The 60,820-nt window shown below is 45.9% G+C and overlaps 1 protein-coding gene across 3 annotated transcripts; it reads left to right on the top strand.

Annotated features, from left to right (window-relative positions):
- Nucleotides 1-9,142: 9,142 nt before the first annotated feature.
- Nucleotides 9,143-36,664, top strand: tspan11 (tetraspanin 11). Of its 3 annotated transcripts, XM_056276603.1 has the most exons (9): nt 9,143-9,271; nt 11,110-11,217; nt 20,790-20,981; nt 24,162-24,236; nt 26,520-26,624; nt 27,429-27,587; nt 29,689-29,775; nt 31,616-31,740; nt 34,419-36,664. In XM_056276603.1, the coding sequence occupies exons 2-8, from the start codon at nt 11,131-11,133 to the stop codon at nt 31,691-31,693; spliced, it is 783 nt and encodes a 260-aa protein (XP_056132578.1). In that variant the 5' UTR covers nt 9,143-9,271; nt 11,110-11,130; the 3' UTR covers nt 31,694-31,740; nt 34,419-36,664. The 3 variants fall into 3 exon arrangements, with proteins under 3 accessions (XP_056132578.1, XP_056132580.1, XP_056132579.1); XM_056276605.1 differs by lacking the exon at nt 24,162-24,236; XM_056276604.1 differs by lacking the exon at nt 31,616-31,740.
- The last annotated feature ends 24,156 nt before the right edge of the window (nt 36,665-60,820 follow it).

The following is a 60,820-nucleotide window of genomic DNA, read 5'->3' as shown; positions in this document are numbered from 1 at the left end:
TCGCTATGAACTCCTGAAGCTGTTTAATAACAAACTGATCATTTAAATCAGCTGTGTTAGAGCAGGGAGAGCTCTAAAACACATGCAGGACAAGCGGTCCTCCAGGAGAGGTTTGGGAAATGCTGGTGTAGACTACGGGAGGCAGAGCAAACAAAGGCAGACAGTACAGAGGGGAAAGAAAAGGCAGCCCTTTAACAATGTAGCATATGACATCACTATAGTTTGGCTCCTAAATATTTTGGGTTTAGGAGCCTATGGCTCCTAGATATATTTTTCTGCCTGGAGCCCTGTAGAGTGTATTTTGTAACAGAGGCGGCTACTCACATAGTCTCAAAAGACAGATCATGCTTAACAGCATTATGTGTGTTGGCTTTTATGAGAGCGCACATGGTTGAGAGCCTACGGATAAACTGATGGTGGTCCCCCAAGTGTGACAGCTGCTCCAGCTTGGCGCTGTTCATTTCAAGCTCTATTCTTCCATGGCTGCCTCTTCCTTTATCGCTGTATGCCTGTCTTGGATCACCGGAATGAGTTCAGCCTGAATTTTCTCAACAGAGCGTCCCAAGTCAGTAAAGGCTTCCGTGATGTCTGCAATTTCGTTCTCAGCTTCTATTTTCTGGACATCCACCAAGCGTTCAGTGTCCCTAATCTTTAAGAGTGAGAATGCATTGCCTGCTTTGCCCTTGTCACAGTCTGGCCCAGTTTGGTGATCTGTAACTCGTATTCTTCACAAGTAGCATGACCGTGTGCCCATTGTGAGTGCTTTTTCTACATCAGAGGCAAATACAGATCTTGGTCAGTCCCGCAATACAGCTTTGACAGCCTGTTCGGCTTCTTCAAAATCACAGCAAAAGCAGAACATTGACCTATTTTTGTATTTTGTTGTTTTTTTGTTGTTGTTTTTTTTAATTTTACCTGCTTTTTCTCCCCAATTGTACTTGGCCAATTACCCTATTTTCCAAGCCATCCCGGTTGCTGCTCTGCCTCCTCCGGGGAGGGCTGCAGACTACCATATGCCTCCTCCGATACATGTGGCGTTGCTAGCCGCTTCTTTTCACCTGACAGTGAGGAGTTTCGCCAGGGGGACGTAGCGCGTGGGCGGATTACGCTATTCCCCCCAAGTCCCCTCCCCCCTGAACAGGCGCCCCGACCGACCAGAGGAGGTGCTAGTGCAGTGACCAGGACACATACCCACATCCGGTTTCCCACCCGCAGGCATGGCCAATTGTGTCTGTAGGGATGCCTGACCAAGCTGGAGGTAGCACGGGGATACGAACTGACGATTCCCATGTTTTTAGGCAACAGAATAGACCACTATGCTACCCGGACGCACATTGACCTATTCTTCATCATTTCAAGCATCTTATTGTTCCCCTAAAATGTTAGATATTTTCAAAGGTTTGGAGGATTGACCTCTCTGTTTCAGATCCTGATACCATGAATCATTTGCCCCATGCATGGAAAGACTACTTAAAATACTTTAGAACATAAATGGAAATAAAACTCATTCATCCCTAAATGAATAGGACTGTGATAGGCCTACACATGCAAATGCCGTTTAAAATCTGCTGTCCTTGCACGGTCTTCTAGAGGTGTTTAGAATCAGAATCAAGTTTATTGGCCATGTAGGTTTGCACTTATATGGAATTTGACTCTGGTTTCGTGGCTTTCACAGTGTACTGGCTTTACTAGCTAGTGTACTAACACTAGCTAACCAGTGTACTAGCTTTCACAGTAAAACCTTTACTGTGCTGATGTGTAAAGGCTTGCATGTGCATTGAAATTATGAACAAGTGGGGTTCGACGTTCAACACACATTAAGGACTTTTTGCGAATCTAACATTGCACTTATCATGCTTTTATTGCAAAAAAAAAACCTTTAAGAGAAACTGTGGAGAAACTTTACGGTACGTTCTTGCATGAGAACAATTTCTCCTTCCACTAAGGCACTGCGTCTCATATAAATCTCCATACCCGGATTGATGTCAATGCTGATATTTGTTTCATGTGTTGATTACATGGCCATGCATGAAAACAAGGTGTGTGTCTGCAGCATGAGACAGATGCTGCAAGGAGTCCTCAATAGGCCTGTTTTATTGCTCAGCTCCATGGACAGGGACCTTGTTGTTGGATGCTCTGTGGTTTTCTTCAATAACCTTTATCAGTTCAGTCCCGTTTTTCTCAGCCAAGCAAGCAGAATAGAGAAAATGTGTTGTCTGATCTCTGTTCACGTGTTTCTTCCGAGCAGTTTATCTCTGTGATCTCCTCAGATGAGTGTGCGCTTATCATCGGCTCAACTTGTTTTCCTGTTTTAGTGGTTGTTGTTGTTTTTTTTTCTTCTTTTCTGCCTTCACCATTTTCTCAAAATCCTTTTCATCATTTTTGTCAGCTCCTTCGCAGAATGTTATCGCTCCAGCTGCAGCAGCCAAGTTGCTTTTCTTTTCAAGACTGGATGAGGCACACCTGTCGCTCCAATCATTCTTGCAGAAAAAGCGCTAAAAATCTCCGGTTTTAGAATTCACAGTGGTTAAGTCAGTTTATTGGTGCTCTGAGATGCAAAGTTATGAGAGGCTCCCTCTGCTCTTTTTGGGATTAGTTTAGGGTTTAACAGGACACTTTCTAGAAAAAAAAATTGTGTGGCAAAGGTTAATATAATTACATCTTATCAATGAGAGAATGCAGAAAGGGAATCATGAGTATCTGTGTTGTGTTACTGTCCTATATAATTTTATGGTTTCTTAATTTCCCTCTATTCCACTTCCGGTGTGGGAAGATGGTGGCGCAATTTCACATTTGCAGCGTCCTCACCCAGTGCCGGTGTGGGAAGACGGCGGCGCGAATTCACGTTTGCGGCGGCCTCACCCAGTACCGTCCATGCAGTATCTTTGTCCACGTCTGCGTCTGTTTGTCCTCATTTGATGGCTGGGGGAGCTTGGTCTGCTGCATGCTGTGGGCCCAGGGACCATGGTGCTGCCTGGAACTGTGCCCGAAGAGGTAACACTGAGGGCGGTTTGACAGGACGCGGAAGCTGGGCAGGCTAAGCTAACTGCTAGCCCATGCAGACCGGCTGTTCCGATAACACCGAGGGTGGTCTGGCGGCAGCCTTGCCTAGCCTTGACTGTGTTTTTAGTGTCGTTGTGTGGAGTGTGGGGAGGTGTCGAAGGTATCTGGCTGGGAGAGCTGGCGTTGGATCAGCTGAGGGAGCTTGGTCTGCTGCATCCTGTGGGCCCAGGGACCACGGCCCTGACCGGAGCTGCGCTAGCCCATGTAGACCAGCAGTTCTGACAGTCATCCTGGCTGGCGTTCATTCTCCTGGACAGTGATTTTTTTTTTTTTTAGATATATGTTAGTTTGGATATATGTGTTCTTGTAATCTTGTAGTAGTCTTGTAGTTTCAGTACCCCGAGTGTGACAGTTGCTCCAGCTTGGCGCTGTTCATTTCAAGCTCTCTATTCTGCCATAGCTGCCTCTTCCTTTATCGCTGTATGCATGTTGTGGATCACCTCAATGAGTTCAGTCTGAATTTTCTCAACAGAGCGTCCCAAGTCAGTAAAGGCTTCCATGGTGTCTGCAATTTCGGTAGTTTTTGGATGTGTTGCACTGCTGTGGGCTGGGGGAAACGGTGTTTCGTTTCAGTTCATGTGCGCAAGTGCATGAAATGAAATGACAAATTGTTTCTGATTCTGATTCCCCTCGTGTTTTTCTTCACATCCTCACAGGACAGGTAAATAGAGAGCCAGATATCCAAGCAGACGCTGTACATATTGCAGGTGTGATGGTTTTAATGTGAAAGCCATCCATCCATCCATCCATTGTCCAAGCCGCTTATCCCAATTGGGGGTCACGGGATGCTAGAGCCTATCCCAGCAGTCAATGGGCGGCAGGCGGGGAGACACTCTGGACAGGCCCGCCAGTCCACCACAGGGCCGACAGATTTACACCTAAGGACAATTTAGTATAGCCGATTCACCTGACCTACATGTCTTTGGACTGTGGGAGGAAACCGGCGCACCCTGAGGAAACGTACGCAGACACAGGGAGAACATGCAAACTCCACACAGAGGACAACCTGGGATGACCCTCAAGGTTGGACTACCCTGGGGTTCGAATTTCGGACCTTCTTGCTGTGAGGCAACCACGCTAACAACTGTGCCACCCTTAATGTGAAATGCACTTGAATTTTTGCGTTCCCTTGCCTTCCTCTGTGTTTGTATGACATATGGACCATTAGTCCTGTTGATCAGTAAAAGCTTTTTGTTCTGTTTTTCACTCTGTTTCTGCGTCTTTCTCACTTAGGCAGGCAGATATACAAAGACACAAAGTGTACACGTGCGCACTCAAACACACACTCCAAAGCAGATCATGTTTGTTTGTTTTTCTTCCACTATTTTGCCTTTGTCTTAAATGCACAGCAATGCCCTACTCCCACCAACCCTGCAAGAGAAGGCATTAGAGAGCTTAGTGGGCCACAAAGGATGAGGTGTGATAAAACCAACAGCAGCCGAATAAGACCGGGCAGCAAGGCCTGGCATATAAATGGAGTGACTCCAGAGGGTAAGGCACGCTAACTCGAGCATTAGCATTTCAAACATCCTCCTTAACTCAAGGTAAAACAAACAGACAAGGCTTCATATTTCTACCTCTATTATAATGATACCCTGCAGTGTCTTCTGGGTGCATTCTCCATTACGGAGAATCGGACTTGATGGATGGAGTCCTCACCAATGTAATGATGTTTTGGTAGACTGATTGTCGCCAGTCCAGGTGACCACCGTGCAGTTCCTTCCCCCTATAGTGTACATCTATTGTTAATGGCCTGCGGGTTTATTGGATTACTGAGTTGGAAAAGGGGGGTAAATATGGAGCAAATATAGCTTGCTCCTGGCAGGCAGGAAGTTGTGCTACGATTGAGAATTATGATAACCCTAACCCAAAAAAATACAATCAGCACAAGTGTCTTTAAAGAGTACCATCCAGTGTGGACAGCTCGTTGGTAAGGAAAGCGGATATACGCTCCCCTAAAAGTCGCCAGAAATTGTAAGATGATGTCATCAAGTAATTTGCATACACATCTGATCTATATAAAATGTCACATGGGAGTGAAAGGGCTTCTACGGCAGAGAAATAATGAATGACAAAATAGCCGAGATGTCTGCAGAAAGGGACACCAATGATAGATTTAACTTTATGTATTTGCAAAAGCTATGTTTGGTTAGAAACAGGAAATGTTAAATGTGTCTTCATCATTTTATCGCTTTATACTCAAAATAGAGGACATTTTTTGGGAGAGGAGTCTGTGTTTCCTTGTTGCTACTTGCACAGATAAGAAAAGGAGAGTTGTTGGTTGGGATTGGACTGTCTCTGATCAGTTGGAGAGCTTATATTTCTAATTTTTTTTTTGCATGTTTGTTGTGTCTTTGGACAAAAATACTTTGACACGTAAACATTTGGGACCATACACCTTGGGCAGATTTCAACCAGCAGGGGTGCAGTGTTGTCAGATTTACTACAGGACATACAGGTGTTATCATATTTGCACAGAAATGTTGAGATTTCGTCCACAACTGATGTATTTCATCTAAACTAAGCCATATGTTATTGGGTTTTTTTCACTCGAAAGATTTATTTATATAGTTATTCTTTGAGCGTTAAAGACCCAGGCCACAGGTAATGTCATTTTGTGGCAGGAGGCAGAGGAAATAGCGGGTCGGGAGAGAATGGCAAACATGCACCAAATTCAGTGGAACCCAGGGCCATGGGTGGATTACCAAGCGGGCCTACAGGGCCCAGGCCCAAGGGCTCAGGGGGCCCCTAAGCCAGAGCCTCTGCGTGAAGTCGCTCTTGTTAACTTTGCATTTCTTGTCACATAGTCAAAAGGGCTTAGAATAGACTAGAATACTCTTTATTGGTCATCTTGTACATGCATACAAATGATATTTACTCTCTGCATTTAACCCATCCCAGCTGTGTAGCCAGGAGCAGCGGGCAGCAGCCGTGCAGCACCTGGGGACCAACTCCGGTTAATTTTCCTTTTGCCTTGGTCAGGGGCACAGACAGGAATATTAATCCTAACATGCATGTCTTCTTGATGGTGGGAGGAAACCCGAGTTCCTGGAGGAAACTCATGCAGACACGGGGATAACATGCAAACTCCACACAGAAAGGACCTGGGACGGTCTGGGGTTCGAACCCAGGACCTTGCTGTGAGGCAACAGCGCTAAGCACTGGGCCACTGTGCTGCCCATAGTCATTCATGTCAATAACAGAGCCCCAAAAGTCCAACTGAAAAACTGAAGGAAACTGCAGGTGAATGTATGCCATAGCTAATGTGCTGTTGGTGTTAATTGTGTGTATGTGCGCCGTAAATCCTGTTGAGGTACAGGGGAATTTAGTTATTATGCTGTTGGCTGCAAGTCAGTGTACCTGCCCTGCCACACGGGGAGGGGTTACGCATCCATATCCAGGGGCCCGTTGTCCCCTAATCTGCCTATGCCCAGGACGCTAGTATCAGAGTAGCCACGTGGGATCTGGTTGAGGTTTTTCTGTTCTCATGGTGATCTGAAATTGTGTGAAACGGCTCGTCAAAGTCATTGTCCCACCTCGTTAAATCTGCTATCAGAATACAAATCACCACTATCAAGAATGTTCAGTTACTGTGACGTGTACTGTATAATAATTCAACCGTGAGTTTTTCTTCAAGATTTCTCTTCTCACGTCGTCCTTTTGTTGTTGTTTATTTTGCTTCCCCCCCACTCTTCGTTAAGAGTCCTCGTTATGTTGCAGCTAATACAAACAAAAACAACAGGCTTTAATTCAGTATTCAGCGCGTGTCGCTTTCCCTCGTCAGCGATAATTGAGTCCTCATTAACACGGTGGAGTTCCCTGCTGAAATACCAAATTAGCCTCTCTGCTTTGGGGGTCACAGAAGTCAGAGTTCGACCAGTCGACAGGGTACCTCACTTAATGAAGACAGATTTGATGGTTAATGGTCTTTCTCTATACAGCCTGACCGGAATGAGTCACGTTATGCACTTCAGTTAAACTCTAGTGTAAAGGCTTGTGCGACAGTTTGGTTTGCGTAAACGTATTGTGTGAGAATGTTTTGCGTCATATCGTAAATTCCCATTGATCCTGTACAGGCTGTAATTCAATGCAAAAATGTACTTAAGCAACATGACAAAAGTAGTGTCAAATTCAACCAGTAAGTAGTATTATCTGAAACACTTTCGCAGTACACTATGATATCATTTATGCATGTTTTACTTTACTTTCCACTTTATTATATTTGCAACCTGATAAATGTATGATATACGATACGATACGATAAGATAGCACTTTATTGTCCATGCAGTTCCTTTGTCCACGTCTGCATCTACATTTGTCTTCGTTTGACGGCTGGGAGAGCTTGGTCTGCCGCGTCCTGTGGGACCAGGGACCACGGTCCTACCTGGAGCTGTGCCCGAAGAGGTAACACTGAGGGCGGTCTAACAGGACGCGGAAGCGGGGCAGGCTAAGCTAACTGCTAGCCCATGAGCTAAACATGCGACAAGGGGGCCTTAGCCGGGAAAATGTTCAGCCCGAGAAGATCGTGCCGTGACACCGGCAGTTCCGGTAACACCGAGGGGGTCTGGCGGCGGCCTCGCCTAGCCTTGGCTACGTTTTTAGTGTCGTCATGTGGAGTGCAGGGAAATGTGTCAAAGGTGTCTGGCTGAGAGAGCTGGCGCTGGATCGGCTGAGGGAGTTTGGGCTGCAGCGCCCTGTGGGCCCAAGGACCACGGCCCTGACCGGAGCTGCGCCCGAAGAGGAAACGCCGAGGGCGGTCTGACAGGACGCGGAAGCGGGGCAGGCTAAGCTAACTGCTAGCCCATGCAGACAGGCAGTTCCGACAGTCATCCTAGCTGGCGTTCATGCTCCTGGACAGTGATTTCCCCCCCCCCCAGTTTAGATATATGTGTTTGTTTGGATATATGTGTTCTTGTAGTTATTGTAGTTCTTGGATATGTGTTTTTGTCTTTGTGCTGCACCGCTGTGGGCTTGGGGAAACCATGTTTCGTTTCATTTTATGTGCAAGTGCATGAAATGAAATGACAAAGTTGCTGATTCTGATTATTCCCCACGGGGGGAATTTGGTTGTTGCAGCAGCAGCAGGTATGAACAGATACAGTAAACAAAAAATAAAGACTTATAATAAGAGGTGAGAGTAGAAAAAATTAACTGAAATCTGAACGTGCTGGATCTGTACAAATAAGTGAGACCATGACCTACAACCAAAAACATATACCCAAACAAGCAAACATATAGCATGTGCAATATGCAGGTGTTCCCAATATACAAGTAAAATTGTGCAAAATACTGATTTAAAAAAAAAAAGGCAGCAGACGTCTCGGTATGCAGAGTGATAGTGCACAAGACACCACACAGCAACAGAAGCAGCAGTTATATCTCTGTGCAGTATTTCTGCCTAGTCTATTCTCATCTATCTACTGTCGAGGTCGATCTTTGATTACACTTTATGTTGAAGCCTAATTCAAGATTCAATAGTTTTATTTGTCACGTACACACAAGTACAAGTCCCGAGTGCAGTGAAACGAGAAAAGGTACGAGCTCCGAAATGTGCGAACAACAAGGCACAACAGGTACACAAGCTTTCCAGTTTGCGATATACAATTTACAATCAACAGCTTAAGAGCTGTAAAAAGAAAACAGAAAGCACAACACATAACAGTAAAAGCACTTAAAAATTCGTGTGTGAATTAATTGTAAAGTGCTTTGAGTGGCTGTTGCAGCTAGAAAAGCGCTATAAAAATGCAGCTTGATTGATTTGCCCATATTGATTTGTTTAATTGCCATGTCATTTTCTCTTACCATTGCGTTAGAGTTACACAAGGGGTATTCTGTATATGCACACACACGACTTATTCTTATAACGCGTTATTGCAGAGATCATCGTGGGAATTGGATGCTATGGAAGGATCTGGTCAGAACTGGCTGTAGCTTGTGACATGTTCTCCACACATGGCCTTGTGGTTACATTGTAACCAGGGTTATGGCGCGGCGGGGGAATGGCACGATGGTATCCGGCGGCTGGGGGCGGGTGGTTTCCTTGTCACCCCCACTGTGACCCTGCTCTTTCCTCGAGTCCGCTCGCGCACACAGCTGCCCGGGACGGGACGCTGTGCAGAAAGCGACCGTCCAGAACGCAGCGCCGCGGCAGCCCAGAGGGCTCTCCGACCTGTCGGGGATATTACCGCTCCGACACGGGGCCGTCTCGGTGAGTAGGCTGTTATTTTCGGTTGATAGTTTATTTTAAAAAAAAAATTTTTTTTTTGCCAACGCAAAGGTAACCCGCCAACTTTGTCCCGCGTAACGCAACATGACGCAACGCAGGTGCATAGACGTATTTCGTCCTGGCTGCGTGCGTCCATTATACATGGAGGGGCAGGCAAGTTTTGAAAACGATGCTAAACCCGACGCCTTTGCGCCATCGCAGGTCCGCGAGGTCGGGAAGCGCACGCTCGGCGGGGGGACACGTCACGTTGTCTGCAAAGAAAAAAAAATCGCAGCCGAATGACGCAGAAATCAGGAGTAATAACGTGTTGCAGTAGTTGACGATGAACCGGGGGGGGGGGCGTTTCCCTTATTGTCATAGAAACTCGTTTTCAGTGATCGATGAATGTCTAACCCCAAAAACGCAACGTAGGCTTACAGTTTTCTACAAGAAACAATAAATCCTCAGGTCCTAAATCGCATCCCACTTGTAGTGGTCCTGCCAAGTGTTACTGCGCATGCGCGGGGTTTAGAGTCAAGCGTTTGAGTTACGGTTAGGAGAAATGGCCAGAACACATTTTCAGCGGTTATCAGCGATTCCTGTCTACATATGAGTTGGATGGTTCTCTCAGTCTCTGGCCTGCTACGTGTTATTCTAGGTAGGCCACACCAGCACACATGTGCAGTACACTGCTGGGATTACATTTAATTAACAGTCAAGAGACAATGATCTGAACACGTTATTCGCTGTCTTTTATGATGTCCATCTGCTAACCAAGCCCACAAAGAGAAGCCCTGCGTACTGTAAGGCCATTGATGGGTAGATCAGTATCACTGGTCTTAAGTGCTTTCCATCCTGTGCCCTTTTACTTACATTAGGGCAAGTGTGTACTACTGGTGATTCATTCACTTAGGGTCCACTGGTATTAGTGATTAACCACTGCGGTTTGTAGGCATGACACAACTTTTAGTTATCCAAAGGAGTTGAATCAAATGCAACTGGACTTGGTATATATATCCGTCCAGTTGCACTTGATTCAACGCCTTTGGATAACCATGACCTGGATGAATGAGAGAACATTCACAGACTTTTAGTTATGTGTAGAGTTAATTTACTTAACAGCCTACCCTGAAAGTAGCTTGATTACATTAAAGTTAGGATTTTTTGCTTTTGTAAGCAAACAGGGATACTTTTCTGCTCACTCAAATAGCAGTGGAGATTAGTTCTGAAGCAATGAAAACCTAAAGTCAAAATGCGGTTTGCCTTTCTTCTGTGTTGAACTTGGTCTTGTTAGGGTGTCTGGAAAATGTCAGAGCCTTTTACAGTTCCCCTCCCATGCTGTTAAAAAGTGCCAAGGGCTTCCTTTGATATAGCTTTTGTTATGACATTTGACTCTTCCTGCACAATAAAAAGCACTACAATAGGTGTGAGGGCGATAAGCGGAGCTTTGTTTGCCAAAGGAATACAGCTGTCGGATAATCTGTCAAGTGGAGAGGAAAAAAAGGGGAACGTTTCTTCTGCAGAATACCACATTTAGCATGAGCTGGAATGCCTCAGTTGCCTCCCACAGTCACCATTTGTCTGTCTGATGGGTTATTTTTTTTCTCCCCCTCCCCTTCACCCCAAGACAAAATGAAATCAGTGTCCCAGAAATAAAAAGCTGTAAACTGAGCAGAGGAGATTTGGTGCGAGCTGTGAGTTTATCTGCGATGACATGGGAATGATATGGCCTCTTGGTTTTAGTTCTCCAGGGTAATTCGTCAACCAAAGAGCATTAATACACTCGAGACCTGAAGCTCGCTATTTGTTTTTGTTTTAGTTTTTTTTTTTGTCGTTTTCAGGACTGAACCAGCGAAAGGAAGATGTCGGCGGTGTACAAAGACGACCAAGAGGACTGGCTGACAGTTTGTTTGAAGTATTTGCTCTTTGTCTTCAACTTCCTTTTCTGGGTGAGTGGTAACTTTGATCAACCCTTTTTGCAAGAACGCCATTAATGGACTGATTCCTCCCAGGCACATGTACTGTTTCACATGTAGGAACTCTGTAAGAGATCGTTCATCCCTAATGGTGATCTTGCTGTAAAAACCACGCAACTATCCTGTTTGAGCTTTATGCAGTGTTTTCTTTGTTAATGCGTGTTTACTGTCTGGTTTTAATGAGTTTTGATTTAATTTTTCAAGTGCACACTGCTTTTATTGTTTGTTTGCCTAAGACAAGAACAAAGACACATGTCCATCCTTGGCTGGACAATAAAGTTCGATTTGAATAATTTCGGTTCAGGTGACCTTTAACACTTCGATGTTCTCCCCAAGTGTATCCGACCAATTACCCAACTCTTCCGAGCTGTTCTGGTTGCTGCTCCACCCGCTTTGCCGATCTGGGGAGGGTTGCAGACTACCACATGCCTCCTCCGATACACGTGGAGTCGCCAGCCGCTTCTTTTCACCTGACAATGAGGAGTTTCACCAGGGGGATGTAGCACATGGGAGGATCACGCTATTCCCCCCAGTTCCCCCTCCTCCCCGAACAGGTGCCCCGACCGACCAGAAGAGGCAACCAGGACACGTACCCACATTCGACTTCCCATCCGCAGACACGGCCAATTGTGTCTGTAGGGACGCCTGACCAAGCCGGAGTTAACACAGGGATTCGAACTGCCGGTCTCCATGTTGGTAGGCAACGGAATAGACCACCATGCCATCCGGACGCCTTCATACTTTGTCCTTTAATTCAAGAAGCAAGACAGCCAAAGGAAACTTTGTTAGAATAACTTAATAAACCAAACTGACCAGCAATCTTAACTGAAATCAAACCTCAATTTTGTGGGATTCCTTGTTTTTGGGCATCTTTGTTAGCAGCCATACCAACATGTACCCTGGCTCTGCCAAATGATGGAAGCTAAGCAGGTATGGGCTTGGCTAGTACTTGGATGGGAGACCTCCCAGGAAAACTGAGTTGCTACCGGAAGTGGTGATGGTGGGCCAGTAGGGGACAGTCTTCCCTCTGGTCCTAATAAAAACAGTCATGGGTAATGTTAAGTTGTAGGTCCAGACAAGGAGCGAAACATTAAGTAATATTAAGATATAGATGTCTAACGTCACTTTGACAATTGTGCGCAGACACGTCATAGAAAAATGTGCATCCCTTGTCAAATGTATTCCCTTTTTTTTTGTTGAGAAATTATACTCCATATTCCTTTTGACATCAGTGATGTTTAATTTCGGCAGGTTCATGAGAGAAGTTGGAAAATACTCGACTGCAATCAATTTTTTTTTAACCCACCATCATGGCATCTAAATGGAAATCGATTTACACATCACCTACCCACTTCAAATGGGGAAAAATGCCTATTCAGTTACATTTAATTCTGCTCTGTTTTATGTCAAATTTTAGGCGAAGAACTTATTGACAAACTTTGGATGGTTTATCTCCATATATTTTTCTCTCTTTTAAAAGAGAGAAAAACACATGGAGAGAAACCATCCCAGGCAAACTGTGGGATCATCCACATTGCTGACTCATTCTGACTTATTTGAGTTAATTTAGGGGGTTATACAACAAAAATTGTTTTTATTCACATTGCTTACAACTTTGACTCAATACACGAGTCGGAACATTGGGGTGGGAAAGGGAAACGAAGACACTGTGAGAGGACAGAGGGGTGTTTGAGCCTTTCAGAGCTGCAGAAATAGACTCAGTCTAAAGAAAATCATGGATTATTCAGGGCCTGTCAGTGTGTGGGGTTGAGCTGTACATCAGAACTTCTTCCTTGGCAACAGTGTGTAGTCAATGTTAGATTGTGCGGTTTGCTATATAAAAGCCTAATGTATTCACCGCTGAGTCCTCAGTTGCAGATGCAATTGTTTTCACTGTGAAAAGGAACTGAAGAAAGTTGTTTGTTGACCGAGATACAGGCGGGTAAAAGTTCAACAAGGACACCAAATCAAGCTATATTGTCATTCTGGCAAATTTCTTGTTTAAATCTACCTTTTCCATCTTGACTCTCTGGTCTTCATCGACGACGAAAAATCCTCACCAGCCTCCTAAAGAGCTGGAGACAGACCTTCTTGCGCTTGACTCTATGTCCTCCCTTGGCCTCATCTTCATCAGGCAAGGATGTTTCAGTAGGGCATAAACTTCTTAAATAATATTCTTCCCATGGGTCTGGAGTGTTAAAGATTATTTTCTCCTCCATTTTAACATGGGAGGGTGTTCCTGCCTTGGCATTCTCCTCCTCTTCAACAGGTGAAGATGTTTCCCCCCGAGATGAAGCTCTGTAAAGTGCAAAACTCTCGTCATTCTACTGTTAATACACTATAATGCACTGCTTTACACTGATTGTCTGACAGTACTGCAAACTTATTTGATCCATTTCACTGAGACGCATGGCAAAGTTGTATACTTTTCTATAATGTGCATTGTTTCTTTCAACTACCACTAGATTCACAGTGATCCTACCTGTCTCTGTTGTCTGCACTGCCATCCATGGAGCTCTCCTGCTTTTCTGTCTTGGCCAGGAGTTTTTTTCTCCTCCTTCTCCTTGATTTTCTCTTCTTCGGTCTGGAGTTTCTTCTCTTGCTCCAATTCCAGTCTTTTCTTATTAGCCTTTGTATCGGAGGTCAGCAAATGTGGTGCTGCGAGCTGTGTTTCCTCCTTATCTTTTAGCAGAGCAGACCATCTCAGCTCATCCTCCTCTCTGTTCCTTTTCAACATTTGTATTTCCTGAAGGAGGCTGAATTTGGTCTGATCGTTCTCTCTGAGGAGATGGGCTTTCTCTCTGAGGAGACCAGCATTCTCCACCTGCCAGTTTTGGAGGTGCATCATTAACTCCTCCTCAGCCTGGAGGAGGGCAGCTGTCATCCTTTGCTCGCTCTGCTCCTTTTCTCTGGCAAGCTCGGCAGCAAAGCGTTTCTCTTGTGCCACCAGAGCCTTCTCCTTTCCTGCAGCAGCGGTTTCAAGGAACTACTGCTCCTTCAGGACAGCATCTCTGTTAAGGGCCTTTGTATCGGAGATCAATGGCTGTGTCTCCTTCTCTTTGAGCAGAGCAGACCATCTCAACTTGTCCCCCTCTCTGCTCCTTTTCAACATCTCTATTTCCTGAGGGAGGCTGAGCTTGGTCTGATCACTCTCGCTGAGGAGACAAGCTTTCTGCTTGAGGAGACAGCCTTTTTCCTCCTGCCACTGGTGGAGGTGCATGTTTAACTCCTCAGCTTGGGGGCAGGTGGGCGTTATCTTTCTGCTCTCTCACAGGACACTGTTGCTGAACATCTTCTTGGTTCTTCATCTTTTCGTTTCTACCTCACTCTCTGCGGTAATGATCTCTTCTCTCTGTCGTGTCAAACAATCAACTGACTGTCCGGCTGCTGCCTTCAGCTCCCATGACGTCATAAGGGACTGAAGCAACCAGGATTTCAATGTTGGCTGGGCCTTTTAATTACAGAAGTTAATACTGTGTGCCTTCCTTTGACACTACAACTAGTCTGTTAAACAGAAATGACTGATATCATGCTGTGTAAGGTGACCATTGCAGCTGGTTGATTGACACTTTTTAAAACTTTTTCTAAAACATTTTCAATGCTGAGATAGCTTATTGTTTACCCGCAACAGTTTGTATTTATTACAAGCGGTACATGCGGGTATATTGCTCAAATCATGCAAAAATGAAACAGTGTCCTATTAAGTTTGTCTATCCTAGACTGCCATTTCACAGAAAAACAGACATTTTGTGTGTATCCATCCTCTTGTCAGGCCACAATGCCTTTCACCCTTGTTATCGGTTGCTTGTAAAGTCGGTGCCGTAGAAATTGAAGCTACAGTAGGCAATATTATTTCATTACAATTTTGGTTGAAATATCTAATTTTGACCATTACATGTCACTATCAATATTTAATTGAAGGGTTCCTTCAAAAAATGTGTGTCTATGAGCACCTGGCCCTTTTGTATTTAGTTTTTTAGAAAACTGGACCCGGTCTGACTCAAATCACCAATCAGGGTTAGCTACCATGTAACTAGCCAATCACAGTGACTCAGTGCAAACAAGGGTAATCCGGGTTCTACGTGTCTTGGTCCGACGTGGCGGCGTGCATGCATAAGTTGTCAAGAGCAATGGCAACTTGTGCTAAATTTCCAATACCTCCTTTGTCGACAATGGCATATAGTACAAAACAGGCCAAAAGAATGAAGATCTTGGGAGAGAAGAGACAGACAGAGAAAGCACTGAATAAAAAGAGAGATCAGATGAGGGTCAACATCAGAGAGGCATTTTTGAGATGGCAGGAGCTGTGGGAGTGTAAGGGGCTGAAGAGCGATGCGGAGGTTGCCCTATTCCTTCTCGACGGGTAATGGTAGCACTTGTTGTTTCGTCTGACATAACTAGCAGAGTAAAACATGTTATTTGCTAGTTAGTTATAACAGTTGATAACCTTGATGTTCCGCTTCAAGCCCAGCAAAATGGGTGTGCATATTTGCAGGGGGTGTCGTTTGGTGGGAGGGGCTTAGTGGAGTGATACAAGGCAGCAGAGAGAGAGGCGGAAGGTTTTGCATTGGATTGTTCATGTTGCGGGGCGGCACGGTGCCGCAGTGGTTAGTGCAGTCGCTTCACAGCATGAAGGTCCTGGGTTCGAGCCCCGGGGTAGCCCAGCCTTGGTGGGTCATCCCCAGTCATCCTCTGTGTGGAATTTGCATGTTCTCCCTGTGTCTGTGTGGGTTTCCTCTGGGGGGCCCCGGTTTCCTCCGACAGTCCAAAGACATGTAGGTCAGGTGAATTGGCCGTACTAAATTGTCCCTAGGAATGAATGTGTGTGTGTGTGTGTGTGTGTGTGTGTGTGTGTGTGTGTGTGTGTGTGTGTGTGTGGACCCTGTGATGGACTGGTGGCCTGTCCAGGGTGTCTCCCCACCTGTCGTCCAATGACTGCTGGAATAGCCTCCAGCATCAGCGCGACCCTGAGAGCAGGATAAGCGGTTAAGATAATGGATGGATGGATGGATGGGTGTTCACGTTGCCTACTGCAGCTCTGAGCTCCTTGCATAGCTGGGTCATTGTAAGTTTGCAGTGACTGTCAGCCAAGTGGCTAAAATATAAATGCATTTTGTTGTTATACCCGAATCTCATCATTTTGGTCTCCTGTAGGAGATCATCCCCCCACACTGCAGTGAACCATCAACTGGCTTACGATCTAAATGGGTTTTACTGCAGGTTTGAAAAGCAAACTATCACACCCCTCATCCTCTCTGGCCACAACATACAACCAACTGCACTCCCTGCCAGCCATTCTCCCCTCCCCACCGAACCCCCACCTGCACTCAGGATCTGTGTTGAGAACGTGCGCCAGCTCTTCCAGAGACAGAAGACCAGGAAGGCACCAGGCCTAGATGGCATGTCACCCTCCTGTCTGAAAGTCTGTGCTGACCAGCTGGCCCCCATTTTCACACTGATCTTCAACAGATCACTGGAGCTGTGTGAAATCCCCTCCTGCTGCAAGAGCTCAACTGTCGTCCCAGTCCCCAAGAAACCCCGTATCACAGGATTAAATGACTACAGTCTCATTGCCCTAATGTTTGTGGTCATGAAATCCTTCGAGAGACTGGTGTTGGCCCACCTGAAGAAAATCACAGCCCTCCTGATCGACCCCCCTGCAGTTTGCCTACAGAGCAAACAGGTTAGTGGAGGATGCAGTCAACATGGGTTTTCACTACATCTTCCAATTTCCAACTTCCATCTTCCAACACCTCAACTCCCCAGGGACATATGCAAGGTTCCTGTTTGTGGACTTCAGCTCAGCTTTCAACACCATCGTCCCAGATATCCTCCACTCCAAACTCACCCAGCTCACTGTACCAGCCCCCATCTGCCCGTGGATTAAAAACTTCCTGACAGACAGGATGCAGCTGGTGAGGCTGGAGAAAATCACATCCAGCACCCGGACAATCAGCACTGCCCCCCCCCCCTCCAGGGATAGGGATGTGTGCTCTCCCCTCTACTTCTCCCTCTACACAAATGACTGCACCTCAGGTGACCTGTCTGTTAAACTCTTGAAATTTGTGGACAACTCAACCATCATGGGCCTTATCTGGGATGGTGACAAATCTGCATATGGACAGGAGGTTGAACAGCTGGCCCTCTGGTACGACCATAACAACCTGGAGCTGAACACGCTCAAAACAGTGGAGGTGACAGTGGACTTCAGGAGGAGCCCCCCCAACACTGCCACTCCTCACCATACTCAACAGCACAGGGTCTGCGGTGAAAACCTACAGATTTACGGGCTCCATAATCTCTCAGGACCTAAGGTGGGCACCCAACATAGACACAATCATTAAAAAGGCCCAGCAGAGGATGTACTTTCTCCGCCAGCTCAAGAAGTTCAACCTGCTTCAGGAACTGCTGATTCAGTTCTGCACTGCAATAATACAGTCTGTCCTCTGCACATCCATCACTGTCTGGTTTGGTTTGGCCACCAAACAAGACAGGGACAGAATACAACAGACTGTTAAGTCTGCAGAGAAAATCACTGGTGCCAACCTGCCCTCTATTCAGGAATTATACACCTTCAAGGTCAAGAAATGGGCAGGCTACATCACTGCAGACCCATCACACCCTGGTCACAACCTTTTCCAACTCCTCCCCTCTGGTAGGCGCTACAGAGCACTGTACACCAAAACAACCAGATATAGAAACAGTTTCTTTCCCACGGGCTGTCATTCAAATGAACGCTTAACATTGTCAATAAATCCAACCATTTTGTATATATACTGTACTGTACATTGTACGTATACTGGTATGCTCTGTCATGTCCATCTACCTCAGGCATGTGTGTAAATAACCTGCTAACATCTATTTCAGCATCTCTGATATGTTATCTGCACCATTGCATTTTATTGCCTCTTATTTCACCTGTATAAGTCAATCCTTGTGTATATATCTGAAGATTGTTGTGTTGTCATGTTGTTATTCTATGTGAAGTACACTGAGAGAGCCATAAAACCGGAGTCAAATTCCATGTATGTGCAAACCTACATGGCCAATAAACATGATTCTGATTTTTATTCAACTATGACTTTGTGTCTTTTTGCCCACCGCAACCCAAGCCACATGAATTGAAAACCTCCTCAAGATAAGGCCACTGTTTATAGTCCAACAACTCTTGCATCCTGTAGATGCACTTCTGCATGACAAACATTCCACATGTGTTAGGCACATTTTTATCAAGGTGTTTATGTGATTTTCAAGGTTTCAAATGCAAGAAGCTGTATGGAAATGTCATATCCTAGAAAAACAACATCCTCAATATCTCTTTGACATTTTATGCTTGCAGCTTGGTTGAGGTGGAAAAATTGGAGAGAGATGAAAACTTTTTTTTTTTTATTGTTATTGTTCCTCTTCTGGCAAGTAACGCTTGTCAACACTTCTGTTTTTCTCCTGAATGTTTTTGATTATTTAGTTCTGCACACGGAGAATTTTTCCGGCTCATAATCAGCTAATGGAAATACACACTGATTTGCATATTCTATTTATTTATGTTTTCAACTTTTCAGAAGCTTCTTTTTTTACGTTGTGCTCAACATTTGAATGCAGACATGGTTATTTAGTAGTATATTCACTGAGGGGTGGCGCAGTGGTCCTCTGTGTGGAGTTTGCATGTTCTCCCCGTGTGTGCTTGGGTTTCCTCCGGGTGCTCCGGTTTCCTCCCACAGTCCAAAGACATGTAGGTCAGGTGAATCGGCCGTACTAAATTGCTCCCTACGTGTGAATGTGTGTGTGTGTGTGTGTGTCGGCCCTGTGATGGCCTGGCGGCCTGTCCAGGGTGTCTCCCCGCCTGCCGCCCAATGACTGCTGGGATAGGCTCCAGCATCCCCGTGACCCTGAGAGCCGGATAAGCGGTTTGGATAATGGATGGATGGATATTCACTGAGACTTTTACTCACAGAATACTCAGTAGTAGCGTAAAGGTAGAATAAGCGTGTACACTAATACATGCATACATTCAGACCAACATATCTACGGACTGATAATAAATGATAGTAAAGTAAATGGCGACTTGGTTGTGGTTTGGATGGTGTCCATTCTTGCTTGGCTCTTAAGTGATATCCCAGCAGTTCCTCCTTGACCGGCGATGTGTTGTTGCCCCGCGTTGTTTTGAGTATGCGCTGCACGCTTTTGAAGGAAATGGATAGGAGGATGCAGGCCGGAGGCTCTCACAGGCATTTCCTATACGTCCGGCTGTGACGCCGATAAGAGGACAGAGATCTTGATGTATCCCTGAGTGCTACGCGAGATTTGTTTGTAGGAAACGAGTCATTATGCCCTAGCTTTTGGAAGTGATTCCGCTTTGGTTGTTATTTCTTTATGCCTTCCGCTCTATTGTCTTCTGTCTTTTGCGTTCTCTTGCTCCTTATGTTCTCAATGTCTCCTTTTCCCTCTTCTTTCAGCTTTCTTTCTACTCTTGTTGCTGGTTTCACTCTCTCCTACCCTTCCTGTATGTTTTCTATTTTTGTTCCAGTGTTAAATTGAGCACGCTTCCTGTTTGCCACTTCCTGTCTTGTGATTTGCATTTTGGTCTTTTTTGATGCTCTTCCTTTCATCAGAATTAAATTCATCAACAACAACATTCTTTTTCTCACCATGTTGCCTTTCTCTATGTGGCCCACGTATGCTTCCCGTATCTGAGAGCCCATGTATTTATTTCTGTGTTTGCCAAATGATTGAAATGTAAACCCCCCCCCTTTTTCTCCCCAATTGTACTTGGCCAATTAACCCACTCTTCCAAGCCCTCCTGGTCGCTGCTCCAGCCCCTCTGCCGATCCGGGGAGGGATGCAGACTACCACATGCCTCCTCCGATACATGTGGAGTCGCCAGCCGCTTCTTTTCACCTGACAGCGAGGCGTTTCACCAGGGGGACGTAGCGCATGGGAGGATCACACTATTCCCCCCAGTTCCCCCTCCCCCCCGAACAGGCGCCCCGACCGAGCAGAGGAGGCGCTAGTGCAGCGACCAGGACACATCCCCACATCCAGCTTCCCACTCCCAGACACGGCCAATTGTGTCTGTAGGGACGCCCGATCAAGCCGGAGGTAACAATGGGATTCGAACTGTTGATCCCCTGTTGGTAGGCAACGGAATAGCCAGCTACGCTACCCGGACATCCTAAATATTTTTTTTTTTACCCAAATCCCTTCATCTTTAATCAACTATGTGCCTTGCCCACTATGTGAAATGAAAACAGCTTCAGCATGAGACAGCTGGTTATAATTCAACCACCCGTACCACCGATGCAAGTAAGACAAGCGCCACGTGTATTATGAGCTGTGTTCACCAGTGTTTTTTATGCAAAATGTTAAATTGCAAATACAAGAATCCCTCCTTTTTATCATGGCTCTTCTCTGAAATCTCTTCTTTTTTGATGACCCCCCATCCGTGGGTGCCTCCATATTTATTAGTTTTAGCCATCTTGTTCTCTTCTCAGTGCTTGTTTTCCCTCCCACCCTCTCTCTGACCTCTCCTCTCTTTCTGTCTCCTCCAGGTGGGTGGGGCGGCGGTTCTGGGTGTAGGGGTGTGGACCCTGGTGGAGAAGAGCGACTATCTGAGCCTTCTTGCCTCCAACACCTTTGCCATCTCGGCGTACATCCTCATCCTGGCCGGTGGCCTGGTGGTGGTCACCGGGTTTCTGGGCTGCTGCGCCGTCATCAGGGAGCAGAGGAGCTGCCTATCCACGGTAAACGATGGGACCCAGGGGAGTAAGGGTGGGGGGTTAAAAATGGAGTCAGTGCAAAATCGCACTGAAAATGTGCTGCAAGAGTTTTTTTTTTTTTGCTGATTATCAGTCTAAATTTAGATTTTGATGCTTCTATCTGACAGATGTAAGTAAATTGAGCCCATCGATAAGAAGATTAGATATTGCGAGATAACGATTATGATTCCAAACGCTTGTCTCCGGGTCGGATTCCCCGCAAAATCTGATATAATCGATGCACGGCTGACAGACGGCATGCATAGCCACAATGAGAGATGCATTACATCGTCAGTGTATGTCTTGCAAACAGCCGTTTCTCCAAAACACCACTACTTCTTTCACTCTTCTCTTGAAAGAACCAATGCACAAGCTACCAGAGAGCGAATGCAGATCTTTGTTGCAATGAAGGCATTCCTCCCAGAGACACTTTTTTTTTTTTTTGGATTCCCCCCCCCTTTTTTTTTTCCTCCCCAATTGTATGCAGCCAATTACCCCACTCTTCCGAGCCGTCCCGGTCACTGCTCCACCCCCTCTGCCGATCCGAGGAGGGCTGCAGTCTACCACATGTCTCCTCCGATACATGTGGAGTCACCAGCCGGTTCTTTTCACCTGACAGTGAGGAGTTTCGCCAGGGGGGCGTAGCGCATGGGAGGATCACGCTATCCCCCCCCCCCCCAGTTTCCCCTCCTCCCTGAACAGGCGCCCCGACCGACCAGAGGAGGCGCTAGTGCAGCGACCAGGGCACATACCCACATCCGGCTTCCGACTTGCAGACACGGCCAATTGTGTCTGTAGGGACGCCCGACCAAGCCGGAGGTAACACGGGTATTATTACTATATTTAAGTTTTGCTTCTGTGTCAGTACCCAGCCTGGAGTATGGCACAAGGGATCTCTGCATCATAGCCACTTTGTTGGCAATTGCAATACAAGGGAATACAAGATAAATAAATGTTGCTGGACTCAGTCATGTGTTTAGCAGTTTCTAGCCAAACAGATATAGGTCCACATGTCCGTGTTGGCTTGGTTTTATTCTGTATAAATTACATCAAAATATATAATAGAACATTGTGCTCATTCATGTGGTCCCTGTACTGCGCTCTGAAGCTGGTTGCTGACAAATGTGCCTGGCAGGGCCCTTACTGTCCTCATTATTTTATTGAGACAGGGCCCAGTGGGAGACAAGCGGATGGGAGGTGAGTGTGCACTGCTGCAGGACTATTTATAGTAGGTCTTTCTGTCTACTAGTAATGGACGTACAGTAAGAGGGAAGGAGGGAGCAGCAGGAGTGGAAAGAATTGTGTGTGTGTTTGTGTGTGTTTACTTGTGTGTGTGACCGAGAGAGGGAGTTAGTGGGGGTGAGAGGGTCAGGTTGAAGTGAGCCGCTGGTGTATATCGATTAGATATCAGCCGCAGTGATGTGTCGTATTTACACATTAAATCAGGGCAGCAATTAGCCAATTGGAAACTAGTGGTACTACAGAGTACAGATACAAGATGCAGATACAAGATGCGTAGTCAGTGCACATGCTTCTGCATCACATAATTATTATGACTTCAGGAGCCTGAAAGGATGGCTGAAGATGGGGAAAAAAATTGCTTGAACTTTATAGCTATTAGCACATTTTCCTCTAGATCAGAATCATGTTTATTGGCCCTGTAGGTTTGCACGTACATGGAATTTGACTCCAGTTTCATGGTTCTCAGTGTACTTAACATAGAATAACAACACTACAACACAACAATCTTCAGATCTATACACAAGGATTGCTTTATACAGGCGAAATAAGAGGTGATAAAGTGCAATGGTGCAGGGAATATATCAGAGATGCTGAAATGGATGTTAGCAGGTTACTTACACACATGCCTGAGGTAGCTGGACATGACAGTATACCAGTATACACACGGTGTACAGTACAGTGTAGTATAAACAAAATGGTTGGATTTAGTTGACAGTGTTAAGCGCTCATTTGAATGACAGCCTGTGGGAAGGCGATGACCCTCCTGCAGCAGTATGTATGAGATGGAGCCATCATTTTATCCCCTGCCTCGCCCCCTGGTTAGCTAGCGGAGTCTATAGATCTGGCTCCACTGTGGCCTCGAGCAAAACTACGCCACCACTGCCGCTGTCCGACTCCGTATATCCCTCTCTCTGTCAGGTGGGCCTAATTAGTTGTTTGCCTGTGTGTGCATGTGAGCACATGTGTGTGTTTTCTGTGGTGTTGCGTGTGTGAAGCATGATGGGTATGTGTGTGTGTGCGTTTGCAATAGCCTGTGAAGCCATTGTGTCTGTGTGCTGTGTGCGTGTGCCTTTCTTTTTTATCCTCTGATGTTTGTTTGCGCCTCTTTGCAGGTGTGTGTGTGTGTGTGTGTGTGTGTGTGTGTGTGTGTGTGTGTGTGTGTCGGGCTGTGTTTCTGTTGGCGTCTCTGAAAGCTTAGGTTTTGATCTGGTTACTTCCACAGTCAGTGTCCCGTGTGGGTGATCTGCTTGCTGCAAGTTGTGCATAATTAGGCGCTGCTTTTTACTCCATACCAAGGTGCTCTGCATATAGCGAAGAAGCGGAGCCACTCGCCGTTCCTATTTGCCCGTTTATATCAGTCCGAACGTTGATGAAGGCTGTGTGATTAATGTCTGCTTGTCTGTCCTCAACAGCACTACCACATGCCTGTGTTGTGGCGTTGATTAATGGCCGCTTAAAAAGATCCCAATTTCATTTTGCGGTATCGTTTTTCGAAGTTTACTCGATATTGTCTGGATCATCGCAGCGCTAGCTCCGCGCAACTCGCAGGACTCATTAAAAGACTCCCCGGAGAGATGCGATGGTCACCACACCCCCCCACACCCCACCATCCATCCCCCACGTTTCTTTCATCTGATTCTACAGTCTGTCAAAATAGATGCTTTCTGGCCGTCTCTTTCTGTGCACGCCCGTTGCCGTCTGTGTGAGACGCGGCACAGTGATGGAAGATTTTATTTAGTTGTCACGACGTGTGAGCAACTTTCTCGGTAATGAGAACGCCGCGTTGTCGGCTTTGAAATCGAGAGTTGTGGCTTGCTTGTTTGTTTGTTTATTGTACTTTTCCTGCCCTCCACCACCACCCCTATCCCTTTTTTTCCCCCTTTCCCCATCCCGCTTTGCATCCATCTATCCTCCCACCCACAGTATTTTTCCTGCCTGCTGCTGATTTTCCTGATAGAGCTCGTGGCTGGAGTCCTGGCCTACGTCTATTACCAGAGGGTAAGTGCTGAGCACGTTCTCTTATCGTTTGTCCTTCTGGGAACATTATCCATCTCTTTACTTCCTCAGAGCAACAATTCACTCATAGGTTTCCACATCTAATGTGATGGTTTTTCTTTTTCTCTCATTTTCTTTTTCCTTTTATTGTAACTCGACACCATTGTGAACACGGGATCTTCTTCAAGAGTTTCTCAAAGTGAAATAAAATCTAAATCCATGTTATAATAAAGTTTACACAAAATATATAATGCTATTTGTTCATAATCTATGAAAATATATAAGGTTTTATACATATACTTGTTTTGTTTTTGTTTTTTTCTCCCCAATTGTGTTTGGCCAATTACCCAACTCTTCCGAGCCGTCCCGGTTGCTGCGGCACCCCCTCTGCCAGTCTGGGGAGGTCTGCAGACTACCACATGCCTCCTCCAATACATGTGGAGTCACCAGCCGCTTCTTTTCACCTGACAGGAGTTTTGCCAGGGGGGTGTAGCACGTGGAGGATCATGCTATTCCCCCCAGTTCCCACTCTCCCCCTAACCAACGCCCCGACTGACCAGAGGAGGCGCTAGTGCAGCGACCAGGACACATACCCCCAGCTGGCTTCCCATCTGCAGACACGGCCAGTTGTGTCTGTAGGGACGCCTGACCAAACGGGTGGTAACACGGGGATTCGAACCACCGATCCCCATGTTGGTAGGCAACGGAATAGACCACCACGCCACCCGGATGCCGTACTTCGTACATTTTTAGGATACACTAAATCTAAAGCCCTGTGTAGACTGTACAATTTTGTTTGGTGTGTCATATGGAGTGGTTAGGTAAAAACCCACCATGCATTTTGAATGAGATGGAGCTACATACTTCTCATTCAGTTGGGGGATGCAAAGGGGGAATGTTGGTGCAATTCTGTAAACTTTGACCCTGACGCACGAGAATATCGCTTAGCAGTAACCAGTTTGAGAGAAAAGTCTGCGGCGAAAATTCTGCCTCTTGCCATATAGGCTCTGAGTTTTTAGTCCCCAAATAACATTGGCGGCACGGTGGCCCACTGGTTAGCACTGTCGCCTCACAGCAAGAAGGTCCTGGGTTCAAACCCCGGGGTTGTCCAGCCTTGGGGGTCATCCCAGGTCGTCCTCTGTGTGGAGTTTGCATGTTCTCCCTGTGTCCACGGTGGGTTTTCTCCGGGTGCTGCAGCTTCCCCCACCATCAAAAAAGACATGCATGTTAGGGTTAGTACTCCTGTCTGTACCCCTGACCGAGGCAATGGGAGGAGAACTGGAGTTGGTCCCCGGGTGCTGCACAGCCCACTGCTCCTAGCTACACAGCTAGGATGGGTTAAATGCAGAACATGAATTTCCCCACAGGGATTGATATAGTATATCAAAATAAAAATAAAAAACACGGAGAAGTTAATATTTAGTGGTGTTGGGTTTTTTGCAAACGGCATGGAAATGCGGCAGAGCTGTGACCGATCCGCATGTGCGATGTTGAGTTTGATGCTGACACACAGACCACAACCTGCTGCCACAACCGGTTTGTAGTTTGGACGTCATAGGCAGGTGTAGGCTGTTTGAAAGGATTTAAAACTTTATCTATGCCTCTTTTCCTACCCAAAATGAACAAAAATCCCTCCCTGGGTGGCCGCCTTTGCTCTTGTTTTAGAGGTCATACTGCAGCCGCTGATGATGGGTCACGGGAGAGCCCTGATCTGTTGGCTTTGCCACTCCTTTGCTCTGTTTCAAATCTTTTGTAAGCTTTCTCTGTTGGCCACCTGTATTGAGCCCACGCACGGTCTTTTTTTTTTTTTTTTCCTAAGTCAGTTCATAGGATTTCTTGTCCTGTCTTTTGAATCAGTCAGCAATGAGCACCATGCAGCCCATAGCTACTCCTTTTTTCTCATTCTTCTCCTCCGACACATTCAGGGTTGGGCAGTTTTAAAGATGATCTTCCTTTCCTCTGAAATCTTCCCCCAGGCCAAAGCATATTTCGAAGCTGTTCAATATGTATATGCTCTCAGTTACAGCGTGCAGAGTCAGGGCCATGCACCTTTCATCTATTCCGCCTTCATTCCCTCTTCCACCTTATTTCTCATCAACTCCCACAAGTTTGACTGCCGCTGTTTTCTGTGTGTTGGGTGCATGTGAAATTACGGAGGTTGTGGTAGCAAAGGAGACAAGACGCTGTTCTCACAAAGGTGTGAGCATATGGAACAAAAAGATCTCTCGCACTCTCTTTTCATTCATCTCTCTCTCTCATCCCCTCCCCGTATTCCCTCACGTACAGCTGAGCGAGGAGCTAAAGCAACATTTGAACCAGACTATGACAGAGAATTACGCCCAGCCGGGGAAGGAGGCGATCACACTCGCCGTGGACAAACTACAGCAAGACGTAAGCATTACATCTGACAGTAGCCCTTGAGGTCTGTATGGTTTGTAGAAGGTTATGTACTGCACCTTTTTCTCAACCAGGCGTACTAATGCTCAGTCTTCAGTTTCATAAAGCTTCGTATAGTTTGGTGGCACGGTGGCGCAGTGGTTAGCGCTGTCGCCTCAGAGCAAGAAGGTCCTGGGTTCCAACCTTGGGGGTCATCCCAGGTCATCCTCTGTGTGGAGTTTGCATGTACTCCCCGTGTCTGCGGTGGGGTTTCTCCGGGTGCTCCGGTTTCCCACACCATCAAAAAGACATGCATGTTAGGGTTAATACTCCTGTCTGTGCCCCTGAGCAAGGCAATGGAAAGAAGAACTGCAGTTGGTCCCTGGGTGCTGCATGAAGGCAGCAGCCCAGTGCTCCTAGCTACACATCTAGGATAGGTTAAATGCAGAGCGTAAGTTCCCCAAGGGGATTAATAAAGTATATCAAAATAAAAATAATCATAATTTTACAGAGTCTGAAATTGACTGACGTATTCCTAATTTCTGCTAAGCTAAAGAAGAACGGATTTTTCCAGTTCCTAAAATAGTTGCACCAAGCTATTTGAATTGACCTCAATCTGACAAAGCACTTTCTGTGACCTTCCTGAAGTTCATCATTTGTTCGTGTGGGTTTTCCCGAGCTATTGGGTCTCAAAGGACGTGAGGCCAGATTGTGTTAAGATAAGATCATGTTTGCCAAAAACTAACGTTATACAAAGTTAGCGCCTCCGTATTTGACGTGACGAAGCCAAACATTTCGCTTACCTTCTCACCTCTGCAGTTCAAATGCTGTGGCAGTAACAACTCGCAGGATTGGCTGCAGAGTGTGTACATTTCATCGGCGCAGGCAGAGAGGAGGGTTGTTCCAGACAGCTGTTGTAAGACCATCACCCCTCAGTGCGGCAGGAGAGACCACCCCTCCAACATCTACAAGGTGGAAGTAAGTATCCCGGGTAAAAATATATCTATGTAATAGCAAGCAGAAGTTATGCCGAAATGTTTAGATATTGCATGGGATATATTAAAGGGTTGATTTTGGATTGCTGGAGTGACTGTGTGGCGTGGCGTGGAGTTGAGGGACATGTCATTCATTTAAATTAGATGATGTCTTGGTTAAGGCAGATTAAGGCTGTCATGAGTATTTTGGGTGACTTGATTACGAAAAATCCTTCATTACCTTGAGTCAGTTTGAGTTTGAACATGCTTCTGTATACAGAATGACCGCGTACGGCAGCGAAACACTCACACAGTCATTGCTGTTGCATGGAGATGAGGCAACAAAAACGAACAAAATAAATGAGGTATGAGGCAAAAAAAAAAAAAAGAATTAAAAATGAATGAATGAGTGCAAAGTTTAGGAACATTTTCAACTAAAACGCAATGGCAATGCAATGGTCTGCAAGCATTGCAGAACTGAACATTCTTACCACAACGTGCATGCTGCAGCACTTTAACAGAAGGCGTTGTGCCTGCAAATATCCTTTTATTTTCTGACTGATGCCTTTCTGCACAGTCAGGATCACCAATATAAGAGATAAAAAAGCACATCACAAAAAGGGAGATGTTACATTACAGTGAGCAGCAGAGGGGACCCAGTTTTTATTTTTGGCCCAAGTGATTCTTGTGTTACATTTTTGCTCTCAGATAAAACACTTTAAAGTACTTCTTCCTCTTATCCCGTTAACTTGGCTAATTGTCAGACTAATCGATAATAGGCTGCTTAATTACGAAAACGATTCATGACATCCCTAGTGCAGACTCGCCGACTTTTAAGACTTGTTACAGCAAATTTCTAGAATTTGTGTCGCTAAATTGGCAAGCGGTTCAGTTCAAATCAGTTCAGGCCCACATGACTCGGAGAACTGGGGCATCCCATTAGTATTTGCTACTTAGATGTGAAAATTTTCCCTTCTCGTTTTCTATTCGTAAGTATAAATGAGCAGATTCTAGATCAGGGTATCGAGAAATGGCAAAGCAAACGTTGTCATTTTGAAAGGCTGACACTGAATGTTTCCCTGATCGTATGAGCTGCCGGGTAATGAATAAAAGATGAGACATTTTCAGCGTTTTAGTGGAGTTTAATGGAGTATCTCATTATTTTCCATCTCTCCACATCAAACCCTTCAGTTCCAGCTCTCATTAGTTACTTTACGGACCATGCTGTTCAAAGGCATAGATAGGCAAATCCTCTCCGAAGGAAACAAAAGCAACAGAGTCCGCTTCCTATGCTCTTTTTTTTTCTCCGTTCAGTGTGCCTCCTTTTGGTCGACAGCATCGCTCACTGCTTGGATTCAAAATGGAGGGAAAGCGAGAGAAAATAATTTCCCCTGAGACCAGTTGGTTGCTTGGAATGAACTGTTTCAGATTAAGATGATATTCTCAAGATGTGTTTTCTGTACATGGGTGTAAAAGTACTTCGTATTGTATGCACACACGCACACACACACACACACACACACACACACACACACACACACACACACACACACAGCAACACAAAGTTAAGTATTCCCTCCAGAAATAACCTTTTTGTTTGCTGCTGCAATATGGATGTTGTCCGTTCTGTCATATTTGGGCGGCATGGTGGCCCAGTGGGCAGCGCTGTCGCCTCACAGCAGGAAGGTCCTGGGTTCAAACCTCGGGGTTGTCCAACCTTGGGGGGGGGGGGTCATCCTCTGTGTGGAGTTTGCATGTTCCCCCCGTGTCTGTGGTGGGTTTTCTCCAGGTGCTCCGGTTTCCCCGGCCATCAAAAAGAAACATGCATGTTAGGGTTAATACTCCTGTCTGTGCCCCTGAGCAAGGCAATGGGAGTTGGTACCCGGGCGCAGCGTGAAGGCGGCAGCCCAGTGCTCCTAGCTACACAGATCACAGCTAGGATGGGTTAATTTGCAGTGACTGAATTTCCCCAAGGGGATTAATAAAGGAAACTTAATATTGGCAGTGTAAACATTTTGAAAGATATGAACACTGATGGAGAGTTTTATGTTCCCGGGTGTGACTTCCACAGTGTGATTTGACCTTTCCACCCTGTGACCCTGCAGGGTGGCTGCATCACCAGACTGGAGCAGTTCCTGGCAGACCACTTGTTGGTCATTGGTGCCGTGGGGATAGGAGTGGCCTGTCTACAGGTAAGTGATATATTTATTCACTTTGAGTCAGTCCAGAAACATGTTTTACTGCGTAGAACAATATATTTTACAACAAACTGGCTGGAAGAAATTACAAATGGCCCGCTTGAATGTTCCTGAAGAAGACCATATTTTGCACAACGCAAATTAGATTTTCCCTCTCGTCCTAAAAGCTTTGAAAAGGTAACGTTCACGGCCCTAAAACATTAGTTTGTGGTCGAAAAAGGTCTCGAAACCCAGACGGATAGGTTTCAGTTTGGCCATTACCGAATATTTACCACCAGGGGGTTAGATCAACCTCTGAATGCACTCTTTCTTTCTTTTTTAATATTATTTTTTGTTTGGTCTCACCTAAGCCCTTCGGTCATCATTTCGTGACTCCATTCAGACTCTCTATGCGATTCATCCCCGCCTCAAATACTCTAGAGACAGAACGCCTCAGAGCCCCAGGAAGTGTACCGGGGTGCTTCATTACGTTCCTGGCAGCGGCAGCAACCTTCAGTAGCTTGTGCCGCCTCTCTCTGTAAATGAACTCGAGGAGAAACTGGAAAGCACCCAAACAAATATATTGATCCCCGCCGACCGGGCGTGAGTGCTTTATGAGCTGCTGTGGTCCAGAGATGGACTTTTTGGAGTTTTTGCTCAGGCTGAAAAGCTTGAACTGTGCACACAAGAACAGGGGACACACTCCGCCATGTCTTGACGCATGCTCAATAGTCCAGGTAAGGAAATCACAGAAAGTTAAATCGGCTCATGCGGACACGGCGTTTATTTAGAGAAACGTTTCATCACTCGCTCCGCCGTGCATTTTAAAGAGCTACACCGTCTGAAAAGCCCGCTTCATCGTTAAGGCCTATAATTAATTTCTGGCCTTAATGATGGCTTGAAACAGGAAATAATGAATAACCAATGGTAATTTTCATATTTAATTGAAAACCATGTCCCATTAGTTCTTCCTATACAGTGAAGGTAGTTTTGAGTCCAAGATGAAATTAAGTGATAGCAATGGCGGGATGCAGAAATACATGTAAAATAACACCCCTATGTCACATCACTGTTTTTTTTAACCTTCTCTTAATATATAGTATGAGCATGCTTCTTTTTGTAGGACTCATGGGAACACCGCGGGTTAGTGTTTGCTTCCAGTCAGAATGTTTAGCCTCTGTCTGTATTGTCCCAAGTCTTTGTCGGCCGTTTACATCGCTCTTTTCGGGCATCCAGGTCTATTCCGTTGCATACCAATACGGGGATCTTCGGTTCGAATCCCCGTGTTATCTCCGGCTCGGTCGGGCATCCCTACAGACACAATTGGCCGTGTCTACAGGTGGAAAGCCGGATGTGGGTATGTGTCCTGGTCGCATCACTAGCGCCTCCTCTGGTCGCTTGGGGCATCTGTTCGGGGGGGGGGGGATAGCGTGATCCTCCCACGCGCTACGTCCCCCTGGTGAAACTCCTCACTGTCAGGTGAAAAGAAGCGGCTGGCGACTCCACATGTATCGGAGGAGGCATGTGGTAGTCTGCAGCCCTCCCCGGGTCGGCAGAGGGGGTGGAGCAGAGACTGGGACGGCTCGGAAGAGTGGGGTAATTGGCCAAGTACAATTGAGGAGGAAAAGGGGGGGGGGGGTCACTCTTTTCAATATTAATCTTTATCTGTCCATTGTGAATCAGATTTTAGAACGGATTGGGATCCAGTGTGTGCCCTGTCTGTTGTGTCTACTATGCTAAATTGACATAGTTGTAGTATTTGTCTTTTAAACCTGTCTGCTGTTTTGTCATGTTTCACATTAACTCTCCCGTGGTTCGTTGGATGTCTTGTCTGTTTTGTATGGCGTCACTGTAGCTGGCAGGCGCGGTCCTGACGGCCTGCTTTATCTATCTGCTGTATAAAGAAGAGGTGGAGGAGTTTGGTACACTGTGATTAGCGTGAATCCCACTTTGTGGACTTAATCAACTGGAAGGGACAAGGTTGGAGGGCATTGCAGAAATTGAAAGTCTGTCTGCATGTTTGTCCTTGTGCATGTTATCGATTGTGTGTTTGTGTTTTGTGTTAAATGTGCATACAGCATGCATACTGATATGCTATAGTAGTGATGCTATGTTTGCATGTTTGCAAGTGTTCTTTGCAAAGTATAAAGCATGCACCTGCCTGGCTTCAGCTTTATCCTGTGAGACTATATTGCTGTATGTCATGAAATGGCCGCCGCTTCCTGTGTCCGTACGCACGATCGCCTTTGCACAGCTGAAAAAAGAGCGCGACAACATAACTCGCAGGTCAAAGGCCTCACGAGTCAACTGCTTCTGCATGACATGACCGTCCGTTGGTTTATCATTTCAGGTAACCCTCACAAGACCATCAGAACCATTTCCCTGTAGTACCTCAAGCTCTAAAACTTATCACGATGAAAAGGACAAAAACGAAAAAAGAAAAAAAAATTGCCGCAGTGTGTGTGTGTGTATGCGATATTCATTTTGCAGTAATTGCTGACTTTTTTAATTGATTTAAATTTCAATTAGCAGCTGCCACGATTGTCTGCCTTTTTATTAGGTTTTTTTCTCTTACCATTTAGCACTCTTAATTTTAATTTCTTCTGCAAGACTTTCTAGTACACTATTATAGTATTGCCTTTCTAGCACGGTATTGACATTTCTTATCGCCGTTATTTGGAGAGAAAAAAAACCTGCAGCAGAGAGAAATGTGATTTTCACACACTCCACTTTTGTTGTCATTCCCATGCCTGAGCGCCATTCTCCTTCATGTAAATTGTCACCGGCAAGGCTTCATGAAGTGGCCCGAAGTGACTCTGTGAGTCTATTCCCAGCCACCCGCTCGATAATGCCATCTCAGAGGGCTTTTACAGACCTGTAGATTGAATCTGAGTCCTTTATCTGTTTATCCAGCTAACCTGACAAGGCCATGTGTGCACACACACCCCCCACACACACCATAAACACATACAGAGACAGATGTGCACACAGTGGCTTATGCCAGTCAGCTTGTTCTGCATGTAAGCAGTGGACCTTTTGTGCAAGTTTGCACGTAGACGCTCACCCTAGTTTGATAGCCTGTGGGGCTGTTGCATCAGCACCTGTTAACATCAGATCCTGTAGATCTGTAAATGCAGAAGGCAATTGTAATTGGGCGGCACGGTGGCCCAGTGGTTAGCACTGTCGCCTCACAGCAAGAAGGTCCTGGGTTTGAACCCAGGCTGACCTCGGTCCTTTCTGTGTGGAGTTTGCATGTTCATCAAAAAGACATGCATGTTAGGATTAATACTCCTGTCTGTGCCCCTGAGCAAGACAAAAGGACAAATAATTGGAGTTGGTCCCCGGGCGCTGCAGCTGCCCACTGCTGCTATACAATAGGATGGGTTAAATGCAGAGAACACTTTTCATTGTAAGAATACAATTCGTTATAAGGTACCATGACAATATAATGTGGCTCTCTTTCTAATGAGCCTTGGAGAGGAAATAGATACACCAGCATGTTGCTGTATTTAACAGGATGTGGGTTTGAGAAGGAATGAGGAAACCATGCAGCATTTGATTTAAGAGAACTATTTTAAGTATAATTTCCTCACATGTGTGTATGAAAGTCTCTCCTAGGCTCAAACATTTCTGTTAATTTCTTGGCAAATAAAGACCAAATTTCCCAAAAATAATATTGGAGGGGGGGGGGGTTAAGCCCATATCGCCTTTATTATCTTAGTTCCCGCTAATCTTAGCCATCCAAAGACCCCATGCCATTTTTTTTATAGTTGGAACCAACACCTGGGATGGGATTGGGATAAGGGATGGGATGACCTTTTTGACCTTTATTCAGGGTCATGCTTTCGACCTGAACCCCTTTTTTAAAAAAATACTTTCACTAATATAAATGCCATTTAAACATTTGGCCTCATTCAATAGATTTTGGAAGACTGTTTATGTATGAAGGTGTTTGGTAGACGTTAGTCTGGATGTGAAGTTAAAATCATCCTGCTAATTTTTCTTTTTTCTCCCATTGTGAAAATCCCAGAAGTTGCTCATGTTACAGTGTGGTTAGATGATAAAAACAATGCTGGAACAGGTATAAAAATGAATACCATTACTTTTTTTTCTTTTTTAGACAATCATACACATAAGAAGCAGCCCTGTATTGTGAATTTTGCTGAATTTCTAATATTGGTGTCAAGCATGAACTCACGTGCTGTCATTTTATTTGCTCTCATCCTGAATTTCAAGCTTCATCATTTTGCATCCGTCACATGGTCTTGTCGAAAGATTACTGCATTCATTTTAAGAGGGTTTTTGGAACTTCTTCTGACAAGAAAACCTAATCTGAAGGAAGGAGAAAAAAAGCTCTCTGGCAAATCCCCCCCCCCCCCCAATATTGGCTGCAGCCAGCTCAGCTGCTTTCACCGCTGACCTTTTCATGTACTCTCCATGCACTACCTCACCACCGATGCAGTAATGGCTGCTTGACGCCCGATGCTCCCCCCCCCCCCCCCCCCCCGTAGTAACCAACCCTCCTACTTCACCATAAAATCTCACATCATTACTCTCCGTCCCACTCGCTCACCATTGTCAGCGGCATTCAGGCTTCCCGCAGGTCTGCCGTGGCAACTGACCCATGACCCTTTTGACCTCACACTTCCTGTTTGCAGATCTGTGGAATGGTGTTCACCTGCTGCTTGTACAGGAGGATCAAGATGGAGCCTTACTGAGTGCGCCGATGAATACTGTACGCACCACTTCCGACAAGTGGAGGGAGCCATGACCTGCTGATAAACCTAAAATAGGCTGCTGAACCATGAACTCTCACCCTGGTGAACAAAAAAAAAAAATACAAATCACGATTGCAGGCACGATCCACATCCCCCACGCTGCAGTCAGAAGCCCTTGGTATTGATGACGAGTGAGCCCGATGTTACATCTGTATGTTATTTGATGCAGTCAAGTTTTTGAAACTCTTTTCCAGGCTTTTGAAGCTACAATCCTGAAGTCACAGTCCGTTTTTCTTTAATCTACTGACACGTATGGTGATACTGGTAACTGCAGTGGTGTTTCGCCACTGCATCCAAGAGCTCCATCGGAAATGAAGCAGTCGCCATGGCGACTGCAGTGATTGTCGATTGCCGAACAAGAACGCCTAGTTGAACCCGAGTTTTATCTATTGAGGTTGAAGCATTTGTTGATAAAGGTCATCCGCGAGCCTAGCCGGACACATCTGCTGATCTGTCGCAACAAATTTGCTGCATTTTTTTCTTCTGTGTTTGGGTGCTATGGTGAAGATGTTAGAGGCTACGCAGTGTCATGTTTCCCTGTAAGGTCCCCCCCCCCCAGACAGTAACTATTAAAACTGGCAATGAAAGCGCTTACTTACTCTAAAAGGAGAGTTGTTCACATGTAAAGCTTCAGGCTTGTAAAGCTTTGGTAACAGAATATGATGCGGGTGCATGGGAACATGCTGCACCTTGGCCTGGTGACTTTGGCTTGGATGCATGTGTACCATCAAGTTTAAGCAGGACAGACGAGAGATACTCTCACATTGCATTCATTTTGTTGAACAGTGTAAGTTGATTTATGGAAGTGTTATATAATATGATATATCACTTAACACATTCATGTAACAGTGGTCTAGTTTCTGTCATTCCACTTAAGGCGGCTGAGCAAGGGCACTGTGTAAAGTGATGTTTTTGTTGTGTTTGTTTTTGTCTATGAATGAGTTATAATTTATGATTGTGTCTTTGTAATAGGTGCGCCTCCATCAAACGAGTAAATGTTACCTTGTTCTAAAATTAATTTTAATCCTTTCATGAGAAGCTTACGGTGTACCATGCTGTAAGTCACAGTAAGGGAGGTGGCAAATGAAATGAAAGAAATATCTTTATATTTGTACCTAAAGTCTATTTTGTTGAAATTGGCATGTTCAGTATTGAGAGTCTGAGGTAGAGCAGCTCAGTATGTAACAAAATCTAGAATTAACATCCATATTGGTTACCAGTTAGTGGTTTATCTCAGTGCAAACTGTGACTACTGATCTTAGTACTTCTCAGTCAAACAAACTTTAACATATTCCCTTAAAACAGGTTTTTCTTATTTACTTTTTTTGACAGTATAGGAAATCAACAGTTGTTATTCAGAGGTTCCCAAAGAAACAGAATAAGTAAAAAAAAGAAAGAAAGAAAAACTGGCACTCACCTTTTGAAATGATTGGCATTGAACCCAATAGCCCTCATTGCAAAAATGTCTCTGAGATACCTGAATGCAGCGCTCCACCTAGTGGTTGTTATTGATAGCTCACCTGAGAAATATAATTGTGCAGTTGTACTAGGTAAAATGTTATATATATATATATCTTGTTAGTTCGACATCTGTGTTATCTGAACCAACAGACGACAGTTGTTTGGATCGGATGTGTTGCCGTCGGTGATAGAATGAGAGAGAAAAAAAATTAATTTGTGTTTGAGAAAATTACCAAACACTTCAAACTGTGCCTGATTCAACACACACAAACACACACATATACTAATCTTTATATTTATGTACTCATTCCTAACTGCCTTATTGGTAATAATGAATAATGTCTTTAAAATAGTTGGAACAATTGTGGCTGAAACTGGTGATGTGAAAGTGGCATGTGCTGTGACTACTGACTGATCTGGTAAGAATGGTAATATGAAACCATGTTCTTAATAAAGATTGAAAAATCTATGCAACCATAAATGCTGTGTTAACTGATGACGTCTCATGTGGACAGGCATGCACATATCCCCAGGACTTCCATATGGCCGCATGAAACCAGTGCTCTGGCTGGTTCAAGCATGTCGTGTGGGGGATGTGGATAAGTGCTACAAAATTTTACTCTTACAGTTGTTTTGGCCTTCTATGGTATTAAACTATTGATGGAAAGAAGGAAAAAACTTGCATTTGTCTGGACCACATTGCTGTTGATGTTGTCAATGTAGCAGTGAAACCGGTTTTCATGATTACAACCAAACTCCTGTGTACTCTGCATACTCACACACACACACACACACACACACACACACACACACACACAGAGTTTTCTCATGGGTGCCGATACAGCCAAAACAAAATACACTATCATGCATTATATGCTCTACTGGTCCAACACTAACAAGACCGCTGATCTTCAACAACCACAACACACACCACTGTGCACAATAACAGCTATTGTCCTCCACCCAGGTCTCCGTGGTGATGGTGGTCACCACCTGGACACTGCTTGGCATCCTCATCATCACATTTTTTTAAATCCTGTTTCAATGTTGTATCCTTCTCTCACTCCGATGTGTGACAAATGTTTTTTCTTGTCTGCCGCATGTGTGAATGGTGTGATGTGAGTCTCGCCTGTGTGCATGTGTGGTCTGTCCTCCTGTCAGGTCTGCATGGTGATGGTGGTCACGTGGCTCAGGTCCAAGGCTGTTCCAGTGGCATCTGGACACCGCTTGGCATCCTCCTCGTCATATTCTTCATATAGCTTATAATTCAATTATAATTCTGTTACCCTCTTTCAATGTTGTATTGTGTAAATTGTGTAAACACAACATCCATCAGCTAAATGACTAATGTAATGTCCGTCTTGGCAGAGAGCTCCCTCCTCTGTTGCTCTCCCTCAGGTTTCTTCCTAGTTTTCCTCCCTGTTGAAGGTTTTGTTTATTTTAGGGAGTTGATCCTTATCCGATGCAAGAATCTAAGGACAGGATGTTGCACTGCTATAAAGCCCACTGAGGCGAATTTTGGGATATTGGGCTACACAAATAAAAACGAACTTGACTATTGCAGCATCACCAGCAGATCTTCCTCTTTGTTACTCAGCAACCAGATGGCACACGCGCGCCACGTGGCTAGAAGAGCGCCCCCGGTAGAGCGCAGGTCGCGCCAGGCCTATCTCCCCTTCTCGTCTACCGGGAGAAGGGGCCCTTATTGAGGGGACTTCAGATGTGTTTAACCGTCGCGGTTTTCGTGTAATAAAACGAATCAAGGCGGAAGACATTCATTCTAAAGCAATAAACCAACGGCGGGAAAACATAGCTCGGCCATGGGAAATGTTTTACCGTGGCTGCCGAGATGATTCCCAGCTGTGGCCGTGATTAAACCCTGATCTTGAAGTCGTATCTTTATAGCGGAGTTTTAAGATTGGAGTCTGTGGCACTTCCGCGTCTAATCCCCCCCCCTCATGACGTCAGCTGAGCGAACGGCGAGGTGGCGCAGCCGGCGTTCCTCCCGCCGTCCTGTCTCACCCGAGATCAGCAGCGAATGATGTGCTGCCTTTCGACGCTCCCGAGTACATTACGGCCGCCGTCGCTGCCTGAGCCAAGTCAGCTGTGCGCATGCGTGCAGCGTTGGCCGAGTGAGCTAGACGCAGGGGTTCCCAAACTTTTCCATGCCAGGGACCCCTTAATAGCCGTAGCCTCTGGCTGCCCCCCCCCCTATTGCGACATGGCTTAAAGAAAATTAAATTACACTGGCAAATATACAAAAATCAAACATACAGCTTGTTAATATTGCTTTATTTTCAAGAATGCAATATTTAATTTACATTTCAAATAATTTCTGTTGTATTATATTCATTATTCTTTCTTTTATTAATCAAACATTGTCATTTGTGCTTTACAACATTCATCAACAATTCTTTCTTTTAGTATTTTTTGATATATTTAATTTTATTTTTATTTTTAGGTTTTTATTTAACTGCATTTTTAATTTCCTGTCCCGGACCCCCTAGCGCCTCCCGGCGGCCCCCCAGGGGGCCGCGACCCCCACGTTGAAACCCCGGGAGCTAGAGAGTGAATGGAGAGAGGGAGCAGTCACAGCAAGAACAAATGTTTTCCGAAGTTGTTTTTTTAATCCCCTCAACCACGATTGTTCTCGATCCTGCCGTCATAACTGCACAGAACACAGTAGGCTGTTATGTCCAGTAGTTTGCAAGATTAGCCGCGGACAGACGGACACACACGTGACGAAATGGTCACCTCCGCCATCCGCAGTTGGCTGTGTTCCCCAGTCACTCGCGCAACTTCAACACCTTCAATAAAGTACAGACGCAATATTATCAGTGCGCCACCTTCAGTTCAATAAGAAGAATGTGCAACTTGGAGTGGAAGTTCCACCTCACTGGAGATACTCGTGGCCTTCTCTCGCAAAATCCATCCAGTAATTTAGTCAGTTTTGGGGGGACGTGTAAAAAAAGACGCAGACAATCCTCCCAGATTTGCAAAATAAATAAACAAATAAAGAAAAGTCCCAAGTAGCTCGGCGGCAAGCTCGTCAGTAGCTGTGGATGCGGTGGCCATTGCTGCTTAGTTCCCTCGAGCTAAAGCTGATGACGACACCGGGGGCTGGCACCGGTACACCGCAGGGCCCCTGGGGCGTTCTGTCACTACACATCACAATTTGATTGGCTGATGATACTGTCACTCAAATTTGTAATCAGTCTGCAGCTGCACAAAACTCAGTGACGCGTGGACCAGACTGAACGTGCCAGTTTGAACAGGCACGTTTTGAGGTGGGATTTGAAGTGGTGCTGGTGCTGCTGGTGCTGGTCCAAGGAGTTGTGACGTGTTTAGGCGACACAGGAAATCCCTGCGCCCCACAAGAAAACAAATAATTGAATTCAGACGCATGTCAGGCACACTTCAGTTTAGCTATGGGAAAAAATAACCCTGACAGCCCACCACACAAATGCAGTGTACCTGGCACCAACTATAGTCTCTGGGGGCCGCAGGGCATTTGGTTATGTTACCCTGTGTCCAAGTGTTTGTGGCAGTGCGTGGCTGACTTCCTCTCTTCCTCTCAGTAGCGCTGCAGCCATGGGTGTTAGTTGTTGACACCCGCACTTTCACAGAAACATGACCCCCCCCCCACACTTTTTCATTGATGAAATGAAACTGAGCCCCCCATGCATGAAAACCAATGGTCAAGTTAGACTGATTGAACAGCCATCCAGCCAATCACAGCCATTTGACCAACCCACCAGATCAGGGAAGAGTAGAAAGTTGAAGTACTGTAAAGCTCCGAGGGGGCAGTCAGAGACAGTGCTCGTCACTAGCCGCCAGTGCTCGTCACTAGCCGCCAGTGCTCGTCACTAGCCGCCAGTGTTCATGGTAGATTACTATTTTGGTGTAACGAGTAACCTAACGCGATAGCGTTGCAATTCAAGTAATCAAGTACTTAGTTGTTACTATTTCAGATAAGCAATCCTGTTACCGTTACTGTTGAAATATTACTCTGTGTGTGTGTGTGTATATATATATATATATATATATATATATATATACTGTATTTACTGATGAGAGGTAGTATTGCTATTGAAGGTGCAGACAGAGTCCTGCAAGGACTCCATCTGGACCACTGAAGGCTCTGGCCGGTGGGCGCTGCTTGGGTGTTGGTTTGTTTTCAACATGGCAGCCGGGTCACAAACTTTCTCATTTTACGGCTAAGCAATACTCGAAAATGTGTGTCTGAAAACATTACGGAGAAAATTACTCTATGTCTCACACTGTTGACGAGGACCTGGTCGACTAGTCTTTTTTGAAGGACTCCTTGTCTTGACTGTTTTACACTTTCACGCTGACGTAATCAGTTGCATCTAATGAAGTTACTCATTACTTGAGTAGTTTTTCTACAAGATACTTTTTAACTCTTAAGTAGTTATTTTTATGAGTACTTTTACTTCTGCTTGAGTAAACATCATTATAATTTAACTACTTTTACTTGAGTACCCTTTTTGTTTACTCTACCCACCACTTACACTTTCACGCTGACATAATCAGTTTTATCTAATGAAGTTACTCATTACTTGAGTAGTTTTTCTACAAGATACTTTTTAATTCTTAAGTAGTTATTTTTATGAGTACTTTCACTTCTGCTTGAGTAAACATCATTATAATGTAACTACTTTTACTTGAGTACCCTTTTTGTTTACTCTACCCACCACTTACACTTTCACGCTGACATAATCAGTTTTATCTAATGAAGTTACTCATTACTTGAGTAGTTTTTCTACAAGATACGTTTTAACTCTTAAGTAGTTATTTTTATGAGTACTTTCACTTCTGCTTGAGTAAACATCATTATAATGTAACTACTTTTACTTGAGTACCCTTTTTGTTTACTCTACCCACCACTTACACTTTCACGCAGACATAATCAGTTTTATCTAATGAAGTTACTCATTACTTGAGTAGTTTTTCTACGAGATACTTTTTAACTCTTAAGTAGTTATTTTTATGAGTACTTTCACTTCTGCTTGAGTAAACATCATTATTATGTAACTACTTTTACTTGAGTACCCTTTTTGTTTACTCTACCCACCACTTACACTTTCACGCTGACATCATCAGTTTTATCTAATGAAGGTACTCATTACTTGAGTAGTTTTTCTACAAGATACTTTTTAACTCTTAAGTAGTTATTTTTATGAGTACTTTCACTTCTGCTTGAGTAAACATCATTATAATGTAACTACTTTTACTTGAGTACCCTTTTTGTTTACTCTACCCACCACTTACACTTTCACGCTGACATCATCAGTTTTATCTAATGAAGGTACTCATTACTTGAGTAGTTTTTCTACAAGATACTTTTTAACTCTTAAGTAGTTATTTTTATGAGTACTTTCACTTCTGCTTGAGTAAACATCATTATAATGTAACTACTTTTACTTGAGTACCCTTTTTGTTTACTCTACCCACCACTTACACTTTCACGCTGACATCATCAGTTTTATCTAATGAAGGTACTCATTACTTGAGTAGTTTTTCTACAAGATACTTTTTAACTCTTAAGTAGTTATTTTTATGAGTACTTTCACTTCTGCTTGAGTAAACATCATTATAATGTAACTACTTTTACTTGAGTACCCTTTTTGTTTACTCTACCCACCACTTACACTTTCACGCTGACATAATCAGTTTTATCTAATGAAGTTACTCATTACTTGAGTAGTTTTTCTACAAGATACTTTTTAACTCTTAAGTAGTTATTTTTATGAGTACTTTCACTTCTGCTTGAGTAAACATCATTATAATGTAACTACTTTTACTTGAGTACCCTTTTTGTTTACTCTACCCACCACTTACACTTTCACGCTGACATCATCAGTTTTATCTAATGAAGGTACTCATTACTTGAGTAGTTTTTCTACAAGATACTTTTTAACTCTTAAGTAGTTATTTTTATGAGTACTTTCACTTCTGCTTGAGTAAACATCATTATAATGTGACTACTTTTACTTGAGTACCCTTTTTGTTTACTCTACCCACCACTGTGTGTGTGTGTGTGTGTGTGCGTGCGCCCGCGCGCACACACCTTTCCGCCAGGATGAGCCCACTGGGAGAAAATTGGGAGCAGATGGAGATTTACTGCCCCCATATGATGGGAGGACCCTGCGCATCACACACAACCACATTACCCCCCCCCCCCTCCTCTATGTATGACACATCATATCTGCAGAGGAGCAGATATTTTAGTGGGTCAACCCGGGAAATCACCCTGGAACACATGCCGAGAGATCTGTAAACGTTCAACATGTGCACACACACACACACACACGCACACACACACTGAACCGCGAGAGGACAGCTCCGTTGTAAACACTCGGGGAAAGCAACGTGACGTTACTTGTCAAATAACCCATTTCTGTAACTCCATGCAGTCGACGTGCCCTTGCCTGTCTGTGTGCAACCCCGCTGTTGAGCCGTGGACACGTTCTGCCGAGCTCGCAGCAGATGTGTTCTGCCGCTCCACAGCGGAGCCATTGTTCGGGAATGCGCACCTGGTTTCAATATGCGCAAAACGCCTCGATATGCGTCCCTCCAGTCTGTGACCGAGTGCCGTCGAGCAACCCTGCGGTTGACACATATTGGAGGAGAGTGCTTCTCCGGTCACGCTGTATAAGTACACGCTATTTCGTAAAGCTGGAGGTGAACGGGGATTGAAAGTGGAAGTGACTTGCATCCGTTAGGCCGGCGGGATTCCTGATTATCAGGCCCGTCTTGCGTGGCCCCCCTTCAGCCGCGTCCAGACGGGTTTCATGACGCATGTGGCCTCCCTTGTCGTCCCCTAACGCAGACTATACCGGTGTCAAACACGTTACTTAGGAGCTGAATATTCCCGTTGGCCGCGTATCACCGGCTGATGTTTTGGGTGAAGACGGCTTGGCTGCCAATTCTGTTGTCTTCTGTTTCATTGGTGGATTTTATAATGCAAAATTTATTCAGATGAACTTTTTATGAGCCTTCTGCGAACCATGACAAAAGCGGACGCCAAAACACGTTGGTTTGACCAATAAAACTGTTGGATCCCAGTTTTGTAAGAGTGGCTTGAACGCTTTGATTCCCGTCCCATGCACATTACCAGTGGTTGAGGTTACGCTATATTATGACTTTGATTATTGGATCCCCTGTTATGCCGCATTAGGAGGGCAATGAATCAGCAGTAGGGGGAAAAATTGATTCGCTGCAAAAGAGCAGTACTAAGCTGTGATGATTTTAATACCGCAGCATTTCCCCTGAATTGCAGCGTTGCAGCACAGTTACAATTAGCAGGGCGGCACAGCGGCCCGGCGGTTAGCGCTGTCGCCTCGCGGCAAGAAGGCCCTGGTCTCGAACCCCGGGCCGTCCCAGGTCCTTTCTGTGTGGAGTTGGCATGTTCTCCCCGTGTCTGCGTGGGTTTCCTCCGGGTGCTCCGGTTTCCTCCCACCATCAAAAAGACATGCATGTTAGGGTTAACACGCCTGCCTGTGCCGCTGAGCAAGGCAATGGAAAGAAGAACTGGAGTTGGTCCCCGGGCGCTGCAGCTGCCCACTGCTCCTATACAGTAGGATGGGTTACATGCAGAGGACACGTTTCATTGTAACCTTCCATCCATCCATTATCCAAACCGCGTATCCTGCTCTCAGGGTCGCGGGGATGATGGAGCCTGTCCCAGCAGCCACTGGGCAGCAGTGCAGAGAGACACCCTGGACAGGCCGCCAGGCCGTCACAGGGCCTACAGTGACTAAATGAAGTGGCTTTCCTCTTCGTAACCGATGCATTGGAGAGGTTTGATGTAGTAATTCCTACATCTCCGAATGTCTGGCTTTGAGTCGTTGCAGTTTTCACAATTTGCTGTAGATAAGAGGGGCTGGAGCCTTGAAAAAAATTTGTTAAAATGAAATCACAATATTCATAATATTGTGATATTTGGGAAAAAGTGCAACGTGTTCGGTCGGCACTAAAATATCGTTGAAACGTTGAATGGGGGAGATTCCCGGCCCAGCGGTGAATACGACCAGCCTGGAAATGAAATGAGGCCTAACGAATTAAGCTTCTTCTGGACTTCGTAGCACAACAGAATTGCCTGAAACCTCGTGCGCCTTGATATGGCCCGCGGTCTCCTTCTTAAACGTTTGTTTATTAGAGGAAAGTTTTGCTAAGGACACATGCTGAATTCCCACAATGGCCTGTTTCACATCAGGGCAGCTACACATAATCAGGAAGCAAGCGGCGCAGCTATTGTTCTTGGCCGACTTCTGCTTGATTTCCACCGCGAGGAACGCAGATCCGTACAGAGCCTGGTCCGCGGGGCGAGTGCCAGGGCCGGATTAGGTCTGAGTCAGGGCCGGGTCTCTCTAATCCTCTCCGAGTTGACCCCGCGATACTTGTTCATACCTCAGCGCCCCTCCCTCGTCCCCGTCCCGTGTACGGGAACACATTAGCCGTCGCCATAAAATATGTTTGACGGCTTTGTGCGGGGATGAAAGGCGAAGGGAAGGAGATTGCATGTTAGATAAGTGCGGTACCGGACCCTGGAGCTTATGAGCCAAAAGGACCCTCACGCCAACATAAATCGAAATTCAATCTCACTGTCAGCATTCTGCCATGTCTCAGCAGCCCCCGGAGGGCCGGCGAAACAATGTGCCAGATGTGCAGCGCGGTTGTTGTTGGTGAGGACGGACAGATTGCCCCTGAGCACGGTTCCACAGTCAAAGATAACATTTTACATTTGGAGCTGGGGGGTTTTTTGGGGTTTTTTTTTGTTGCAGATTCCTGCCAAAGGGTCCGCGTATAAAATACGAGGTTCGTGTTTAATTTGGGTTGCAGAGCGCCGTGGTCCGTGAGAAAGAGGTCGCAGTCGCGCTGTCAAAGGCCTACATGAGGCTTAGAGGGGAGTTAGGGCGAGGAGGCCGCCCCCTCTGCACCTGGCAGTAACATCCGTCTTGGGTGATCGGATTGTAATCGGATAGAGCAACAAAAAAAGAAAGAAAACACTTAAATTCTGGGTGTGAACGCAACCGAGGCGGATCGGAGATCCATTATGTAAACCGGCTCTGCAGGTGGTCAGAGTGCTGCGGGCGTCGCCCACGCCTCCATCTTGCCGAAGCGGCTACACCTAAACCAAAATACACCTAAACAGCATGCTGTGCAACCAACAAGCGTGTGCTTCTGCTTTTAGAAGACATTGATTGGTAGAGGAAATGTCTGATGTCGAAAGAAAATGTTGAGGCGGAATCAGAATCTCAGAATCCAGATGAACTATTTCAGGCCCTTGATAAAACGTAAACCAGGATGTTCTGGTTTGTGTTTTATTTAAAGATGACATGTTATCTACTGCTGTGGCGCTATGCTAGTCAGGATCCGGAACACTTCCCAGATAGCAAAATTGCTGTGGCCCGGACCCGTCCCACACCCGTCCCACACCCACCACTTCATACGGCCCACATACCGCGTGGAATGATGGCACTTGGGCGGTCCGCTCCTGTCTGCCAGATCTGGGCCAGAACCGGGCCATAGCAATGCCTCACGTGCCACATATTTGCCAAAGGTGGCCCATATTTGTTGTGTGATATTTGGGCCATATTCACCATTTACCACACGGGCCGCTTCAGGGTCACATCCAGATTACATGTTGCCGAGAGCACCGCATCTTTGCTAAAAAAGGCCCGCATTTGATTTGGCATATTTGGGCCATATTTGCTATTGTACAGGTAGGCCACTTCAGGCTCACATCCATGTTGTCAGGGCCAGAAGAAGGCCAGCAGTGCCGCGTCACTGCCTGAAGTGGCCCACATCCGGATGCTGTCTGGGTTCAGTTGACTGGTAAATTACATGAACGGGATTAGGTGCCAGGATCTACTCATATGTTTTCGTAATGTGTGTGTGTGTGGTGTTAGTGTAGATAGCGGGACCGAAAACTAAAGCACTTATGATCCTAATTCTTTTTGGAGGTGGTAGGTATTCTCTCAGAGAGTAAGGGACAAATCCCAGAAAATTAAAATTATGCCTAATTATGCATAAATATGCTAAATATGCATTTTTCTAAAAATGGCTAAAAACCACTTTTCTCGGCATTTCAGATGATTCTGAGCATTTTTGATTTTTTCACCTAAAATTTTTTTCTGGGACCCCCCCCCCCTAACCTGGAAAATGTGACCCTCTCCCCCTTTAATGTTATTGTGTATGCAATGTCATGTATGTGAAATATGCTTGGTTGGAACAACTATTGGCCTCAAAGGGGCAGTTAGGGCACAGTTAGTGACAGGTAGCAAGCGATTAAAATGCTCTGCTGTGATTGGCTCTGGACATGTCAGGTGATATGTTATGTGGCCTGCTATTGGTTGCTGTGAACGTCATGTGATGTTTACACTGCACAGTGTAGGTAGGGTGTTTTGGGCTGTGTTCAATGTACATTTTGTTAGCACATGTTTAATAGCTTTTGTAAAGTTTTTGAATATTGTGTTCCGGGTGGTGAGTACATAGTACTTTAAAGAGTTGTTTTACAAATATTGTCATTGAGTGCATTAACTTTTGATAACCACTCAGATTCCCCTAATACTTGCCTCACCAGTGACCATCGTCTACTACTTGCCATTTAGCCCCTTTCCACCCCCACTTGAAGTGGGGTACCGCTACAATGTAGCGGGGTTCTTCTAGTAGTTTTACATTGCTTACACACGTAACCGGTGGTGTCTGGCGTGCGTTGGGTTTGGTGAATTGGCCCAGACCAGGATATCTTTGGCGGCAATCTCCGTTTATTCTCTGACAAAGTTAAAAAAAGGGAATATACTCTTCAGCCTCTCTCCCATGGACGACACAAAAGGCTTTTTTTTTAAATTTCACTGCACTCGAGGCTTGTACTTGTGTGTACGTGACAAATAAATCTCTTGACTCTTGAATCTCCAGACGGAGGCGGGAGGCATAATTTATAGCGGGGGGACCAGCGGAAGTGACCGTGGGGGAGCAGGAATTGAACAAACGTTCCGCATATTGGCTCCGGAGGCTGGTGACACGGCGCACCGTTAGCGTGACCTTCGACCCCTTCCCGGTGACTCATCCGGAGCGCTCCGCGTCTGCGGTTCGACGTAGACGCAAACTTTTTTTTTTGTGGTCGCAACGTGGCCCCTGAATCAGCGTTTTCACAGTCGCGTCATGACGGATTTAGGGTGGGGTTGAACCGAATGTATTCTGAGTGCGCAGCAAACGAGACATAATGGTTATAGGCTGTTGGAGGACACCTTCAAGGTGTCACATGTGATTTGCATTTAAGCTAGCGAGGCCCCGAGGCTTCACTCCGTCTCCATATGTTGCACATCCACTTCCCACCGCGCCTCGGGTGGAGAAAGCTGTGGTTTCTGAGGTATGTGCGCGTGCGTGGTGGGGGGGGGTGCTTGTCCATGGGAGAGTAAGTTTCGATGGAAACAAACTCAAAGTGTTTCAAGGCGCCGTTTGAAAAGCCCTCTGTCAGATAATGATGATGGCAGTAATGCTAATGCAGATGTTGGCGGATGCCAAACAGATGACGGGGCTGAGGAGGTTTCACGACTGTCCCGTGATGCATCGGCGCTTCCTGCCGGCTTAGGCAGCGTGATGAGCCTAACAAATGGTCGAGGGGAAAAGCACCCAAAAAAGGGGAATTTGTGCTACCGTTTGTGTGAAAGATTGATTTTTGAAATTGACGCCGGTGTGTCTGTGGCCCCTGGCTTCCATATTGAAAAGGTCAAAGTCTACGGTAACACTGACCAAGAGTCAAATCTAGCATGTTAGCCGAACGTCACAGGTTTGTGTCTGCTTGTATGTTTAGCACACCTCCTTAATATGTCAGATGTTTGTGAGTTGATAATGGTCTCCTCTCCCCCCCTTTTTTTTCTCCCCAATTTCACTTGGCCAATCACCCCACTCTCCCGAGCCGTCCCGGTCGCTGCTCCACCCCCTCTGCCGATCCGGGGAGGGCTGCAGACTACCACATGCCTCCTCCGATACACGTGGAGTCGCCAGCCGCTTCTTTTCACCTGACAGTGAGGAGTTTCCCCAGGGGAACGTAGCGCGTGGGAGGATCACGCTATTTCCCCCAGTTCCCCCTCTTCCCCGAACAGGCGCCCCAACCAGCCAGAGGAGGCACTAGTGCAGCGACCAGGACACATCCCCACATCCGGCTTCCCAAGCCGGAGGTAACACGGGGATTCGAACCGCTGACCCCCGTGTTGGTAGGCTACGGAATAGACCGCTACGCCACCCGGACGCCCCCATTCTCGTGCTTTTTAGCGTGAGACAAAGCGAAGTATATTTGTCGAGTCAAATCAGCAGTTTGGGTAACACTGTCTCGGCCTGCTCGTTGCTGGTGCAGCGGGCCAGCAAGTATGTCAGGAGTGCGAGACTTGAACATGGACTCTGGTGTTCACCAGTGAGGTTGCAATTTATACGGGTTGGGTGGTGTTTCTGTTTAAAGTGAGGAGTGGAGTCTGTAAACCTGGCTTGCAGTTGTAAGCAAGGGTGTCTGTCTGTAATCTGTGCTGCACTGACTCAAATGGAGTCTGTGGACTCTGTTTGCCGTACATGGTTTGGCTCATAAGCACAAACAAACATTTAAGACGGAGCTTTTGTTGCACAATGGAACAAGTCGTTTTTTACTGATGCAAACAGTGATTTAGGATATGATTTGTTTCCTCTTTGTGTAAACCTTTTGTGTGAATCCATGTGTGACTGACAGCATCGTAGCAATTTTTGGAAACGTGGATGAGAATAAATTACTGGCGTGTGTGTATGCGTGTGTGTATATGTACTATCCATACAATGTCTATAATATCTCATGTCTACCCAACCTTTCAAGATGATGAAAATCCTGCCGGATTATGAGAAACGAGGAAAAGTGGTATCGGTTAAAGTTGGAGCGCTGTGAGCCAGAGAAGATGAGGACATTGTATAATAACAGATAAGTCTGTCAACCTGTGTTTGTTTATGAATAGAGGAGGAGAAGAAAACGGATATGATATTTGGAGGAGAGACGGATGTGTATGAGAAAAAACAACAAGAAAAAAATAATACTGGAACAAAAGAACGTAAGAGGAAGTATTTGCCATTCCCTCTGAGATTGGTGGCACGGAAGAGAGCATGAGAATGACCTTGGCTTGGATATGAGAGTGTCTGAGAAAGAGAGAGAGAGGGAGAGGGAGAGAGAGAGAGCGAGATCACAAGAGTTTGCAATCAGACTGCATCCAGTTAAAAGGCTCTCGAGTATACCCTCCAGGAAGTAAACACTTAAACATAGCGCACTGTGCCATTATGGCCCATGACACTATTGACCTTGGGAGTTAAGATTCAAGCAATAAAGACAGATGGGAAATCCTAGAAGAGATGGAGGAAAGATTGGATTGTTTGGATCTAAAAAACAATGAAAGAAAATATCGCAGCATATACAGACCACAATGAATAGAAGCATTGTGCCAAGGAGATGGCGATGCTTCCGCAGTCCCTGATCCCATGACTAAAAGGAGTTTTCACAAAACAGGAGGTGACTTTTAAAATTATTAGATCAATATCATGTCTCCACAGACCTATGCAAGAGTCACTAAATATAGTACACACACAGTACACCATGGCTGTATCCAAAATCACATACTACATGTGTTTACTATCTTCCAGCATACTATAATGATAATAACAAACTTTATTTGTATAACATTTTTCTTAACAATGTTGCAAAGTGCTTTACAAAATAAATAAAACCAGACAAGACAAAAATGAGAATAAGACCAGAGGACATGAGCACAGAGGATGTAAAAACAACAAATGAATAAGGCCAAATAAATATGGATAAAAATAAAAACAGTATGAATACATAAATTAAAGCAAATATTAAACACTTGCAAAAGCTTTTACAAAGAGAAAAGTTTCAAGAAAAGATTTAACAGAAGCTAGAGACTTAGTGTGTCTGAGTTCGACAGGAAGAAAGTTCTATAGTGGGGGCTGTAACAGCAAAAGCCCGATCACCCTTTGTGATAAACCGTGACCTGGGAATAACCAGCAGGGCTCCATCTGTGGATCTTAATGGTCGAGAGGGCGCATACCAGGTCAGTAAATCAGAGATGTATTTAGGAGCAAGACCTTTAAGGCCTTAAAAGTGAGCAATAAAATGTTAAAGTCCATTTGAAATCTAACAGGGAGCCAGTGTAAGGAGCCAAGCACAGGGGTGATGTGATCGTGCGTCTTTGTCCTGGTAATGAGTTGAGCAGTGGTGTTTTGTACCAACTGGAGACAGTGGAGGGAGCCCTGGCTGATACCCAAGTAAAGTGTGTTGCAACAATCAAGCCGAGAATAGATAAAAGCATGCACAACTTTTTGTAGAACAGCAATTGATAAAAATTACCTAATTTTAGAGCTTATCTTGAGCTGGAAGAAACATGACTGAACAACTTTTTTTGACTTGATTATCAAAACAGAGGTTAGCATCGAATATTACCCTTAGATTCCTAGCAGCCTGCTTAAGACTATTTAACAGACCACCAAGATTAGTATCAAAGGGCTGATGGAATTTGGGGGACTGAACAGAATGACCTCAGACTTATCATTAAATTTAAGAAAATTTTGGGACATCCAGGATTTAATATCAGAGAGGCAAGTTGTGAGATTTACTAGGCTGCAAGGATCTGTGGGTTTTAGTGGCATGTATAACTGACTGTCGTCAGCATAAAAATCGTAAAACATCCTGATTTTGAATAACTTGGCCAAGGGGCAGTATGTATATAGAAAACAGAGGGGGGCCAAGAATTAAGCCTTGAGGGACACCACAACTCAACTGAGCCATGGAGGAAGTAGAGTTACCCAGAACAACAGAAAAAGTTCTGTTGGAGATGTATGAGCATAATAACCTAAGAGCCGAGCCCTTGATGCCTACCCAAGTCTCCAAGAGATGTAAGAGGATACTGTGATCAACTGTGTCAAAGGCAGCACTTAAGTCTAAAAGAATTAAAATCGAGCAGTCACCTCTGTCTATAGTCAATAGGTCATTAGAGCTGTCTCGGTACTATGAAGTGTTCTAAAACCAGACTGGAAACTGTTAAAACACTATTAGTATTCATAAAAGATATCCGTTGAGAGGAAATTACTTTCTCCAGAACCCTAGATAAAAAAGAAAATTTGGAGATCGGTCTGTAGTTACTTAGGGATAGGCGATCCACATTAGGTTACTTTAGCAATGGGTGAACAACAGCATGCTTAAAACTGTCTGGAAAAGAACCAGAGGCCAGAGAATTATTAAAAAAATGCAAAATAACAGGGCTAACAGTGGAAAATACCTCCTTGAGTAGCTTAGTGGTGATGCTGTCTAATATGCAGGCTGAGGAGTTTATATGGGAGACTACTCTCTAACACTGTTAGTATGTGACGAAAGGGTATACACAGAGCGTATGAACTTTTGCTGTGGTTACCGACATCTTTTTTCTCACAAATGTAAAATTGCTCATTGATTTTAACTGCTTTCTGCTCAACATAGAGAAAGGTTATACTTACATTAAAACTGTTCCAATGCTTCTCCACTTGGATTTGAACTGCTTTCCGCCATTGGTGGTTGTTATTGTGAAGCATTGCAACACATTGTGGGATAGTGTCCTGTGTTTGCATGCTATGATTTACGATACGATACGTATTTTTGCATACAATTGGTCTTGGACATACTAAAAAACATGCTTATACCTGACTTAGTATCAGTGTTTGGGCCTTCCTCAAAATGATCTGTACAGAATGTTTCAGATTGACTTGTATAAAATTGTAGCCCTCCTTACATCCATGTATCTAACAGTCTTGGAGTATTTCTGATACGGTTGGTCGAAATCTCAAGCACGTGAAACAAGGACATGGATTCTTTTCATGTGCTGGGCTAATCCAGGAATTGTGATGTGTTTTAGCGAAAACAGATGTTTTAATTGGGTGTTTAGTGCCTTTGACTAAATTATCTTTAATCTCAGCCATATTGTGAATAGCAGTTTGAGGTAAACAAAGCTGTGTTGCAGGTTTGGAGACAGATACAGGGCTCAATTTTTCTGTTTACGCATGTAGCTGTAGAACATCATCAGCTTTAATTTTCTGTTTTCCTCTTGCAGGACAGTGCGTGTAAGACATGAAGGTGCGCAGCTGGAAGAGCTTTTTGGTCTGCTTTTCTGTATACACCCCCGATACCCTTTTAGACAATGGCTGGGGTTGAAAGCGTCACTGGGAATCAGGGTTTAATTTATTTTGAATGTTTTATTTTAAATGTTTTGGTGAACTTCAGTGCTGGCGAGTGGTGCCTCCCGTATGTGTAATATATGGACAAATAGCATGATTGCTAGCTGATGTGATTTATAAACAGATGCAGCTTCAGTGTGAGAGTGTTTTCCTCTGTTGTGTTGAATCTCTGCAGGGTTAAACATCCCGTGAAGCTTTGGAAAAGAGTCGTACCCACAGTGAGCGACTGCAGAGCGAATGTGAACTTAAAATGTCCTCAAAATGCAAGCTGGACCAGAACACAGTTGGGCCTTAACTTCGTATTTAGCACTCGCTTAAGTAGTACCCCCTATCAAGCCAGCAACCATTAGGTGACGCATTTTTCACGCTGGAATGAGAGTCCTCCGTTTATTAGCGTCCCTGGATGCCTCTCAGATATTACTGGATTCTTGTCTAGATCAGCATTCAGTCCACAATGTTTAAAGGTGACAGTTGAACTTTGAGGAAGTGTGGTTTGGTGTTCAGACAGTGCAGCAGACAGTGGTAAGCCGTCCTCCTGTGTGGCAAGGAAACTTTGGCCAATGCTCTGGCCGCAGCAATATCTCTCCTGGTGTGTGTATGTGTGGTGTGTGTGTGTGTGTGTGTTTGTCATGTGCACACGCACTTCTCTATGTGAGCGAATGGTCTCTGTCTCTGTGTATGTGTGTGTGTTAGGGAACTCTGGATGACTCGAGTGTATGCATTCCATGGAAAGGAAGCACATGCGTGCAGACTCACATGGACACATGCACTCTTAACACACACACACACACACACACACACACACACACACACACACACACACACACACACACTGCCATCACTATTTCACCGCTGGCGCAACCTCCACGCTGTACATAGCATGAAGACTGTCTCTGACACACATGCCACACATTACTCTTGGCGTCTTCGTAGCTTCTCATAGTGAGGTGTGTTATTGTGCGTGTGTGCGCACACGTGTGTGTTTTTGTGTGTGTGCGTGCGCGCAGGCCTCTCGTTGAACATGTTTATACTTAAGAGACATACCCATAAGAATCCAATTTGCTCTAATAGTACTTTGTGTCAGCATTAAGCATCACACCAAAATAAGATCAAGATGGGAGTCACACCAGCGTTTAAGATTCCTCCAGCATGTCGTTTTCATTTTGACCACCAGATGGCCTTAGCGTTCCAAATGACCACCTTGGCACTGAACTGGCATCGTAGGCATCCCTCCTCAGCCTTCCTCCCCGAGGAAGCAAAGCCTTCAGCTTGGTAAGCATGGACGGCAGTACCAAACTTGCACTTGAAGGGGGGTGTAAGTGTGAATTTATGTCTTCGATCTTCAATAATTCTCATAGTGAAGATGGCGTTCAACTCTCCGAATGAAGCAGAAACTTACACGAACTGGATTTGCTACTCGGCACCCACTGATGATCCGTTTTTGGCTGTGGGGTTTATGGTGCTAGTTTGTGGTGCTGAGAGAAATCTGTGTGGAAGATTGAAAATAGTCGTGCGGTTATGAATAAATAATGGCGGTTTTTTAAACAAGGAAGAAACAGAGAAACAGATGCAGGGGGCAAGTTCACGCGGGCACTAAAATAATCACCATGGAGACCGGGCTTTAAGTGCGCGGGTGTGCGCGCGCGCGCGATGGTTCATAAAATAGCTGGCCGGTCTCCTTTTACAGAAGTGTCTGTGTAAAGACGAACATGCCTCCATTTGGCAAGCCGAATTGTCCACGGCCGTTTCTGGCCAACTGGTGCCTGTGTGATCTGTGACAAACGCCAGCGGGGGGAGAAAAAAAAAACAGGGTGTGTGTTTGTCATCATCACAGAGGCACAGAAACGAGATCAGAGAAGGAAAATCTCCCTCATACATAGAAACGCCCTTGCAAACGCATCCTTGAATGAATTCCCCACGCGGTCAAGACGCTCGCTAGAATTCGACTACTGCACCTCCCAAGTTCACGGTTGTTGTTGCTGTTGTTTTTGTTGGTGAAATCGATAAACCCCCCCCCTCCTCCCCATCACACCGTTGCAGCACAAAATGATCGGTGCTGTTGACACTGAGCTGACACCCTTTGTTCCATCTTGAAGCGCAGCAGTGTCGACGCCTGCTGCAGTTTTCTGCCAGTGCTCATTATGCAATCCTGAACGCTGATAATTCCACCAGCGCACCATTTAATTAGAAACACATGGCCCGGAGATCGCGGAGGAGTGGTGTGCTGCTAACGTCGACACAGCCCGCGCCGTGAGTAATTGTTTCTCTGTAGCCAGCACCGGGCCATTTTTTAACCTGCTGACAGCCGGCGAGCAGGAGGAGCAGAGGAGGAGAAGAGGGAGGGCAGCGCCGGAGTGGAGCGAGGAGGGAGGTGGAGTGAGCCGTCTTGCCCTTCGCCGAGCTCCTCCAGAGGTTGACCCCGACGTTGCGATGATATTAATAACAGGGGTGATGATAGAACAATGGGGGACGGTGGAGTAGCAGCAATAGCGGTGGTGATTTTATTATTAACGGTGTTGTCCGTGTTGAAGCGGCGGCTGGTGACGTAGGGCGTCCCGGTCCGCCTCTCCGCTGCCTCGTATCACTCCGCTAAGCCCCGCCCACCAGATGACCTCCGCGTCGCGCTTTGACCTCGTGTACAACTACGCCAGGAAATGTCAAAGCGGGAGTCGTGAAACTTGTGTCGTAGTTGATAATCTAGCCTCTTTTTTTTAAAAAAACATGTTTTTTTCAGCGAGTATCTTGGTTACGCTAATAATATTGTTCGTGTGAAGCAGCCATTTCATGTCGGCCTCGTTAATTTTTAGGGTTTTTAGGGTTACACCCACAAGCCACCTGGGGGGCAGCGCAGATGTGACTCGATCGCGTACGCGCGCGTTTGCGTTTGTAGAACAGCCAATAGGAACGCCCGCTCTCTGAACTGACCCGTGATTGGCTAAAATCTTCCGTCCCGAAGGTGTAGATATTTTAAAGCCCAAATACAGAGCCAATAGGATGTGCAGAAGTCTAGTTTTCTCCCAGATCGCTTGAATTACCATATGCTTAAAGGTGATTATGGACTTTTTACCCAGTGACGCAACAAACAAAAGAAAAGCCCCTGCCTATCCCAGCTTTAATGTTACTTCTCTGTCGAGTCGTCTGGAGATGGAAAAGGGAGAGATGAAGGTGAAGAATGGAAAGGCTTTGTTTTCCCTCTTTTTTTTTGTTCTTTCCATCCAGCCAAGGAGTTGTTAGAGAGAGAGAGAGAGAGAGAGAGAGAGAGAGAGAGAGAGAGAGAGAGAGAGAGAGAGAGAGAGAGCGGTCCCAGGTGAGTGGTGGACCTGACATCATGACAGGACACTTCATTGAAGCCCACAGAGGCTGTTTGGATGCTTGCCCGGGAAATGGAAGAAGTGTTATGACTTCTGCTGTGCACTGCCACGTAGTACAAGATCCTGTTTTGTGTGTTTGTATATATGTGTGTGGGTGTGTGTGTTTGTGTGTGTGGGTGGGTGTGTGTGTTTGAGATAGAGAGAGAGCTAGGGAGAAGATCTTGGAGACAAAGACAAAGTGCTAGCCATTCTTTCTCGCCTGTGCCTCACTGAGGTCATCTCTTAGATATCTAAGCCGTACTCCCGCTTGCTGGAATAAGAAATAAGCGCCCATGTGGACCTCTTCGATCCGCCTTTTGTGATAGCTCGACCGTTGCCATGGACATCCGATGTGTGTGTGTGTGTGGGGGGGGGTTCCGTCTCTTTACCTTTTGAATGAGTGTTTGTGTTTATTTTTTCAAAATACCATGCTGTTCCCCCAAGTCGTATCCATACAGTATGCACAACCCACACACACACAAATGCACAAAATATGCTCTTATTTTGTTGAAAGGAGGGAAGGACTGAATGAAAGGCAACATCACATTAAGACAGCAGCAGTTAAGATGGAGAGAGAGAGAGAGAGAGAGAGAGAGAGAGAGAGAGAGAGAGAGAGAGAGAGAGGGATCACACATAGAAAAATATTTTGACACCATCTGCAGAAGCCATAAATGAAGATATCACAAGTTTCTGTCCATGTCAAACTCATCCGCCGTATTGCCGTCCCATGGCACATCTGTGCCAGACGAGACCTGTTAGGTGGCACGTTCTCAGGAGGAAGTGATGCAATGCCGCTGAGCGGCTAACAAGGGATGAGCAGGACAGGTATACAAAACACCGAAGTACACAAGTTTATCCGGGTGATTTCCCATCTCTCTGAACTGCTTCTTCGAGGAGGCGGTGGATGAAATGAGGGCCATGCTTATGGGGTTATGGTCTCGGAGCAAATGGATTCCTGCCTGTCGTTCATCCGCAGGTAAAAGTTGGCCATGCTCTGATTTACGGCCGCAGTATCTCCTTGACATCTTGTCAGATGTCAGTCATTCTTGGCAAGCGGGCAATACTGTGCTGGCTTGTGGGTAAGCCATACTCAAATACCCACAGCTGTTCACAACTCTTTCCGAGTTAAGGAGAGAGAGACACACACAGTGAGAGAGAGAGAGAGGGAGAGAGAGACAGAGAGAGAGAGAGCGAGACAGTGAGAGAGACGGTGGGAGAGGGAGAGAGAGAGTGAGAGAGACAGTGGGAGAGAGAGACATTGCAGAATAAGCGTACGCATTGTACTGTTTTTTAATGATCAATTACTGTGCAGAACAATTTATTTTATGTGAAGACTGCTGATTTATTATGCACTTTACTTTATTTCATCCTGTTTCATTTCTATTTCATTCATGTTCACATCTATGCGTTGGCAGTATGTGCACATGTACGTCATGCCGATGAAGCTCATTCAGTGGAATTGAATTGACAGAGCGAGAGAGAGAGAGAGCGAGAGAGAGAGAGAGAGAGATGGATGGGCGGTGGGAAAGGGAGCAGGGGCAAAAGAGGGAGAGATTGTAACTCAGAGCATGGTCAACTCTGAAAGGCCAACAACTCCTCAAAACTACAAGGAGCTCAATCCACCTCCCTCTCCCTCTCTCTCTCGCTCTCTCTCTCCCCCCCTCTCTCCCTTGCTCGCTCGCTCTCTGTCCCTTGTCCAGAATAACCATTAGGGTACTGTGGTTGGAATCATCGCTCACATGACTCAAATCCCCCTCCACGGGAGATAACTATTTGGCACCTCGTGTTGCCGGCCAGCGTCGGTGATGTCACCGATCTGTGGGCCCCAGTTGTCAGAGGAAGCGGACCCCCGGTATGATGTCAAACACTGGCACATTCACCACACTTAGGCGTGGATGGAAATCTCGGGGTGTGTGTGTGTGTGTGTGTGTGGCACAGATGGTTGGTGATGGCGGGTGGAAGGGGCGCCCGTGTGAAGGGGGTACCCGTGTGGAGGAGGGCAAAGCCGTTTCTTACCACATGTGGTGCAACATTGCAGGCTCTGCTGTGTCGGATTTGATGGGGCATTTTTCTCCTACTTGTCTAATTTTGTCTTTTGTCAAAAATCCCCCCCCCCCCATGTTTCGTTTTACCCCCCTCTTCATTCTGATTACTTTTTTTCTGGCCTGTAATTCCCCCCCCCCCTCCCCTTGTTTTCTCACTCTTTTTTCATCCCTTTGTGTCTGTCTCTTTGTCTCAACTCTGGTTTGAATTCCCTCTGGTTTGCTATCCATCCTCCATCGCTTTACTTCTTCCAGTTTATTTGTGGTGATTTATCTCAGTCCCTCATCCACCCTTCTCGTAGCACTGTGTCACATTGTCTTCCACTTTTGTCTCCCTCCCTCCCTCCCTCCCTCTCTCTCTCTCTCTCTCTCTCTCTCTCTCTCTCTCTCTCTCTCTCTCTCTCTCTCTCTCTCTCTCTCTCCCTCTCCCCCCTCAATCAATCCCTTATGTTCTTGCTCTCTCACACAGACTACCATGTCTGTCTGTCGTTCCCTCTCCCTCTCTCTCCGTCCCACCCTATTATTCTCCATCAGGGCTCCTCTCTCTCTCTCTCTCCCTCTATCTGTCGCTCTCTCTCTCCCTCTCCCTCTCTCTTTTGTGCATCGTGTCAGGCCTCTTCCTCTCTCATTGACAGCGATGGCAGGCTCAACCCCTCTTCATAATACCCCTCATATTTTTTCCCAGTGGAGACCCCCACTGCTGCCGCCGCACTCTCTATCGTCTGAAAAATTGACTGATACACCCCCCCGCCCCCCCTCCCGCCCCATTCTTCTCCACCACCCGCTTTCCCGCTCTCCCCTCCCCTCATCCATCCTTCTCTGTTCCTTCTGCCAAGCTTGGACCGTTCGGCCGGGGAGCAGTTCAACAAGACCGGTTTGTTTTGGAGAGTCACTGAGCCCCGGCTTGTTTGAGATTTATGCTCCGACAGACGAGGATGACATTTATGAGGCACTGAGTGAGGGTTTGAAGAGGGGGGACTAGTCGAGGGGGGGGGCTGGAGGAGGGGGGGTCGGGGTCAAATGTGACCCTCTGCTGTCGCCCACCACCACTTCAGAGAGGAAGCTTTGAGGGATATGCACAGCAATGTGTGTGCGTGTGTGTGCGTGTGTGTGTGGGGGGGGGTGTTAGGAAGAAGCGATTACATGCATGTGCGTATTGAAGTGCTCATGCAAGATGACCCAGCCTCACTTTCACCAACTCCACATCAATCCAAGGAGTGTCACTGCTGGTCGAAGTGATCGATGACGGCGAGCTCAGAGCCAATCAAGTGTTGAAGCCCCTTAATCAAATAATTTATCTCACAGCTTTTTGCCAAGAGTAACAATTAATACAGTTATTGGCATAACCTTCAGTCCGATTTGATCAATGTAGATGAAAACACACACACACACGCACGCACACGCCAGCACACACACGCATGAGTCATGCGTGCTTTCACAAATGCCCACAATGCTGCCCCTCTGCAGCGTGATGAATGCTGCTCGGCGCTGGCTAAAGGGCACTAGCCTCGCTCTCTGACACGCGCAGCAGCAGCAGCAGCAGCAGCCCGCTGCGACGGAGAGTTTGGGGGGGGGGGAGAGAGGTTATCAATAAAAGGCCAAATTAGAATGGATCTGAGGAGAATTAGAACACGTGGACCGGCTGCTCGGGGCGCCCGGGGTTCATCGCTCTCCGCGGCTCCGTGATCAATGAGGCCGAGACGCCATCCATTCTCATTACTGACGTCACTGTCCGCCTCTCTGCAGCTACTGCTGGTCTGCCAGCCAGCGGCTGCAGGACTCGTCTGCCCTCACGCGGAGGTTTTGTCCGCGTGAAGGCTCGGGACCGTGCAGCGCTCGTTTGCGGAGCCGTGCTGGTGGTTTCTGTGGCCGGACTTGTGAAAACGCGTCCGCGTCCAGTTGTGATGCAGGGACATCTCTGTTTCAGTATCAACGCGGGGGGTCCTGTGCTTAAAAAATGGACCTGTCGGGGCGTCCCAGCGGTCTATTCCGTTGCCTACCAACACGGGGATCGCCGGTTTGAATCCCCGTGTTAACTCCGGCTTGGTAGGGCGTCCCTACAGACACAGTTGGCCGTGTCTGCAGGTGGGAAGCCGGATGTGGGTGTGTCCTGATCGCTGCACTAGCGCCTCCTCTGGTCGGTCGGGGCGTCTGTCCGGGGGGGGGGGGATCGCGTGATCCTCCCACGCGCTACGCCCCCCTGGCGAAACTCCTCACTGTCAGGTGAAAAGAAGCGGCTGGCGACTCCACATGTATGGGAGGAGGCATGTGGTAGTCTGCAGCCCTCCCCGGATCGGCAGAGGGGGTGGAGCAGTGACCGGGACGGCAGGGAAGAGTGGGGTAATTGGCCAAATACAATGTGGGAGAAAAGGGGGGGGGGAGTGGACCTGTCCACATTTAATGCATTCATTTCAGAGTCTATAACATCTGTCGTGCACAGATGTGCTCCTCCAGTGAAGTATGTCTATATATGTGTGTGTGTGTGTGTGTGTGTATATATATATATATATATATATAGATAGATAGATAGATAGATAGATAGATAATGTGGCTGTGTAAGATGATCCTAGTGTTATTCTAACACTGTATGACTTACTAGAGGTCTGTGAGAGTACATAAAGCAAGATTTCTGGAAGGAAGACGAGCCGGCGTGAAGGACAGGGCATGTAATCGTATCCAAAACATGTAGAATAAAGGCGCACGTACCACGTGACTTTTTTTTTTGGGCCATTTGTGCCTCAACAGCGGAGTCCCGCGGAGTCCGGATTATCATCTGGCCTTTCTATAATAAACATCCCTGCTCCCGTGCGTTTCAGGAGTCGTCGGGAGTAAGCAGAGGCCCGCTGATTAAATTCCGTGTCCAACAGACTTCATGAAGTCATCCGTCTGTGTCACGTACTGAGCAATTGGTTGTGACGCTCTCATGCGTGTGCACACACACACACACACACACGCACACACACACACTCACACATACTTTCATATGCACTTCAGCAAACTCTTGCATGCATACACATATATGGCACACACACACACACACACACAAACATGCACACACACACAAACATACACATGCACACACATACATGCAAACACACATGCACACACACACACACACACTTTCATATGCACTTCAGCAAACTTTTGCATGCATACACATATACGGCAC

This window comes from Lampris incognitus, chromosome 3, assembly GCF_029633865.1.
Source record: "Lampris incognitus isolate fLamInc1 chromosome 3, fLamInc1.hap2, whole genome shotgun sequence".
Taxonomy (NCBI): Eukaryota; Metazoa; Chordata; class Actinopteri; order Lampriformes; family Lampridae; genus Lampris; species Lampris incognitus.
The sequence above is the reverse complement of the archived record's forward strand: the minus strand, read 5'-3'. Positions and strand labels throughout refer to the sequence as shown.

Bases quoted from the DNA above. Each gene is read 5' to 3' on its own strand.
- tspan11 (XM_056276603.1), top strand. From the start codon at position 11,131: ATGTCGGCGGTGTACAAAGACGACCAAGAGGACTGGCTGACAGTTTGT. The intron at 20,982-24,161 runs GTAAACGATGGG...TCCCACCCACAG, and splicing joins AGAGGAGCTGCCTATCCACG to TATTTTTCCTGCCTGCTGCT. The intron at 26,625-27,428 runs GTAAGCATTACA...TCACCTCTGCAG, and splicing joins TGGACAAACTACAGCAAGAC to TTCAAATGCTGTGGCAGTAA.